The 68617-nt window shown below is 51.5% G+C and overlaps 2 protein-coding genes across 10 annotated transcripts; both read left to right on the top strand.

Moving 5' to 3' along the window:
• The first annotated feature begins 21920 nt into the window (after positions 1-21920).
• On the top strand, positions 21921-44330 carry ZNF384 (zinc finger protein 384). 5 transcript variants are annotated; one of them, XM_086616704.1, is made up of 10 exons: positions 21921-21943; positions 22452-22500; positions 26042-26112; positions 26266-26506; positions 26844-27174; positions 39261-39485; positions 40099-40281; positions 41108-41186; positions 42062-42220; positions 42743-44330. In XM_086616704.1, the coding sequence occupies exons 3-10, from the start codon at positions 26047-26049 to the stop codon at positions 43016-43018; spliced, it is 1560 nt and encodes a 519-aa protein (XP_086472830.1). In that variant the 5' UTR covers positions 21921-21943; positions 22452-22500; positions 26042-26046; the 3' UTR covers positions 43019-44330. The 5 variants fall into 5 exon arrangements, with proteins under 5 accessions (XP_086472830.1, XP_086472823.1, XP_086472815.1 ...); XM_086616697.1 differs by lacking the exon at positions 21921-21943 and adding an exon at positions 21965-22005 and having other exon boundaries at positions 26046-26112; XM_086616689.1 differs by lacking the exon at positions 21921-21943 and adding an exon at positions 21971-22005.
• Positions 44331-52509: 8179 nt separating this feature from the next.
• Positions 52510-61973, top strand: ING4 (inhibitor of growth family member 4). Of its 5 annotated transcripts, XR_015222117.1 has the most exons (9): positions 52510-52561; positions 58206-58277; positions 58481-58647; positions 58834-58948; positions 59265-59373; positions 59696-59843; positions 60836-60897; positions 61116-61289; positions 61383-61973. XR_015222117.1 is itself a non-coding variant. In XM_086610583.1 (8 exons), exons 1-8 carry the CDS (start codon positions 52525-52527, stop codon positions 61153-61155), a joined length of 741 nt encoding a protein of 246 aa, XP_086466709.1. In that variant the 5' UTR covers positions 52510-52524; the 3' UTR covers positions 61156-61973. The 5 variants fall into 5 exon arrangements, 4 of the variants coding, with proteins under 4 accessions (XP_086466709.1, XP_086466640.1, XP_086466536.1 ...); XM_086610583.1 differs by having other exon boundaries at positions 58834-58939; positions 61116-61973; XM_086610514.1 differs by having other exon boundaries at positions 59274-59373; positions 61116-61973.
• Positions 61974-68617: the final 6644 nt, after the last annotated feature.

The raw sequence follows: 68617 nt of genomic DNA, 5'->3' as shown, positions 1-68617 counted from the left end.
AGGACGAAGCACAGGGAGTTCCACAAGAGGCCTGATTCTGCCCCTTCACCCAGCTGAACTCTTAGGTGATCTCGAGTCCCACCTGACTCACCATGAAGGACGTTTAAATGAGAGCGTAACTTATAGAATCATAGAATCATAGAATGGTTTGGGTTGGAAGGGACCTCAAAGATCATCTAGTTCCAACCCCCCTGCCAACTTGCAATAAGCCTTGCAAAAACCAGTAGAGATTTTGAGAAAACGACAGGTCAAACAGAATTACTGGCTTATTGAAAACACAGAATGGCTGAAAGATGTAGGTGGAAAAGGACTTTGTCTAAGCATAGGTTGAATCTCTGCTTATAGCAGGGGGTATTATTGCTTCACCTTCTATCGATCTATTACTGAGCCTTCTCCTTAGTCAAGGCTCTGGTGGACGCTCAAGTTGCGGATGGACGGGACAGAGCAGGGGGCAGAGGGCTGTTCCTGCCCACCGCCCCACTCACCATGGTCCCTGAGGGCAGCTCAGGGCTGTGCCCCCTCTCACTGGCACACCAGTGCTGGGGAAGAAGACATATCCAAGGAGCCTGCACAAGGCTGCGCCGCTTATTGCCGGCATTGGCAACATAATGCCTTGAACCGCTCCGAGTAATCTCCCGGAGCAGATTAATTAGATTGCTCTTTGATCAATAGTGCTTGCTGAAACGAGGCCAGGGTTTAGACTCTGCCCCTTCAAGGGCTGCCCTTGGACTTTCCCCACGCTGCGTGGAGAGAAGGTCTGTAAGAAAGTGGCAGGGCACCGTGGGAGGCGTAGTGAAAACGTTTTTTCCGACACTCGATGCGGGGAAGCCCTGCGCTCTGCTGGCCAGGCTTTTGGAAACTCTGCAAACAAATCAGATTTCAGTGGGGTTTTTTTTTGTGTTTTTTTTTTTTTTTTTCCAACCCCTTAACGTGTCTCCATTCCTGTTAATCGTATCTCCAGGGAGAGAAACCTTTCACGGATGCTGTGGTAAGGGGGAAGCTGGGGAACGCAGTAGAGAAACTCGTACAATGGCAGAAGCTTGGATACGCTGAACGTCTTTTCCAAGACCATTTTTTCTAGCCAAACGTGTTTTCATGACAGTCGTTCACTCTCTCACACAGAACAGGTTAGACATGGAACACAACATCATTGACCTGCCCAAACTTTCATTGCTACATTTTGTCCCTGGAACAAAACACTCAAAACACGTGTGGACATACGAGCTTCTTCCAGTCAATAAATAATCTCACCGGGTCTGTTTTCTCCATGTCTGGAGCCTTATAAACCATCTTCTCCAACGCAGGCTGGAGCCAGAGCGTGCCCACAGGCTCTTGCCTGGCCCAGGATGATACTCTGAGATGTGCAGATGGACAGGTTGGCAGCACCGAGTACCAAGCCAGGGCGGAGGCCAGCCCCTTCTCAGTCACAGCCCATCTGGTTTCCCTGTCTTCTAGGTGACTGGAGGAGAAAGATCTGGATTCATTTTTTTCCAGCGGAAAATTTTAACGGAGAGAAAGGTGTGCGGGGAAACCGACTGAAAAGGCTCGTAGGCTTGGGCTGAGCCTGCCCAACGTTTCCGTGAGATTCAAGGGGAACCTGTGGGTGGGCTGGGTGAGCTGAAGAAACCATGTTTCTGCTGAACTCCTGGAGGGTCTTGGCTTTGTTAAGGCGAGGGGGATCTCTATGAGCATAGTGGGAAGGAGGGAAGGTCTAGGGGAGAATCTCTCCCCTCTGCCTCATATTGTTCTGCAGCAGGATCTGGAGTCTCCCTCTGTTTACCCAGCGGAGCGGCATGACCACAAGGCCAAGTCCTGCTTGGGCTTTCCCACCTGGTTGGTTGCCAGTGGTAGGCAGGGGAGCAGACCTCGGGTGGAATTTCCAGGGACTCACATCCAGCCAAGCATCCCACGGCTTCAGAGAGGGCTACCTACCTCTTCCTCAACGGCACCCAAGTGCCCTTGCAAATCTGGCCCCTTCCTTCCCCACTCCCATTCCCGACAAGGAAGAACGCTTGGAAAGGAGCAGTTGGTCCATTGCCCACAAGTTCTCAAACACGATCACCTTCAGACTGTTCTGAATTAAGCTGTGGTTTGGGGTTTTTTCCCGCTGACAAACCACGTCCGTGGCACAGCCTTAGAGCCGAGTCCTGCAGCACAAGAGCCCTGAGCCAAACTCCAGCTCCCCGGTCGCATCCCCGCTGATGTCTCACTGTAGTCCTGGCCCTCCCTTGGCAAGACCATGGAGGGGGACCCCCCCCCTTCACCGACAGCTGGCCCTCTACTCCTTTTTTCCTGTTGTTTTCCCTCTCCCACTGTTCTGCTTCCCACTCCTGTCCTGTACCACGGCCCCCCTCCCAGTTATCTCTCCCCTCCCGCTGTTTCGCTTTCCCCATTCCTCTCTTGTTCTCCCTTCGCCATTCGGTCTCGTTCTGCTGCGGCTCCCATCCTCCCCGCCGTCCTCCTTCCTGCTTCCCCGCTCAGTCTCGCTCTTCCCCCTCCCCTGCCCTTGTGCGCTGTGATATATATTTTTGTAGGATTTCTCTTCTCCTCGTGGTGAAATATTCAATTCTTGTGGGATGTTAGTTTCGACATTTTTAAATAAACCTTTGCAAAATACTCAAAGCAGAGCTCCTGCTGCCGTGGAAGAGGCCGTAACGGAGACGTCAGGGTGGGATGAGAGGGATTTCACCCTGGGCAGACCCCAGTGGGAAGGGGGCTCAGTCATCTGGCATCCCATAGCCAGGGGCTATGTGTGTGCTTCCTCTGGTGGAATTTCCAGGGACTCACATCCAGCCAAGCATCCCCCACAGCTTCAGAGAGGGCTACCTACCTCTTCCTCAATGACACCCAAGTGCCAGGGGCTATGGGAGGGGATGGGTAGATGATTTGGCCCTGCATCCATCTAGTCTTGGTCTCCTCACTGGCCAAAGTGGCCCTTTGACCCTCCTCCCGCATTTCCATGGCAGGTGGCCCCCGATGGAGGAGGCTTCTGGGGTCTCGCACACCCGCTCTTCCACCTGGAGCAGCTGTTTTGCCTCCGGAGCTGCTGCCTCCCAGCCACGCTTTGGGGCTGCTCGTCACACGCCGGATCGTGCTGGGAGCCAGGGTGGCCGGGAGAGGTGAGAGAAGCCGAGGGGAAGGGAAGGAGACGGAGCGATCCAGGCGCAGCAGCCTCCCTCACTCTGTTCTCCGCGGCTGCCTCCGCAATTTCTATTTCCAGCCCTGCTGCCTCCCCTCCTGGCCGCAGTGCCGCTGCCGCTGCCGGTTTCCAGGGCTGCTCTGTAATTAAGCATCCTTGTCTCCTGCAACTCCCCCACTTCGCAAGCCCCGGTGGCGATCGGTGCTGAGGTGGGCACCGAGGGGGTGCTGGAGACCGGCGCTGGACACGGTGGCCACTCCAAAGGCTCACTCTCCAGCAATGGTAGGAGGATTGCTGGGTGCTGGGGGTGGTCTCTGGCCCCTGCTCCCTCTGCCCACTCACTGTCCAACTCCTCCGGGCACTGAAGGTGTCCCTGATCTGCTGCTTTACTGTCAGAGGAAGGAGCAGGATCCTCAGACTAGACCTGACCTCGGACTCTGTCCTGGGGTCTCTGCCCACTGGAAGGACACAGGACCACCACCTCCTGCCGCAGGGCCAGACACCCCCTACCCGCCTCTACATGGCACCCTGTGCCCTGGACAGGATCTCCGTGGGCTGGAGGTGCCCCCAAGCCCATCGGAGACCAAACATGTGCCTGCGGCGGCTGTCCCAGGGCATGCAGGTGTGACAGGCTGAATGGCACCTCTTCTGCCCCTGTGCCAAGCGTTGGAGGAGGCCGTCCCTCACCCCAGTTGCTTTAGGTGGCTGGTCACCTGCCCCTTTGACTGATTGTCCCCAGTCAACCACACACAGCAGCTCTGGGGCTGGACAGGCTGGAGAGACGTGACCAAGGAGGTGATAGATTCTCACTGTGCTGAAATTACAGACTCAGGTACTCATCAGTGCAGTGAAACATCTTGCACAAACCTCATCTGCTTCCAGCCAGAGCTTCAGCCCTTCCTGCCAACTTCTCTGGCATCAGATGCTTTTCCTCTGGTGCCCCCTCGGCACAGGCTGACGCCGCAGGCGCTGGGTCAAACGTTCCCTTTCTTCACCAGGACTCACACTCTGCCTCACAGGAGAAGCTCCACGAGCTGCCCCATTTTCTTCTGGCTTCCTGAAACCCTGACTGCCTGGTCTAGTCCCTTCCTAGTGTCTTGCCCACCTGCTCATGTCAACTTCCCACGCTTTCAGTCTGGTCCCAGCCTTGCCTCCTTCCTCAACATCTCCCTTCCTTCCCAGTCTCTCCTCCTTCCCCAGCATCTCCCTTTCTTCCCAGTCTCCAGTCTCTCCTCCTTCCCCAGCATCTCCCTTCCTTCCCGGTCTCCAGTCTCTCCTCCTTCCCTAGCATCTCCCTTCCTTCCTGGTCTCCAGTCTCTCCTCCTTCCCTAGCATCTCCCTAGAATCCCATTGTCCAACAGGGAGCTAGAATGAGGAGCTGCCTCCTGAACAAGGACAGCAGAGATGGGAGGAATGGATGTGATCACTTAAATCAAAGAAGAACACCTAAAAACTGTACAGTCACATCAAGACACATGAAAACCACCTCAACAAGTGGTCCAAACCAAGCATGAGGTATTGCTGACCGCTGTGATTTCCCGGGAAAGAGAGTACTTCAGAAAAACATTATGAAAACCTCTCCCAAAGCTGGGATTCCCTCCAGCTGAGTGCCTTCTATAACCTGCAATAAATTATCCCATTATGGGGAGAAAAAAAAATAAAAACCAGGCAACTGTCAGCTGGAAGCGCCTGTCAGCGCAGAGATTTGGCTGCGAGCTGGAGCGCTCGCTTGCCACCTCAGCTCAAGGAGCTTCTCCAGAGTTGGGGCTGGAGGTTAGGACTCCATGTGCTCCAGCTCTGTCCTCCTCCCCAGGCCTGTCCTGTTGGTTATCACCACTTTTTGTCCCTTTGCAGTGCTCCCTGCGAGAGAGCCGGGGGCATGAGGGTAGCGGTGGGAAAGCATCCGTGGAGCCGTGGGCATCACTGTGCACCTTGGGGCCGCGACGTGGGCTGGGCACGGCAGCATGGACAAGCTGTGGGAACTCAAGTGCAGAGGGGACGGAGAGCTGAAGTTGGAGGTATCTCCACACCCTGCTAAAGGGATGTAGATGGCCGTTTAATTAGGAGCAACGCACGACTTGAAACTGCCGTGAAGAATCGCCCTGAAACAAGCAACCACCCATTTCAGCGTCATGGAAAGGAGTCAAGAAGGTCCCTTGGTTCATTCCTGCTTTGATCCTCGGAGGCAGAATGGAATCTTTATTGAGGGCTGCTGTGTCTCCAAGCGCACGTTGCGCTCGGTGAATAATAGACCATTCAGTGACGCATTCCACATTGATCCAAAGCCCAGCTTTCTCTGGGAGTGACCAGAATACAAGCAAAACCATCTTCAACTTCAGATCAGTCCCCACAAGGGAAATGGCAGGGAAGCAAATGCCAGTTTCTGCTCCGGGGACCTGTCCTGCTTGTCTCCTAGTTAGAGCTCCAGTGGCAGGCGAGTAGATGCTCTAGGGCAGCCAGTCAAGTTTGAAGTTGACTTTGTCGACGGCTGGACATACCACGAGGGTTCAACAAACAAGCAAGCAAACAAGCCTGGGGTGACTCATTTTCTGAATGTCAGAAGAACATGGTGTGATGTCTACAGCATGCACTGGTCACATCTGTGCTCCAGCCTGGTCTGGCTGAAGAGATGGTTGGTTTCCCAGTTAGTTTGCCTAAGGAAGGATGCTTGGACAGGCATCGTGGTTCCCTCAGGTACCCTCTGAGTCTTGGTACAAGTGACCCAGAAAGTAGGAGCTTTTTGAACCCTTCCTAAACCAAGGGGCAGTCAGTGGTGGGTGCCCTCTGCTAGTGGCAGGGGAATCCATCTAGCCAGGCTGGTGCACCCAGCTTTGGTTTAACGCGTTCCTTAACCAAAACACGAGTCCTCTCTTTGGTTCGATTCAGACCCGTTCGGCAACACCAGGATGAGTTATTTAAGCCCAAAACGGTTCTTCTCCAATGTCTTTTCCTGCTTGCCATTGCGTGCAAGTGAACACTGCACAAATGAGGTCCAAGGTTCTGCTTAGCATTAACCCTTCGTTGGCTGGATGTGCCCCAGGACCTGCAAGAGGTGGCGGAGATTTCCCTTATTCCAAGCATGAGGACCTCCATGGCAAAACCGGACACCAAAGAAGTCCTGGCTAAATGAAGGGTTCTTGTAGCTACTCACGTTGGCCAGCTTACTCGCAGCTAACGACACGGTGCAGTAATTCTAAGCGCAGCCAACGAGGAAGAGATGGATTTTCCCCTGGTGCCTGCAAGTCAGAGGCGGGCTGGGACGAAAGGGTGACTAAGCATGACACTACCTTTGCCAGAGGTTTGGAGACAGTTCTTCGCTGATGCTCAGGCAGCCCTGCAGAGAGAAACAAATTGCCTAACGAAAACACACGGAGCAGAAGGTGCTGAGCACGGGCCTTAAAGGTGAGGGAGCAGCAACATGATGGAGGACGGAAAAAGGTGGGGTGAGGAGAGAGCGGGAGGAACCAGAAATTGTGGCTAGGATTAAAAGATGGGGCAGGAAGGGGAAGTAGGGTCAGAGAAAGGGATCAGGATGGAAATTTAGAGCGAAGGGGCTTTAAATGAGCTGTGTAAATGAAGACAAGATGGGTTGAAGCAGGAGTCAGGAAGCTCATGGGTGCTGCTGATGTTGAAGCCTTTGTTTAGCCTGAGCCCTGTGTCCCTTCCAGCTGTCTCAGGAGCAGCACCCGGATCCTCCCCACCTGCCTCCTGGGGAAGGAAGAGGAAGCAGACGCCGCTGTACGTGCTCATGGCTCAGCCCTCAGAGCTGCAGTGCAGACCCAGCCCACGTGTCGGAGATGCGGGATTGCCATGAGCTGTAGCTCAGGGGCTGAAAGTCCTTTCTGCAGGTTTAAAGGTCTCAGTCCTTCTGATGTTCCCTCCGAAGGATGACGCATTCCCACTTAAGGGATGTTGTTTCCTCTTCTTGCCAGCTTCTTTTTCGAAAGGTTAATTCTTCGGTCATCGTTTTCCAGGGGCTGAGATGGAGGCCACACCACCTGATCTACAGCAGCGTTAAGAACTAAGCCAGAGGGGTTGCACTCTGAACGTGCACAGCACTGAGACCACCAAAAATGAGGCTGTGTCTGCCCTTGGGCTCCCAGCACCAATATTTTGGCCTCCAGCTTTCACCACTAAGTAGCAAGAACAAGTACCACCTGGAGCGGCGCACGGTGAGAGAGGAGCCCCTCAGAAAGCCCGGAAAGAATGACGCACGAGGAAAAGTGTTTTGCAAGGATGAAGCCAAGGATGCAAATGTGAAGGAGTGAGAAGTGGCACGATACAGCGAGCACCATCCTCTGCACCAGAAGGGCCCTGGTGGCAAAGTGGCGGATGCTCACGTAACAGCGCGAATCCCAGCATCCATCAGGACGGTGGATGAAGGAAGAGGCTGGCGTTTCGCAGCTCCTGAGCTGACTTTGCATCCCGGGTGGTTGATGCCATTTGTTTTCTTCTCCTGTGATAACCCTACGTGGTTTCTCTGCACGCTTCGCTGCACAAATGATCTCACGTACCCGCCCGAGCTGCGCTTCATTGTGTTTTGCTTAAATGTGCGAAATCGTACGCAACTCCGTGTGACGTCTTATGCAAATTGCTTCTTGTGCTACTATGCATATTTGAAATTAATTTGGGTGTGATCACAACTCTGACTCCGAAGCCATTGTTTAGCCTGAGCACTCACCCAGCTCCCCTGATCCTTCCAGTTATCTCCGGAGCAGCAGCTTGAGCCTCCCCCGCTTGCCTCAGCCTTGATCCGGAGGCAACCCGCGCTGGAGGTGCCACGGCTTAGATGAAGGTCACATTCCAAGCTTCTGCTGACTTTGCCAGTCAGTGCCAGCAGAAGGCAGGTGGTTAATGAGGAAGCTGGAACACCAAACCCATGTCCCAGGAGGGTCCGCAGCCACGCGCTCACAGGGAGGGATTTTTAATCCCTGAAGAGCTGGACTAGACTCCGGACACTGACATGCCATCCAGCGGTTCGACAGCTCGCTAAGATGTCCAAAGGCATCTATGCTTAGAAAAAAACCACTGGTGTTACGACGTCAGGAATAAAGTGACTTTCCAGAGGAGCTTATTTGTTAAAGATCTGCCCTTTATGGCAGTGGATGTGTAGATACAGGCAAACGCTCTACGTATAGGTGCCCCACGTTCTTAAGAAGATCAGACTCCGTTAAAAACATCTACTAAACACGCCAGCCATAACACAGGCAGCGATACAATATCTACGCTAATCGCTGAACGCACACAAAGCCATTTCAGCAACATTCTTCATGCTAATTTTCCCTTTTCTCTTCTGCCTGGTTATGAGTCAGCAGCAAGGCTTGAAACCCCTCACCTTCATCATTGAGGAAGACGTAGACGTCACTCCAGCAACGCCTTAATCTTCTGTCAAGAAACAGAAAAGAGACAATCAGCCATCAAGTCTGCTCCAACTCCAGTTTCATCCCCAGCTCGTATAAGCCACTGTGACCTGGCAGGGAGTATTTCGTGCAAGGATTTCTGCTTTGGGCAGTTGAGTGCAGGCAGGTGCCCAGAATCGGGGGTGGCTGGGAGCTGTGTGCCACGTCCCAGGACCACTGGTGCCCAGTGCTGCTGGTGTCCAGGGCTGCTGGTGCCCAGGACCACTGGTGCCCAGGACCACTGGTGCCCAGGGCTGCTGGTGTCCAGGGCTGCTGGTGCCCAGGGCTGCTGATGTCCAGGGCTGCTGGTGTCCAGGGCTGCTGGTGTCCAGGACCACTGGTGCCCAGGACCACTGGTGTCCAGGGCTGCTGATGTCCAGGGCTGCTGGTGCCCACGGCTGCTGATGTCCGGGGCTGCTGGTGCCCATGGCCGCTGGTGCCCATGGCCGCTGGTGCCCAGGGCTGCTGGTGCCCAGGGCTGCTGGTGTCCAGGGCTGGCAGAGGGAGGGAGCGAGGCAGGAGGTGCTCCAAGGCAGATGCTGCCGGTTCATCGTCGCATCCAGCCTGTGGCTACCCTGGGAGAGCTGCTGTCATCTGTCCTCAGGACAGCTGCTCCTGCAGCATCTCCCTCTCTCATCCCCTTTTGCCGTCCAGGGCCACGCCGGCCTCATCCAAGTGACCGCCCTCTCTGGGAAAGGGGCGAAAGACCCTGGCCCAGGCTGGGCACCAAGCCACGGTTAACGAAGATGAGCCAAGGCAGCGGAGGAGCTGGCCGCAAAGCCCCGAAGTGCCCAGCTCATGCGGATGCGCTGCCCGGGGCTGCGGTGCGGAGGAGCCCTCTTCTCCTCATCAGAAATCCTCTCGGATCTGCTGGACAGCCACCACCAGAGGCCATCAGTCCTGGACCTGCCTGTCACACGCTGTCCCCTCCAATTTCCGTGCAAGCTCTCGACGCGCTGGAGGCAGCCGGGATGCTCGTCCCGCGCTCCCTGGGTGATCGTAGCCCTGCAGCACTGGTTGCAGCATCCCCAGGACAGCCAGCGTGGTTTCCAGGTGAGCCTCCAGCACCCAGCTTGACTTGTGCTGCATTAAGAGCGAAGTCGTTACGAAAACGTCCGGCGGTTGCATAAGGAGAGAGGACTGGCGGAGAGCTGGCAGCCCCAGTGCACACTCCTGCTCAGAGACTTCCAATCCCAAAACAAATCCCGTCTCTGGCCTCACTGCTGCTGGCGAAAGGCTGTTCCAGATCCTTGCACTGGCAGGTAGGAAGCTCCTGCTCATTTCCAACCTCAGTGTACCCATGGCCCAGCCTGCAGTAATTCATTCTTGTGCCGGCGTTGTCCTCAGGCTCGAATTCAATGTCAAACCCCTTTGTTAACACAGAGTTAATGTTGCTTGGTGATAGCTCATTCCTTCCCGGAACATTATGTTCATCAAAACGCAAACTTGTGGAAAAAACAGGACATTTGGAGTTAAAGTACATGCCCAGGCAACCCGACTTCTGCTCCTTCTGAGCTGGCAGCTGCCAGAGGGACTGCATTCACTGCGTCAAGCGTTCCGCGACGACAGGACGGAGCATCACCTGGGACATGTTGCAGGACTGAGAGCACCGGCGGGGGTGAGTGAGGAGGGGAGAGCTGGTCCCTTGGGGTAGGCAGGGGGGCATGCCGGGCTCCCACCTCTGCGATGGAAGGCTGAGTGTTTCTGTCCATGGGATACTTAAGCCCTTTCAGTGCAGCACTTTCAAGGACAGGAGATGGTACACGATCAGGGCATCCTGGGGTAAAGATTTCACCAGGCACCCTCTGCTCTGCAACAACACAGAAAGGAAAAACCTTCTGGCAGGGGTGAGCTCATAAAAGCTCTGCCATGTGCCATCAGTCCACTGGGAAGAACATCACCAGAGAGCCAGCTCCAGCAGCGAGTTTGCCTGGCCCAGCAGATTCCAACACAAGAAGGACACGGAGCTGCTGGAGTGGGGCCAGAGGAGGCCACGAAGATGATCCGAGGGCTGGAGCACCTCTGCTATGGAGACAGGCTGGGAGAGTTGGGGCTGTTCAGCCTGGAGAAGAGAAGGCTCTGGGGAGACCTTCCAGCACCTTCCAGTGCCTAAAAGGGCTGCAGGAAAGCTGGAGAGGGGCTTTGGACAAGGGTGTGGAGTGACAGGACACGGGGCAATGGCTTTAAACTGAAAGAGGGGAGATTTCGATTAGATCTAAGGAAGAAATTTTTCACTCTGAGGGCAGTGAGGCACTGGCACAGGTTGCCCAGAGAAGTTGTGGCTGCCCCATCCCTGGAAGTGTTCCAGGCCAGGTTGGATGGGGCTTTGGGCAACCTGGTGTAGTGGAGGGTGTCCCTGCCCATGGCAGGGGGGTTGGAACTGGATGGTCTTTGAGGTTCCTTCCAACCCAAACCTTTCTGTGATTCTATGATAGCAAGCAGTGACAAGAGGGCTCACGGTGTGTCTGAGTCTGTAACGAATTCCAGAGGGCTTCATGCTGCACAGACTTGATGCATCCCTGATGTTACAGGCTGCTAAAACACTTGCAGTGGACCGTCTTTCCACGCTTTTGGCGCTGACCCAAGGGTCTCCTGGTAGACCCTGTTATCCCAAAACCCCAAGAGTAGACTACTTATCCGGCACTGCATTTTATCCTGGCTGGTTTTGCTCCTTCAGCTTCCCACAGCCCCAAGCCCCTCTCCCCCAGCCCATTTCTCATCCCTGCAGCTTCAAACCTGAAAAAAAAAACACCCTCCAATGTCAGTTCATCAGGAAGATCACGTCAAGCCCATCTAACCTCACTCTCTGGCAGGGTAATTGGCCTCGCAGACTGGGGGGGATGTAGTAGATGTGATGTGTCTTGACTTGAAGGCTTTTGACACAGCGAGAGGCGTGAGGCTCTCGTAAATAAACTATAGGGAAAAAAAAAAACATAGTTGGAATCACCAAAAGGTGCAGACAATTGCCAAGAAGTGTATGCAGCCGGGTCGGGGAGATTGTGCCGTCAGAGTGGAAAAGGCACTTCCCAATGGGGCTGTGGAAACCAGCAGATTCGTTTTCATCAGAGAAAGCTTAAGCTGTGTGATAGGGAAAGCTTTTTAAGCGTGGAGCCATAAAATGCTGGTCTAGATTGGCCAAGGGAGCCCTGTCACTGGGGGCTGTTGAGAACAGGTTCAACAAATATCTGTCAGGGATGAGTTGCGCTTACTTAATCTTGTCACTGGGTCAGGGGGATGGATTAGATGATTGCCCGAGGTCTCGTCCCAATTTAATTTCCCCCCAATTAAATTAAATAAACCTCAGAAACCATTGGTGGAAGCGAGCCGCAGTGAGCTGTATTCCCAGTGTCCCCTCCAGTCTGGCGTCAGACCAGCACTAACCCCATTCAGGTGTAAAGCAGGTTGGGAACCTGTCACTTACCCCTCATGCTGAAAACCAGCACGAAAAAACCCTTTTGGTTCCGCTGCCCGCACAGGCGTGGTGCAGCACGTTTAGGTCAGACAGGCTTTTGTGTGCTTCTTCAAAGAGCCGAGTCTTTTATGAGACACCGGGGTTTAAATGTCATAGAATCACAGAATCACGGAAGGGTTTGAGTTGGAAGGGACCTCAAAGATCATCCAGTTCCAACCCCCCTGCCAGGGGCAGGGACACCCTCCACTACACCAGGTTGCCCAAAGCCTCATCCAACCTGGCCTGGAACACTTCCAGGGATGGGGCAGCCACAACTTCTCTGGGCAACCTGTGCCAGTGCCTCACCACCCTCAGAGGGAAGAATTTCTTTCTTATATCTCAATTGAAATCTCCCCTCTTTCAGTTTAAAGCCGTTGCCCCGTGTCCTGTCACTACATGCCCTTGTCCAAAGCCCCTCTCCAGCTTTCCTGTAGCCCCTTTAAGTACTGGAAGGCTGCAATAAGATCACCCTGGAGCCTTCTCCAGGCTGAACAGCCCCAACTCTCCCAGCCTGTCTCCATAGCAGAGGTGCTCCAGCCCTCAGATCATCTTCGTGGCCTCCTCTGGACCTACTCCAACAGCTCCATGTCCTTCTTGTGTTGGGGACCCCAGAGCTGAACGCAGCACTGCACGGGGGTCTCAGGAGAGCAGAGCAGAGGGGCAGAATCCCCTCCCTCGCCCTGCTGCCCACGCTGCTCTGGGTGCAGCCCAGGACATGGTTGGCTTTCTGGGCTGCCAGCACATGGTGCTGGCTCATGTTGAGCTTTTCATCCACCACCACTCCCAAGTCCTTCTCCTCAGGGCTGTTCTCAATCCATTCTCCACCCAGCCTGTCCTTGTGCTTGGGATTGCCCCGACCCACGTGCAGGACCTTGCTGTTGGCCTTGTTGAACTTCATGAGGTTCTCCCAGGCCCACCTCTCCAGGCTGTCCAGGTCCCTCTGGATGGCATCCCTTCCCTCCAGCGCGCCCACCACACCACACAGTTGGTGTCACCAGCAAACGTGCTGAGGGTGCACTCGATCCCACTGCCCATGTTGCTGACAAAGAAGGCTTATGTGGAAGAAACACCAAACAGTCGCCTGCACACAGAACACAAGGCTTTGGACTGATCTCTTATCCTTCGAGGAAGAAGTCTTTGGGGGATGGAGCAGAAAAATGTGGGCTTGTGGGTCTGTGTCCAGCACCTCTTTTTTTCACAGTGCTGTGCTCGTCGTGCTAACCTGCCCTGCCTGCCAGGGAAGCACAGCAAGTGGCAGGGTGAGGGGAATCTGTGCAGCCTTAAAAAGAACCAAACTCTGGAGAGAAAGGGACTGCCCGGCGCAGCCATGGACGAGCTCTTTCCCTTCTGTACCGGCTCGTTTCGCTGGGCACGTCCCCGTACATCAAATGGATTTCTGGAGAGAAGTTCACCCATCTCAGCCTTTTGCGAAGCTGAAGATGCCAACCCCTCTCCACGTCCGCTCACCACGGAGAGCAGGGGGAGGCACGGAGCCAGGATCTGGTATTCCGGCTCCCCCACGCTGCTGCCAGCCCTGAGCCCACTTCGGAACACGGGTGACAAATTGTATGCAGCATCCTAAATAAGACAAACGGGCTGATCTCTTTAAGGCCGTTGTCTTTGTGATGGCGTCACATCGCAGCTTCGCAATCAGCTCCCGCATGATGAGCGCACCCAGATCCGTCTCCTCCTCTGCCATTTCTCACCAGCGAATCCCTGCTCCTAAAAAACATTCCTGGTAGCAGGAGCGAAGAACAGCCCCTCGCACTCCTCTGCTCCAGACCGTGAGTAATTCTCCCGAACGCATTTAATCTGCAAACTGCCTTTTCACGCTGCATTTTTGCTGAGCTAGAGCCATTACTGCAGGCAGAACGATTCCCAAGGCCAGGAACGTTCCTCCGTGGTGGCAGCTCCCTCCTGACTCCGCACATCATCCCCAGCATTTCACCCACCTAAAACTCTCCTCCTAATTTTCTTTCACTGCAATTTATCTAGCCACCTTCTGTATCAAATGCCCTGCCAAAATCCAGCTAGATTAGATTTACCAATTTCTTTTTTTTTTTTTTTTTTTTTGATCCAGGTAAGGGAAAGGAGGTAAAGAAAAGGATCAAGTTAAGGGCACGCAGGACTTTTGTTGATAAACCCGTTCTGTATTTGATTCCATTTTCCACTTACTGCTGTAGCTTTAATTTTGTTTTCCTTCTGCAATTTGTTCTTAACCTTGTGCTCTACTGAGACTAGACTAATGGGTTTGCAGCTGCCCGGAGTACTTTGGTTTCTCTCTTCCTGAAATATAGCTCCCTTTTTCCAGCCCTGGCATGCTTACCCTGAGTTTGATGGATACGCTGCAAAATCTTTGCTCCCAAAACTGCAGTTTCCTCAGCCAGTTTTGGAAAAACACAAACACGGAGGTGAGCTGGTGAGCTCCAGCCTTGCTGCGACAGAGCTTCTCGAGTCTTGCTCCTGCCTTGATACGACAATTGACTGTTCTCCACTCTTTCCTCTCTTTTCTCCCACCTTTTTCAGCATCATCCTTCTTATTGAGAAATGGCACGAGGCCGCTGTAAAGACCCAGAGGTGCTTTAGCAGCGCTGTGGCGAGCACCGAAGGTGGTGAGAAGAGTCCATCAGCCAAGCCCCCACCACTAAGCTCTCCTGGTGGATTAAATGCCAGAGCTTAGGCTAGCGGAGAGGTGCATTTCTCAAAAAAGGGAGAACTTGCAGAGTGACCGTCCAACTTCTGAATGAGAACAGAGACCCTCTGAAACTCATCGCAGGTTCTCTGTGCGGAAGCACGCAGACGCCTAAGCCAAGGATGTCAAGGAGTCATTAAAGTTTCTCTGCTTTTGAAGAGGTGAAGGTAGTGGTGGGGCAAAAACCTCATAGATGGTGCAGTATAGTTCTGGATCCCACAATATAGTTCTGGATCCTGCAAAGCAGTTTTCAATGACACTTTGGTGACTGCTGCTGTTCAGAAGAACACGGATGTCACCCCCCAATCAAACAGGGCCTGCTCTTAGGAGATTCACCTGTACTTGGGACAGAAGTAAGATGGGTCGAGAAGGGCTACAGAGGGTGGTAAGCCAGCTGGAGAAGAGATGTTCGTGTGGAAGGGCTTTACAGATGCTAACGCTGCTGTAAACATTATAGATGCATCTCCACGGGGCCAAGCAACTGCACTATCCTTCTGGCTTCCCACCTTATGAGGACACTGAACATTGGCTCACGGCAGATCAGCAGCACAAAATCACTTATCCACAGAAAAAATCAAGTGGGAAGAGACCTCTAGAAGTCTCCAGGCCAATCCAGAAATCTGTAACCCAATCCCCTGCTCACAGCAGGGTAACTCCAAAGCCAGACCAGGTTGCTCAGGGCTTTGCTCACACAACTTCTGGGTATCTCCAAGGGTGGAGATTCCTCAGTCTTTCTAGGCACCTGTTGCACTGCTGAACTGCTCTCAAGGGGAAGAAATTTTCCCTTACATGTGTTCAGAACATTCTTGGTTGCCACTTGTGTCCACTGTTTCTTGTCCTTTCACTGTGCCCCCTTCTCAGAGTCTGGCTCCATCTTCTCTACAACTTTCCTTTAGGTAGGAGCAGACAGCGATTAGATGCCTCCTTGGCATTCTCTATTGAACAAATCATAGAATCATAGAATCATAGAATGGTTAGGGCTGGAAGGGACCTTCAAAGGTCATCTAGTCCAACCCCCCTGCAAGGAACAGGGATATCTCCAACTAGATCAGGTTGCTCAGGGCCTCGGCCAACCTGGCCTTGAACGTCTCCAGGGATGGAGCATCCACCACCTCTCTGGGCAACCTGTTCCCCCAGCCTTCTCCTTGCATACTGTGTGCTCCAGCTCTCCACTGTGGGGCCCTTTTGCTGGCCATGCTGCAGTTTGTTAACGTCTGTCTCGTACTGAGGAGCCAGCCCTGGGAAAGCTGGAGAGGAACTTTTTACAAGGGCATCTAGTAATAAGATAAGGGCCAATGGATTTAAACTGAAAAAGGGGATATTTAGATTGGATATAAGGAAGAAATTCTTCACTCTGAGGATGGTGAGGCACTGAAACAGGTTGCCCAGAGAAGTTGTAGATGCCCCATCCCTGGAAGTGTTCAAGGCCAGGTTGGATGAGGCTTTGAGCAACCTGGTGTAGTGGAGGGTGTCCCTGCCCCTGGCAGGGGGGTTGGAACTAGATAGTCTTTGAGGTCCCTTCCAACCCAAACCATTCTGTGATTCTATGATAATCTCCCAGGTGGGGCCTCACAACTCTCAAGTGGATGGGAACAATAATTTCCCTCGATCTGCTGGCTGCACTTTTGCTAACGCAGTCTGAGCTGCAGGGATCCTTCATTGCTTGAAGGGCTCGCTGCTGAATCATGCTCAAAACGCTTCTTGAGACTTTTTGTGGTGATCTAACAAAATCCATTGCTGTTTAAGCCCGTTGAGGTTATCACCACAGAGAAGCTATCACCCGACTGGAACCTGGGCACGCGTGTTCTGCTTGGGCTGCGACCACGCAAGAGAAATCCCCCTCAGGCACTTCTGACGTGACTGTGATTTCTGCCCTGTGCTGATGGTCCTCAAGGCACAGTCCCCCTGGCTGTCTTGACATATCCAGTGATACTTTTCCCTCCTTCCAAAGGATGGGATTTGTCTTTGTGGCACACTGGCCACAAGGTTCAGGCACTAATTGCCCTTATAACAGCCGCCAAATGAACTCAGTCTGTAGCTAAGGTGGGTCAATCCCGGGTTACCATGTTCCTGCCCAACAGGGACCCCCTCACCCCCAGTTCCAGAGCACCCTACTTTTTCTTGGGAAAACGCAGCAGATCGTTGTCGTGTACGCTTCTGCCTCCAGAGCGTACCCCAGGCGTGTGGGTTCTGCTCCTTGCCCATAAGAGAGCAGATGCCACTAAAATGCAACGATCCAGGCAAGCAAGCACGTGCAGGGTAACACACACTACACCTCTCCGTTGCCATGGACCTCTTGAAGCTTAAACAACGCTAACTAGAGAAGTTACCAAGCAGGGGAAGATGCAATTTATTTCCATGCAGCAGAAAAAAAAAAAACAAAAACAGGACTGACGTGCTGAAATGCTCTCTGCTGTGTGCTGTCAGGGGATGGAATCAGCCGATTGCCAAAGAGATGTCAGTTCCCTGAAGGAGTGAGGACAACACGCCTTGCTGAGAAATGTACTCGCAAGATTAAAATACCAGCTTTGGGATAAACCTAATATTGTCCCACAAGCAGATGAAAATTTGGGCAAGAATGAACATCCTTAAAATTGCATCATTACATACATCACTTCTAAGTCTGTCTGTCCATCTCTGCCTGATGGATTCTATGATTCTATGATTCTATGATCTCTGCCTGCTGCTCAGGTGCCCCCAGCTAATTCAGGTGCCACTTGGGGGCAACTTACTGCACACGTCGGGCCAGGTTTAGCAGCCCTAGAAGCCAGCCCAAGCAGGGTCCCGTGACACCAAGTACCATCTGTATTAATGGGAGAGCCACCACGAACAGTGCAGCTGACACGCAGACAGCAGAAAAAAAGATGTTCAAGCACAGAGCATGCAGCAGCAACACGAGTGGATGGTCTGTAGCCATTACTGAAGGTCCAGAGGTGGGTGCCTTGTGTTAGGGTGGCAAGGAAGGAGAGGGAGAGAAAGAAACCAGGCGAGCTGAAAAAGAAGGGAAGAGCTGAGGTGTGAACGTGACAGTCAGATGTGACTGTGGAGGAGGTAACAAGGATGGGAGATGGAGCAGGCAGCCAGCGTGGAGGTGTGTGTTTGCCACCCTCCTGGGTCAAAGCTGCGGAGAAGAGCTTGTTACGAAGGTTGTGAGAGAACAACTGCCGTGGTAACTTTGGGCTCAGCTGGCTTTCTCCACGCATTTTCTTTTCGGAGCTTGTCAGGTGCTGGTGCCCTCAGCGGGAGCGGGGCACCCGGCTGTGCTACTTTCGTGCTTCTGCTCCCAGGAGGGGGCCACTAACTTCCACCTACCACCCCCTCCAGGGCTCAGTTACCTCCTGCAGTCGCTTTTACGTTGCTGCTGGCTTATTTTGTTGCCGCACAATCGTAAACGTCTCTCAGTCACCCCCTCTCCAGCTACCAGCAGCGCTGCTGGGTGAGCCCCACGGCTGGTGCAGCATGGCTGCCCCTCCGAGCACAGCTCCGAGCCCTGAGATGGCACACTCTGAAAAAACACACGTTGTAGAGACAGAGCGTGTACCGAAGTTGGGCTTTCAAAGAGATGAGCTGGTCTGGAAGCAGCCACTGGGCTTGGGGGTCACCGCTACATGCATCACACTGCTTGCCCAGGGGCTGGCTCTTGGCCAAGCTCGCCCTGGGCACGGGCACGAGGTAAGGAGGGCACCTCTCATAGAATCACAGAATCCCAGAATGTCAGGGACTGGAAGGGACCTCAAAGGATCATCTAGTCCAATCCCCCTGCTGGAGCAGGACCACCTAGATCAGATCCCACCAGAACGCGTCCAGGCAGGTTTGGAACATCTCCAGAGAAGGAGACTCCACAACCTCTCTGGGCAGCCTGTTCCAGTGCTCTGTTCCCCTTACTGGGAAGAAGTTCTTCCTCGTGTTTAAGCGGAACCTCCTATGTTCCAGCTTAGATCCATTTCCCCTTGTCCTATCACTGGATGCCGCTGAGAAGAACCTGGCTCCATCCTCATGACAGTCACCCTTTCCATATTTATCAACATTAACGAGGTCCCCCCTCAGTCTCCTCTTCTCCAAGCTCTCTTCACCCCTCTGCTGCGCTCCCACCCCCAGCAGCAGTGATTATCCACGGGCTTTTAACCGCCGCAGTCCTCAGCCAAGCCCGGCCGACGGACGTTCCGAAATGCCGGAAGCCCTCAGCACATACACGTGGGATGTGGACGCACCTCACCGGGGAGAAACCTGCAGTGGTGGCCAAGATGCCCTTCCTTAGTAAAGAAAAGGAGCAAGGGCAGGCAGGGTAAGGAAGGGCGGGCAGCAGCGAGCCAGGAAAGAGGGCGAAGAGACCAGCTGTGCTTTCAGAGACGCACAGCCATATTCCTCCGACTGTGCCTCCTCCCAAGGAAAGGAGAGAAGAGAAATCAAGTGCCCGTGGCAGATGTTAGTCACGCTGCCTCACGTGCTGCTGAAGGGTGCTCGGCAGCGCAGGGCGGGAGGGGGAGCACAAAACTCTTGGCACAGTATGAAAAAATTAACCGCTTTGTCCCACTCCTCCGCGGGCAATTCCGACTTTTCTTGGTCCGGTACAGGGCGTTTTGATCACCAAGCCCTCTTCTCCTGCGTTAGGAATGACAGGGCGAGAGGGAACGGCCTCAAGTTGCACCAGGGGAAATTTAGGTTGGATATCAGGAAAAATTTCTTTCCAGATGTGTTGTGAAGTATTGGAACAGGCTGTCCAGGGAGGTGGTGGAGTCCCCATCCCTGGAGGTGTTTAAAAACTGTGTGGATTTGGTGTTGAGCAACATAGTTTAGGGACCCTGACAGTGCAGAGGAACGTTTGAACTCGATGATCTTGAGGGTCTCTTCCAACCAGATGATTCTCTGATTCTTGGATTCTTTCTTTCTAGGTGGCACGCGGAGAGCCAAGAGGCTACGGGGGACCCTGGGGTAAAGAGGAGGTGGAAGCAGATACCAGTGCCAGGCCAGAGTTCCTCCTCCAAGGAGGAAGATTGAACACGTTTGCTGTGTCGCAGAACGAGGAGAGAAATGTCACCTTCAGAGGCGATCTGACAATCACAAACATAAATTACACAGAGGAAAAAAAAAAAAAAAAGAGAGAAAAAAAAAAGAGATGAACATTTGTGAATATTCATGAGCAAGTCAAAACCCCCAAATTAACAAGGAAATTAATTTCCAAACTGATTAGGCTGCCAACTCCTTTTTAAATAAACCAACAATTGCCTTCACGTGACTCCCGCTGAGGACCGCGGAGCTAATCCTGGCTCCTCCCAGGAGGAAGTTTTGCGCTGCCTGGCATGACCAGTAGCCCAGCACCTCGGGGCACCGCGGCTCCAGCCGCCAGGAGATTTCCCTTTGCCCACTGCTCCGGATGTTGTGGTTTCACCATCACCTGAGCCAACCTCACCGCTGGCTGCTACAGTCCTGCTCTCCCTGGTCCCACCCTCTTCCTCACGCTGGCTCTGGAGACGTTGTTCCAGCACGCCAAGCTGGCAGAAAACTCGTGCAACAATTTAAAAAAAAAAAAAAGATTTTTCCCCAACTCAGAGCACTGGAACGGCTCAGCCAAGAGCCCAGTGAGCAACACCCCAGGTGAGGAAGGGACCCTAACCTGACGCAGGAGGTGGGCGCAGCGCCACAGCTGGCCCTGCTGCCAGCAGCGGAACGAAGCGGGCATCTAAAAGTTTCTTTCCACTAAAATTTTGAAAATCCAAAGCTGCGAGAGCCAGCCTGGAGCTGGAGCACCCGCGTGTCTCCTCCAGGAGCAGCCCCACGCCTCCTCCTGCCCCACGGCCGAGGCTCGGGGTCCGTCCGCGTGGGATCACCCTGGTGGTGCCCGGCACGGGGGGGGCAGCGGGAAACCGCCGGGCAGCACTTTGGTGGGTGCCATCTGTGAAACGGAGTTCTCCAGGAGCGAGAAGTGAGTTGCAGCCCCCTCTGGGGCCCAGTTGCGAATGGTTACGAGAAAAAAAAAAACAATAAATTAGTAATTGGTTGTACTTATTATTAGTATTTGGTATTACACTTACCTGGTATGACACTTATTACACTGATTATTAGCATTTGGTATTGCACTTATTACACTTAGTATTTGGTATGACATTTATTACACTGATTATTAGCATTTGGTATTGCACTTATTACACTTAGTATTTGGTATGACACTTATTACACTGATTATTAGTATTTAGTATTGCACTTATTACACTTATTCCACTTATTGTTAGTATTTGGTATGACACTTATTACACTGATTATTAGTATTTGGTATTGCACTTATTACACTTAGTATTTGGTATGACACTTATTACACTGATTATTAGTATTTAGTATTGCACTTATTACACTTATTCCACTTATTGTTAGTATTTGGTATGACACTTATTACACTGATTATTAGTATTTGGTATTGCACTTATTGCACTTAGTATTTGGTATTACACTTATCAGTATTTGGTATGACACTTATTGCACTGATTATTAGTATTTGCTATTACCCTTATCTGGTATTACACCGATTATTAGCATTTGCTATTACACTAATTACCCCGATTATTAGTATTAGGCTGGATTTGGGAGCGGTCAGGCGGCACTGGCGGGAGGAAGGCTATCCCGCTCCCCTACCCCCCTGGCCTTGCTCCCGTTCCCTGCAGCACTCCCGGGACCAGGACGGCCCAGTTTGCCGGCAGAAAACCAGTTCGCGAAAGCCCTTTCCCGCCGGGTTGGCGCGACGGGAGCCATCCCGCGCTGGGCACGAAGCGCCGGCCGGGACCGGCGGCAGCCGGTGATGGCGGCGGCCGAATCGATTCGTGAGGGCTGCTGAATATTCATGAGGGCGGCTCCGTCTGTCTCTGTGTGTGTGTGGTGTGTCCCCCCCCCCGTTCCCGCCCCGCGCACGTCACGCCGGGAAGCGCCGCCGCGGCCGGAAGCGGGCTCGCGGCCGGGCTCGGGGTCGCCGCGCGCGCGCCCGCCCGCCCCCGCCACTTCCGCCCTTCTTCCAGCCCGGGCTCGCCGCGCGCCGCCGCCTCGCGCTTCCGGTAAGCGCGCGCGCGCGCGCGCCCGCCCGCCTCCACTCGGTTCCCCGCTTCCTGCTCGGCTCGGCCGCTCCGCGGTGACACCCCGGGCCGGCGGCCGCCGCCGCTCCGCCTCTTTTTCAAGCGAAGCCGCCGATGACGCCGTTCCGTTTCGCTCGGCGCCCCGGAAGAGCTGAGTCGCGCTCCGCCCGCTGACCCGGAAGCGACTCGCCGCTCCTCTTTCCGGTGAGGAGGCCGCTGCCGCCGCTGGAGTCGGGGTCGGGGTCGCCGCTGGGGGGTGGTGCCCGGTAATCTGCCGGGTGGCGGGTGTGGGGACCGGAGTAGGGGGGGAGGGGGAGGAACCGCGGGACTTCCGGGGCGGAAGCGATGCGGAAGCGGAAACGGAGGAGGGCTGTCTGTCTGTCTGTCCGCCCGTCCTGCTGTCGGGCGCGGAGCGCGCCCGGGAGGGGGCTGTGCGGCGGGGGAGCCGCGCTCGGCGCCGGCTGCGAGGCGGGGAGGGGAGGGGGGGGCACCGTCCGGCGCGCCCCGTCCTCGGCCGCCGCCACCGTGTGCGCGCGCGGCCCCGCGGGGGGAGGTGGGTCCGGTTCCCCCCGCCCCCCCCCCCTGCATGCCCGCCGGGAGCGCCCTCTCCCGCGCATGGCCGCTGCCCCGGGGGCCGGATGTGGCCGGCGGCCCCGCGCCGAGCCGCCCGCCGCCCCGCGGAGCCCCGGTAACGCTGGCGGTTTGTTCGCAGAAACGACCCTGGAAGGCGGAGAGATGCAAGAGGAGGGAGAGTGAGAGGGGTAAGGAGCTCCCGCCGCCGTGAGAGACCCCCGCGCCTCCCGGGGGGTGCGGGAGGGCGGGCTGGGCAGGGCCCGCCGGGTCGGGGATGGAGCCGCGGCACCGGGCACGGCGCCCGTTGCGGGGGGGTGTTGGGGTTCGGCACCGGTTTCTGGCGGGTTTGGGATTGGGGACTTAGTCCGGCACGTTTGGGCTGTTCCTGATGTTCTTGTCCTGAAGCGACGCTTGAACTTTTTGGTGCTTCTGAGCTTCGTGGAGGCGTTTTGGTGTTTGATGTAACAGCCCGGGCGGCCTCGAGCATCCTCAGTTTTCGCAGCGATTAAGCCCAAAACCTCCTCGTGGTGAACGCAGATCTCGAGCACGACGTTGTAAATCGCTCCTGAGCGTCGTGTTTAGGGCTTTTTGTCAACCGAAACCCCGGCACCGAACAGAAAAATCAAAGCCAGGGGTCTGGAGAGTAAAGAGAACCGAATTAAAAGTCAACCGCTGCGTATCCAGCCTCGGTTGTGCCTTCCAGAAACACAGCCCCCCACCTTGCCGCGTGCTCGCACGCGCTTTTAGCTGTCTTTCTGATTAAACCCGTGCCCTGCGAGGAAGTGTAAGCCCAGCACGTTCAGTTTTCGATTCCGTGACGTGCTCGGAGGTGTAAACTCCACATTCCGTGTCCCTCGTGAGTTCTCTGGTGCACTCGGTTGTTTATTTGGTGTTTGCACGTTTGTGGTCTGTACATAGAAGGTGTTTTTGGTTTACATCAGGAGGGTACGTTGGCATCTGTCTGGTGCTAGACTGGTGAATAGGAAGAAGGTCCCATCTCTGGCCCGCTTGTGGAAGCTGGGATGATGAAGGCACTGCAGTGGGAACGTGCGGTGGTGCAGGGCTGACGCTCCAGCCCGTGCCTGGTAGCTGTAGAGCAATTGGAAGGGTTACGTGCAGAGTTCTGGTGAAGTAAGTGTGAGCAGTGTGCAAGCGGGGGATGCCAACAGGGGTGCATGTTTCCAAAGTCTTCCTCAGCCTAAAAACGGGGCAGGGGAGGGGCAGCTGTGGGTCTTAGGGCAGTGGTTTGGTGGAGGAGTCTCACCTGTGTTTTTCTACCTCTGGAAGACTGGCTTGCTAGTGAGATTGCATGAAAGCTTCAGCTCTTCCACCGTTTCTCCTTTCCTCCACCTCCTTGTAACTTCATCGCACTTCAGCCTTTCACGCCAGGAGTTTCGAGGCCTGATGTCTGCTCAAGCACGGAGATTTCTGGATGGGGAGGTGGATTCTAAGAGAGTTTGACAAAAACAGCGCAGTCGTCTTTTTGAGAATCAAAAAGAGCTTTATTTTTGACTCGCACACTGGGTGAACTGGGAATTTGCAAACTAGTCTGGGTGTTAGAATCTGGAAGTGGGGTTGCTGCCTTTCAGAACTTACACCCTTAAATAAGAAAGCTGGTAGGAGAATTTTTGTTTGAATTGGCATCTTTCTGTTTCACTCCTGAAGTTTGCCCTGGAATCCAAGGGATTCTTGGACAATGACCGTGTTTATTTGGAAAATGCATGTGATTATTAGGCGGGACTTTATGTTTTTTACAGGACGAAGTTCACTTTGATATCAGTTTTTCATGTGGAAGCTGAGCAAATAAGGGCGCATTTTAAAAACAAAAAAAATGAACAACCAAACAAACCCCCCCAAAATCCCAAACTTGACATTCCAAACAAAAAAACCCCACCTTGATTCAGGTGCTGCTCAATCACCAAGAAGGTGTGAAATGAAAAAGTCACATAAATACGCGTTACGTACGTAGGGCCTCGCTGCGGGCAGTGTACTTAATAATTAATTAGGCTCAGGAAAGAAAGCAGAGGAAGGAAGGGAAGAGTCTTGTCCCATCAGATTCCAGTTGAATCCCAGCAATGTAAATCCAGGGTGATTCAGTCAGGCAGCTGGCAGGCTGACTGCGTGCCACCGAGGCAAGGTAAATAATTCACCCTCAAGTGCGTTTGTTGGTGGATTTGGAGGGAGTCAGGCAGGAATACTTGGCTTTGCTGTTGTGTGAGCGATTCGTAAACCCAAAATTATCAGGTAATTTGGTTCATTTGAATATATAGAGGAAAATTATCTCTGCGTTTTGGCTCGCGCGCAGCAATTCCACATGTATTTATTCTGCCCTAATATGCTTCGGGAAAGTGAGTGCTTCATGCCACGCTCCTCTCCCTGGATTGAGATAAGCCATTCACAAACCATGTTTGCTCCTTAATTCAGCTACTGCCACATCCTCATGGAAGCAGGAGTGGGACAATTCGCAGGTAGCTGCACGAGAAACCTACAGCAGCTCGCTCTGCCAGATGTTCTCTGGGCATGGTTTTTGTCACGTTTATTTTACCTGCCGGTTTTGCCACGTTCGGGCAGGAATAGGTGCATCTTCTGCTGCAGGTCACGTGCTTTTGTTGATTTCTTTAGGTTTTGAGCAGCGTTTTGGTGAGCACTGACAAAGTTTGTCCGCTGTTACACGGAGGGATGTAAGGGTTAGAACGGAAAGGGCTTCTTCAGCCAGGTGTTCCTATAGAGATTACGCCTCTGTCTTCAGAGGGTTGTCTTTTGGGGCTCTGACTGGTCCCCTCTGTCTTCAGAGGGTTGTCTTTTGGGGCTCTGACTGGTCCTCGGACCACGTGGAAGGTTGAGATGGAGCAGTAGGCACTTGGCTGGAGACAGAGTCCTGCAGAATCCTGTCCCAAGGACTTGAATGAGGCGGGCAATGGAGAGCCGTGCCCCGATCTTGCTCAGAAAGAGAGCATCTCAGGAGCAGGGCAGTCAGGTTCTTTTCCCAGTGCCTGGTCTCATGGGATGAGAGCAGAGGATCTTGTCTTTCAGGAATATCGAGTGATATTTCCGGGTTTGGTCAGAGCAGTGGGCAGCAGGAAGTTAGGAGCCCCAAGCTTGACTTCTTGGTCTGCTGTGGCTGTCTGTTATCTTGGGCAAGTCTGTTTCCCTCTCTCTCTGCCTGTCTTTCTTCCTGTGTAACACAGCGCTGATGTCTCCTTGCTGCATCGGGGTCCTTAGTGTTGAGGGGGGGCGTGGAGGGACAGGCAAGGTCCAAAATTTTCACTGCTGTGGGGTCAGACTGGCTACGACAGTGAAAAATGGTTTTCAGCCGTGTTTGTCTGGTTGCAAGATGCACAGACTTCATCGTTGACGCCACGTACTGGGGTGGATGGTGTAACTGGGGAGTCTCAGAGGTGTTCTGGGTTTGTAGTCAGTCCTTTCTTTGCATGGAGGACCATTGGGCAAGGGGCTTTTGAGATGGCCCCAAGCCTAGGGGAATAGCAGACACCTCCTTTTCCCTGAAAATATTTTTTTTTTAATTTGGGCAGATAGCTCAGAAGTGGGGAGAAGTTGCTCAAGTAAGACAGGGGAGATTAAGGAACTGTCACAGCGTTAGACTGAGTCAGTTCCATGTTGGAGCCTCTTTGGGTTTAATGTTCTTTTTGTGTGTGTGTGTCTGTCTGTCTGCCTTCCTTCTCCTCCACTCCTCTTCCCTTCCCCCTTCCTCTTCCCCCCTGTGCCCAGCTAGGATGGAAGAATCTCATTTCAACTCCTCCCCGTACTTCTGGCCAGCAGTGCCGACCGTCTCGGGACAGGTAAGATCTTTGTCTTCCAACCTGGTCCACTGGTCTCGCTTTTTGGTAGAAGTTCGTGCATGACAAAACGTTTCTCTTGCATTTCTTGCTCAGCCAACTGCTGGGAGAAGCTGCGCCGGGGGATTCTAAAAACTGTTCTTCCCACCCGTTTAGATTGAGAACACCATGTTTATTAACAAGATGAAGGAGCAGCTATTGCCCACAGAGAAGGGCTGCAGCCTGGCTCCCCCCCACTACCCTGCCTTGCTGACAGTGCCCACCTCTGTGGCCCTGCCCACTGGTATCTCCATGGACTCGGACACCAAGCCGGAGCAGCTGACACCACACAGCCAAGCCCCCGTGACTCAGAACATCACCGTGGTACCAGTGCAGTCTGCTGGGCTCATGACAGCAGGTAGGGGACTCCAAAGACTTTGGCAGCAGATGAAGGGGTGGCGGAGGGCCCTGGAGGATCCTTTTGAGGCTCTAGATTATTCCTGGTCTTCCTAATGGTGTAATGGACTGCCTTGGTGTGGTTTCACTGTCCATCTCTAGGTGCTCCCTATATTTCTTCTCTTTATGGAAGTTTGACTTCCAGTAGTGGAGACTGGGAACGCGTAGGCTACTCTTCTGTTTGGGTTGTAGTCAAAAGTTAGGTGTGTAAAGCTTGATTCAGGGAGAGAAAGAAGTTGGATGTAGTCAGGTACATAATAACTGACTTCCTCCTTCTTTCTTTCCTTCTTTCTTTGCAGGTCCTGGTCTGGTGATAACTTCCCCATCAGGTTCCCTGGTGACTACGGCCTCCTCTGCCCAAACCTTTCCCATCTCAGCTCCCATGATTGTCTCTGCGCTACCGCCTGGCTCCCAGGCAGCCCTCCAGGTGGTTCCTGACCTGTCCAAGAAAGGGACAACCACCCTCTCTGAAGGTGCTGGGGGCGGCGGGGGTGGGGGAGTTGCTCCCAAACCACCCCGGGGTCGGAAGAAGAAACGATTGCAGGAGTCGGGGCTGCCGGAGATGAGCGACCCCTTTGTGCTGTCAAACGAGGATGATGAGGACCAGCACAAGGATGGCAAGACGTACAGGTGGGGAGCGGGGTCAAACTTCGGCTCTAAAGTTGCATGGGGATGGGAGTGTGTTTAACCCTTCAGAGGATTACGTGGGGAAGAAGGGATCTCTGCCTTTTCCCTCTGGAGTCCCTGGGTAGAGAATCTTTCAGCTACAGAAGGAGTTGAGTTTGCTCTCTACTCAGGAACATTTGCAAGCTGGTGGGTTGACCCAAAACTAAGGATCTCCTTAGTGGACAACCTCAATTTCCTGAATATACAGATGTTAATGGTACGAGGTTGGTTAATGACCAGGGTGTTACGGAGGCTGAACCACGTCCTTGGTGCCACAGCCGGGTAGTCTGGCTGGTGTCCTGCAGAATGCAGCACTGCCTGGTGCACCCGGGGCACTCTGGTGTACCACCTGGGTGCCCCGAATTAGGACTCCAGTCCGTCCAGTGTAAAGACTACAGAGTGGAGGCACACAGAGCGGGAAGTGAACTGTGGTGATGGTGTCTGCTCCTGTGTGCGTTGCCCCGTGTGATCTCCTCCTGTTTCAGCATTCCCAGCAAAACAGGATGAAAAAAATGTATTTCTGAATTAGGTATGAGTGTGTTTCTGAGCCCTGAGGGCATCAGGTAAGAAGGGGGAAGAGTTCTGAGCCCTGAGGTTGGGTTTCTGAGCTTGGAGGGATGTGGCTTGAGTTTACAAGTGAGTGGTGGGAAGGGGAGAGATTAAGTAGGAGGCAGTGCTTAAACCAGAGGAGGAGGAGTGTGGGTGTTTTAGAGAAGGTGGGAACTGGACAGAGCAGGCAAGTGCTAGGGAGGAAACGTGATGGTCTGTCTTAGTTGGGAAGCAGGAGTACGTATTTACTACAGGGTGGTTTAGTGATGGAAGTTTCTGAGGGATGATCAAGATCAATAAGAGGCCAAGTAGCAGCCAGATGGAACCAGAACTAGAAGGTGTTCCCTGGTTGTTCTCACTTCCCTGCTATGTGTGCACGATCCTGTCTCAAACAGTTTCCCTTCAACCCTTCTAGACCCTCTTTTTTTGTACAGATTTAGTTACGTTTCTGAAGCGAAGTCTCAACAACTCGAAGGCATCTGCACAGTGTGTCCACCCCAGGCACTGTTTCCTTTTTAACTGTAGCATTTAAAAAATGTTCACTTTTTTTTAAATCAATACAGTTAAATGGGTACCAAACCAGAGCTTGGATCAGCCTTTTTGTTCTCTTACCCACTGTCCCCGTTCTTCCACTTGGAAAACACGATCAGCGTTTGGCGGAGAGGGGTGGGAGTGTTAGGTAGCTTGCTATTTGTAATCTCACCATTTATTTTGGGCCTTCGCCACAATTCCACACTACTCAAGCTGCTTACAGTCTGGGTTGCTAATTAGGTTGTTAAATATGTATTTACAGGGGACACAATTGGCAGCGAGCACTAGAATTAAAGCTGAACCAAGGCTTTAATTATAGCTCCTTGTTTACTTGTAAGTTTGGGGAAAAATGCCCAAGACCAGGTGGAGTGACTCAGCAGAAACTTTATGACCACGCGTAGTCTGTGTAACAGCTCGTGAAAAAGGCTTCGCAGGAAAAAAACGAAGGAGTTTATATGTGGGAACATGTAATCAGGAAGATTTCCTGTCTTCATCTTTAATCCCAGTGTGGTATCTCTTCCTGTTTCTCCAGCCTCCATCCCAAGCAGGCCTTCCTCTGAGCAGAGCTAAGGTGCAAGATAGCTAACTTGAGATTTGTTGAAGACCATCCCTCCTCGGGATCTTCTCTTTGGCTCGTGCTTTCCATGTGCAAGTTTGGAACTGAAAATACTTGTTGGGGAAAAAAAATAAAAGGAAAATGCTATCTTCTCTTGGAGCTGTGGGAGAGAAGACCCTTGTGAAACACAGTAAAATCGTTTCTCCATAATATCCATGTGAACAGGCGTGCGAGTTCAGACTTTGAGGACTCTTGGGTTCCTTCTGCATTCTAGAGAAGGATTTGGATAGCTCTCGTTACTGCAGCACGTAGTCGTATCCCAGCTGAATTAAGGCAGTGGGTGAGGTGTATCTACTCCTGCTCCCTTCTGAGGCTGGAGGAGGAGTTGCTCGTGGTGTTCATACGTCTACGTTTGGGTGGTTCCACTGATTGCAGTGATGGTACGCTGAGGTCAATCTAGTCAGGTGCCTGAAAGGAGCTGTACTGCGTTGATCAATGTGGCTTTTTTTTTTTTAATAGCTAATTCCTAAAGCCTGGGATTATTTTGTCAAATTTAATTGGTTTTAAGTTTCTTTTTGAGCTCTCTTATCCCGAGCGCATGGACGGGTGCCTGATTTCCCTAATTCCTGACTCCTAGTGTGTTGGTGAAGGCAGAGTGAGCCCAGCAAGGCAGACTGGGAAGCAGTTGGAGCACGAAGGTGATGCTCCTATTGCAGCTCATCCAGTTCTCTACTGAACGCAGAGATTCCAGCTGTTTTGCTGCTGTGTCATCTCTAGAAGTGAATTAGTAAGTCTGCCGTGAAAGTGGTGTGAGAATCTTTGTGACCAGGTTTTTCTTTGTCAGAAAAGGTGTGAGGCTTTTGCTAATGACGGTGTTCCTTGCAGACCTTGGACGTTTAGCCTGAGGATTAGTCTGGCAGAGCCCTTGGTGCTTTGCTTTGTGCTATTAGAAGAATGCTCACACCTGCAGGGGACAGCGTCTGTCCCAGTCCTGTGAAGCGTTTTCCTTCATGAGTAATGTCACCTCAGTCGTGTCTGGATTAGTTGTCTGCTCTTTGTTAATCTTCCCTGACATCTTTGTAGAATTTACTTTTTCTGTGCAAAACGAGATCGGCATCAAGATGCTGGCAGTGTGGAGCACGTGGCCTCTTCTCAGCACTTTGAAAGGTTCTGAGGACGAGGGAGTGAGCACAGGTCCTGGAGACAGTAGTATTGTTTCTTAGTACTGGTTTGGTGCCTGTACCTGGGCACTTTTAGAAGTTTGTGACGTGATCAGCGGACAAGACTGAAGTGTTTCAGCCTGTCTGGGCCAGGTGATTGATTCTGTCTCTGACAAACAGTTCTCTAAATAGTTTCCTCTTTGTAAGCGGAGGAGAACTCTTTATAGGTGTAGCTTGGGTCCAGTATGAAGCTTGTCAAGGCCAGGGCGAGTACCAGTTGATAGGCTGGAATGGTTTTGCAAGCCGTGTTTTGGAGCCTAGGACACCAACAGAAAAGTTGTGGGCTTGAGGAGGGTCTTGCTGCCATGCTGTAACCAACAAGCTCTCTGTTCCCCATCGCTGACTTTGAGTTGCCCTACTTTCACCAGCTTGTGGGAACAGCAGGGAGATATTAAGGAGCTGAGAGACGTAGGAGGCTTCGGAGTTAAGCCCAGGGTGAAAAAGTGGGCAGAAGCCTTAGAAGTCTTGGCAGGAAGCAGAGTTGAAGAGTGCAGAGAAGCTGGATGGAGGCCTTTAGTGGGGAAATCGGGGACACAAGGGGAGCCAGGGGTTTCAATACTGCAGGTGGGTACGTTCTCAGACACATCTTGTTTTAAGCCTTCTTTTCTGCCCTGTGCTGGATTTAGCATCGCTGTTTGGTGAACTTCCCATGATTTTGAGTAGGTTTGAAATATGGTGGCTTTTGTAAGCCGCATATATCTGTGAAACTATGGTCAAATTTGGCCCAGTTGTGTTGGAAAAAATACTTGGAAGAAGTCTGCCAAGCATGCTCTGAGATGGTTTATAGTTTGGTAGTTGAAATATGTGAAGATCATGTCTTTTTTGATGTTTCTTGAGGCTTGCATGACTCAGTAGTGAGGATAAGAATGAGATATGGACAGGACCTGGAGCTGATTGTGTCCGGGAAGTCTGGAAACTTGGCAGAGCAGATACAGGAATCGAAAAGGAGGAGAGAGAAAAGAGAAGAGCCTACAAACTAGGGAACACAGCAAATGGGGAGTCTATTTGCACAGAGATAAGCTATGAAAGACCAAGACCGAGGGGAGGAAGAAAGAGGCAGATCTGCTAGGGACTGGAAAATGAGGAGGGAACCTAGAATTAATGGAACAGATGGAGACAAGAGCATGGGATGTGGACAGACAAATAGAAGCATGGAGGAGAGGAGGCAGATGTTGGGTGACTGGGAGAACAGAATAGGGAAGAGCTACGGCAGTGGAGGATGAGGAGGCTGGGCAGGGGAGTAAAGAGCTGGTAGGAGGGTTGGCACCTGGGTCGTGGTGCAGGGGAGAGGGCATTGCAAGAGGCTGGAACGCCAAGGGCAGAGGGAGGGATTCAGTTTGAAGTGTCAGGCAGGAACTTTGACCACATTCCCTCCAAAGCCCAGAAATATTTGACCCAATATTCCTAAAATTTTGCTGTGTCTCTCATGTCAGCACAAGGATGTGACCTCCTCTGGCAAAGAACCTCACCCCCTTCCAAGGGCAGGAGAAGGTGCCAAACGGCCGTTGCTGGCGTTTCCCGTCCTGGCCGCGGTGGCAGAGGGCTGTGCGGTGGAACTTAAGATTGCTGATGACCAACGTGGGTGTCAGCGTGATGCCACATGTTGGAATTTCTGTTTGCTTTCTTTAACAAGTAGTTCCGTGAGCAGCGGAACTAATGAAGCCTGGTTTCCAGCGGCTCTCTCCTGTGTGGATTCTCTGATGTCTAATCAAGGGTGAGCTTACTGGCCTTTCCCTCAGCAGGGGGTTCCAAGAGGGTCTCTCTTCTTTCCCCAGCTGCGTATTTTTGAGACTTGTGGTGACTTTAAGACCCCTTACCCTTTTTCCAGATTTGGTTGAAATTGGCTTATGATCTCAAAACGCTCAGGAGGACAGGTGCACACGCACATCCATGTAGACACACGCAGTTCGTACACGTAGGCTTTGCTTTTGTGTTGTGAGTGCTGTGCCTGGAGGTTAGGAAATGTCAGAATTAAGGCTGACCACGTGCCTCAGGACAGAATAAGGTAAAAACTTGCGTTATGGTAAGTTCTCTCCCCTCTGCTGAGATGATGTAACTGTGTGTGCGTGTGCTCTTGGTTCATCGTAGTGCCAAGCAGAAGGAATTAAGAGTAAAGGTTCTGCAGTCAGGAGTTTTAATTTTAGCACATATTACTTGCATGTCAATGTGATGATGGTCGTGTACGTGATGGCCTGTCAGTCCTGCATGTTTACTTAGAGAACCTGAAAGGAGTGTTTGGGGAAAAAAATAACCAACAAAATTTGTATTGAGATGGGGTTGAAGAGCTGAGAAGGATGGTTTGGGGAGGGGGTTTGACTGCTAGTCTGAAGGACTGTAGGTTACGCTTGTGTCTGCTGCAGATCTGCTCCGGTGTCCTGCAGCCATGTGGTTCAGGTCTGCAGATAATCTTGCCTCGAGGCTTCTAGGGCTGGTCTTTGGTGGATTTGTATTTGCCACAGGCTAAAAATGACCACAGACAGCCTGAGATAATGAACATTTGGTGATCCCAAAACTGTAATCTCTTCTTGAGTATCAGTGAATAGTCCTCTGTTGCACGTCAGACCCCGTTCCGCTTTGCAGAAGTGTCAAGTCACACAGCTGTAGCGTAGAAATCTATAGGAGCTGCGATTTGAATGTATGTAACACGAATTTTCCTCTAAAGGGAAAAAAGTGGTCACAGATATCAGTTTGGCCACTCGGAATTAGTGGATATGTCTGTCTTACCGTATATCTCTCCCTTCCCTTAGAAAAAATAAAACAGGGACGTTGTGGGGATAGATGAGTGCTTATGGAGCGCCGATAGGACACGGGGCAATGGCTTTAAACTGAAAGAGGGGATATTTAGATTGGATATAAGGAAGAAATTCTTCACTCTGAGGGTGGTGAGGCACTGGAACAGGTTGCCCAGAGAAGCTGTGGCTGCCCCATCCCTGGAAGTGTTCAAGGCCAGGTTGGATGAGGCTTTGAGCAACCTGGTGTAGTGGAGGGTATCCCTGCCCCTGGCAGGGGAGTTGGAACTAGATAGTTGTCGTGACAATAGTCTTTGAGGTCCCTTCCAACCCAAACCATTCCATGATTCTATGATACTTCTGTGGTGGGTACAACAGGTGGGTAATTCTGCTTCATGAGGCTGGAATTGCCTGTGGTTGACGAGGCTGTACACGGTGGTGGTGAAAAAAAACGAACACTTGCTTGTGAAGTGTCTGTGCCACAAAACAAGGATGCAGTTGTGTGGAAAGAGTCAATAAGGCTGTAGCAGAACGCGCCTGCGTTGCAGAGCCAAGTTACGGTGACACAGACAACCTCAATTCCGGCGTTTCCAAATTTGCTGGTGCTTTCTCGTGGGCCTTTGTACTAGGAAACCGCTCGTTACGTTTTGTTGTTTTCCTGGTCTTTTGGTAACGGTGACTGGATGGCAAAAGTTGGCAGCAGACGGGGTCTTAGGGCTGATGTTGTTCAGTGATTTGGAGACAGGTCACCAAAAGTCACGGCTGATGATTCACACGTGGAAGCAATGCTAGTGGACACCTAAAAAAAGATAAAGAGAAGCTTTATGTGGTTGTTAAACCAGAACTATTCAAGCAACATGTATTTTAACACAGCCCAATGGAAAACTGTAGCCTTTTGAGTGATCCCGCGGGACTTCAGCAGCCAGGGATTGAGGCACGGTGGAAAATGGTGTCAGACAGAAGTGTCCTGCTGGATGCTGTTGAATGTCTTTACCTAAAGATAAGGAATGTGAGGAAACAGTATCCTTGAAAGCAACGACTGCGAAATAGACTTTCAGGAATTAAGTGAGATGATGGGAGCTCCCAGCGTGAGGCTGTGACATGCAGTTGTTGAAAGCATGAATGCTGGAGTCGTTAGGAGAAGGCAGGTGGCTTGTGGAGCATGCTCAAGTACCACAAAATCCAGGCTCTGGTATTTCTCCAAAGATCGTTTGAAAAAATGGACAGAATGCAGGAATGCCCTGAAATGTGAGAGCTGGCAAAATGCTACTTGGTGAGAGCTTTTAAAAACAAACACTTGCTGCCTCGCCAGCAGGGTGTGATGTTCTGTAGCCTTACCAGGCCACCCAAGGGCTGTGGAACTAAGTTTGCTGAGCTCGCTGTAGTGCAAACTGGTAAATGGAGGCATGATGTTGACTTTGGAAAAGGAGTTGCTGCCGAGTGTAGAGGTGTGGAAGCAGAGGGTACCGCTCATGTGCTTTCATTTGGCATCTTCGTACTCACTGGCTTACTTTAGGTCTTATCTGAGTTTATTGGGTGTTAGTTCTGTCTCCTTTCTCCTGCTTCTTGCAAACATCAGCAAGAAAATGTTTTAACTTCAGCTTTAAAAAAAAAGAAAGGGGGAACGCGAGGGTTAAAGTAGGATTTATTACCAACTATGATTAGTTACTTCATTAGCTCTGCGTTGCAAAGGCAGTGCATTTCCTTCCTTGCTAAATGAACTGCTGACTCTGGCAGCCTAAACTTATTATTTAGTTTAACTTCAGACCTTTCTGACTTGATTATTTTTTTTTTTTTTTTTTAAATTTGTGGTCTAACATGTATTTGTAGCCTAACAGAAGGAGCAAGGGCTCAATTAACTTCCAAGACTAGTCCTAGTAGGAACTAGGAATTTGAATTCTCAAAGCCATGTAAAAGCTTCCGTAGTTTTCACAACTGTGACACTGATTAATTAAGCAGTTGATTGAAAAACGCTCTGAATCCATGTTAGGCAAATTTTGCCATGAGCTGGTGTTTCAGATGGTATTTTATCTCCTAACAGCATCTGATGAATGAGGCGGAACATTCCATGAAAAGTGGAAAAAAAATACAGCCCTGTGTGCCACAGAGTTGTAGTCTAGCTGCTATAAGCATCGTTTGTTTGTGACTCATCACGATGACTTTCGTATGGGAGCGGAATTAGAGTGGTGCATCCACCTTTTCCTGGCATTTCGTGATTTTTGAGGGTGTTCTGTCTAACACGAACGTTCTCCGAATGTCCCACTTGATTTCCCTACAGCTTCCCTATAAAAAGGAAGTATTACAGGCACTGAAGGGGGTTACTTTTGATCTGGGGCATATGGCTGGGTACTAAATTAACTGTTTACGTGGAGAGATACACCTCTGTGTTATCGAGGATGTGTTCTGCTGGCCTGTCTAAATTCAGAGCTGTACCCAGCAGCTGTAGGGCTGTCGTGTCACGCTGGTGATGGGAATGCTGCAGTCAGTGCTGTGACTTGCGGGGAGAAAAGATTAAAAATGGATATTAAACAGAGTCGGGGGGGGAGGGAATCAATTATTTCGTGTAGCGTTGTGTTCGTGCCTAGCAAGGAGCGCTCCCAGCTTTTCCTCTCCCCAGCCAGGAGGGTTTTGCTGAAGGAGAATGCTGGAACACTGCTGGTGTCAGATGTGATGTTCTCATTATCCCTATAGATTTACCGTATTTTGGAATCCATATTTGCCACTAGAGGGCTGGTGGCATCTTCCCCTTTAATATTTGATGTTGTCTGAGGCAGAATGCGAAGCTCTTAATTAAATGGATCATTTGTTCCCTTGAAAATGCCTGATACCACACAATGCAAAACTCTTGGAAGTGCAGCTTTCTGCCGTGTTCCAGGGCTTTTCTTGGCTCGGAGAGCTCATGGATTTGTTAATGCCTCGCAACATCCTTGCCCTCTCAGGACTGATGCTAATTAGATGATTGGAAAATGAGTCCTTGCAAGGCTTTCTGTTCAAATGTTGTTTGAAAAGCAATACTGGAATGTCTGTAGCTGCTAAGTTCAGATGAGAGGGGTTTGGTTTTTTGGCAGGGGGATGATGTTTTTGCTAACAGTCAGATTTATCTTCTGGTTTTATGCAAGTGCCAGAGAGGTTTTGAAATACCTTCTTCAGAATTTTATTTTGAAAATGGAAAAGGATGTTCAGTCTGTTTCTTTTCATTAAAGTTTGTTCCCGGGAATTTCTGACCTGAGGGCAGATACCTGACAAAGCAAATAAGTAAAGCAAAGGATGCACAGAAGTTATGGAAAATAAAGGAGATGGCTTTGTGGCACTACAGATTTAGTGCATGGGACTACTTAGACTTGATGACATAGTAAGGTTCATGAATTTTTCAAAACAGAATAGGCTGCTTAAAATATAGTTGTGTGTGTGGCACAGAAGAGGTTAGTGCCCAGCGCTGTATTTCAACCAGAGCAAAATTTTGAGAAAGGTGTTGCTCTCAGAAAGGCAGCTGGATTTTCAAAATGCTGATTGCAGGGGCCAAGTGACTGAGACCATACTACAGCCTCCGAGCGTGGCTCCAAAGATGCATTATTCTCCTGGTTGGAAAGGTGCTATTTCCTCTTAGATTTTTTAACTTCTGCTGTTATTGTTTCTCATTTCACCTTTCCTTGCTCATAAACCAAGCCCCTATTAATTTGATATTATTCTCCCTACATAGATTACTACGGGTATTGACCAAGGCATCTTTTAAGCTTTTCTCCAAACCTAGAGTGGGCTTAGTGAATCTTTACTGTGAAGGCAGTTTTCGACACACCACCATTCTTTAAGGTGGCGGAACTTTGTTGAGTTTTTCACTAATTGTTGACTGTGTGGAGTTGAGAATTAGCCGTGCTGTTGCAGGAACAGTCGCGCCATTCCTGGTTACAAAAACACTGCCCACTATTCCCCTTTTTTTGGTTAGCTGAATTAGCACAGCAGCGCGCTGGGAGCTTGGTTTGAAGTGGATGGTTCCTTATCAGAGGATACCATGGAGCAGAGTTGGAGTGAGAGTGATGGAAGTGAGCATCTGCTGAGAAGGAGCTTGCTAAAAGTCATGCACGGGATTATGCCATAATTGCTTGCATTAGCAGGGAACTGAACTTGGCAACTTAGAGGTATTTTTCAGTTCAGTGTTCACCTCAAAGCTCTTTCCAGCATTGCTGCTTTCAAGGATCCAATCCTCATCCTGCAAGTATGACTTGATAACTGCAAAATGCCTGTGCTGTGTTCAAGTCTGGCTTTAAACATTTCAGAAAGTCTGGAACAAACTGTGCAAGTGTTTGGAGATAGTTTGGTTTATAAACCAAGAGCTGTTCTTTTAAAAAGGATGATTCTGATGTTCCTTTTTACTCCTCGTAGCTCTAAGAGACCTAGGGATAAACAGCCCAATTGCTTCTGTTTGTTGATTCCAGAAGGGATTGTGGGGTGTGTGTGAGAGGGGATTTGTGTAAGGATGCATTTAGCTTGCGTGTTCTGTTGAGGTTTGCAATTAAGTGGATTAAGGGAAGGTAGGAAATGTGAGAACAACTGTTGGAGATGAGAATCACAGAATGTCAGGGACTGGAAGGGACCTCAAAGGATCATCTAGTCCAGTCCCCCTGCCAGAGCAGGACCACCTAGATCAGATCCCACCAGAACGTGTCCAGGCAGGTTTGGAACATCTCCAGACAAGGAGACTCCACAACCTCTCTGGGCAGCCTGTTCCAGTGCTCTGTTCCCCTTACTGGGAAGAAGTTCTTCCTCATGTTTAAGCGGAACCTCCTATGTTCCAGCTTAGATCCATTTCCCCTTGTCCTATCATTGGATGCCAGTGAGAAGAGCCTGGCTCCATCCTCATGACAGTCACCCTTTCCATATTTATCAACATTAATGAGGTACCCCCTCAGTCTCCTCTTCTCCAAGCTAAAGAGACCCAGCTCCCTCAGCCTTTCCTCATAAGGGAGATGCTCCACTCCCTTCATCATCTGATTGAATGTAAAAGAACATCAATGGAGAGGAAAAAAGATGTTATGGCAGGTGTGTGGTAGAGTGCTTGCTGGGGAGGCACGGCTCCCCGTTGAGCAGCTCAGAGTCAAGCTGTGGCTTGGAAGGGTCTGGGAAGTTGAGGTAGGTGCTGGATAAATGCTGCCAACATTACATACACTAGTCAGACTGCACACTTCCTAAAGCTGCTGACTCCCACAGGAATAGTCACAACAGTCCAGGGAATGAAGTATGCTCCTGGGAGGAGGTGGATATGGGAATAAGCAGGGTCAACTCTCTGTGGCTTGTAATACCTGCGGAGATTTTTGTCACTGAGCAGTTTTGTCAACACGGGTAAAACTTGAGGAAATTCCCAGACAAAAACATCAGTCAACCTGCTGTGAAGGTTGAATTCGCGTTAGCCAGGCTTCTCCTGGGTGACCCTGGAAGTTCCAAGCACGGGTTCCGTTTTGTTTCATTGAAAAGTCTGCAAATGGAAAAACTAAGTTCAGAGGAACCTTAACTCTGCCCCTTGGTTGGCACACGTTTGGGGAGGAAAAAGAACAATAAAAATCCAGTAACTTGGATGCAGCTTCCATATCTCTGTCAAATTATGAAGCAGAAAAGCTTTCACCATCCTGAATCGTATACCAGTGCGAGCTTCTCTTAACAGCCTGCTGTCACGACGGAGGAACAGTTTTTAACAGCAGCATCCGTAGCAGATAGATGCCAACTGCTTCTTCCTGTTCAAAGAGCCTGTGTTTCCGAGCGTTATGGGAACAGGTGGGGCCAAACTCCCAGACAAAACACTTTGCATCCCATCAGTGAGGTGGAAATGATGGAAGCCCGTAAGATGGGTGAAATACCACATTTGATATCCAGAGTATCTTTTGCGAGACCCTCTAGGAAAGCAGCACTGTTGTTTTCAGCATTTTGTGTCCTAAATACTGGAGTGTCTTCCCCAAAAACGGGAGCAGAGTTAAGTGCGTTTGGCCATAACTGCTTTTGCAGACTTTGCAGTACTTGGGATTAACTTTTTATTATGAAGATGAACCTTAAGCTGGAATCTCCAGGTTTTCCAACCTTTTTTTGGCTGAAATAAATCACAGGTGAACAAAGTGGGTTTTTGTCTGGGAATGATTATTCCTGTCCCCTTCAGATTGCTGTTGGAACATTTCCAAAGCGCTGCCCTGTCTCCCTCGTAAACCGAACAAATTAACCTCTCGGATTCTTCCAAGACCTTTGCTTGTCTGGCTGCAAGGTCTTGTTCAGTCTCTTCTGCCAGTTCCTACCTTAAGTTTGTCCCCCTGGGACTGGAGTACTCGCAGCCGAGCGGTGTCCCGGGTGAAACCCCCCCAGAACCACATAGCGAGAAAAACGTCCCTCCTTCACCCAGCGTGGAAGACCCCGTCCAGTTAGAGTTGCTCCCTACTGGGGCTCGCCCCCGCGTGACGCTGTCTCTTCCCCTCGCCCCGGTCCCAGGTGCCGGATGTGTTCGCTGACGTTCTACTCCAAGTCGGAGATGCAGATCCACTCCAAGTCCCATACGGAGACAAAGCCACACAAGTGTCCTCACTGCTCCAAGAGCTTCGCCAACAGCTCCTACCTGGCCCAGCACATTCGCATCCACTCGGGGGCCAAGCCCTACACGTGCAGCTACTGCCAGAAGGCCTTCCGCCAGCTCTCCCACCTGCAGCAGCACACACGGTAAGGGCTGGAGGAGGCTGGGGGCCCTCTGCACTGCATGTTGGCATCAGCCTGGCACGCTGGGAGCACCAGCGGGCAGCCGCCTGGGCAGACCTTGCCGTTTTCCCGCGGGCCGGGCCGGTCTCGTCCGCGGCGAAGCGGCGTCCGACGCGCGAGATTCGTCGCTTGCTGCGAGGGGCCGGGGTGTGCGGCGGGGGTCAGCGCTGCTCGTCCGCGGTGGAGCGATGCTTTCGGACAGGAGACAGGGCTGGTTGTGTCGGAGTTGAGAGTAGAGTGGGCGTAGGAGGACTGTTCCCTGTCGCCCCAGCGTAGTTCTGCCAAACGTCTCAGTCCAGGCTCGCAGCCCCCCCGCTATCTCAGCCGTAGGCTTCCCACGCACGGCTCTGCCAATGCCCCTCAGTCCAAACTCTATAGTTCCTCTCTCTGGATCCTCCCCCGGTGCGGACAGACCATGGTCTACGGTTTGAGACCGAGCGAGCTCATGCCGTGGTTGGAGTTCCTCCGTGTAGCAGATAGCGTGGTGCTGCCCCACCCCCTTTGTGCCCTCGTTCCGTCAGCCCTAGCCGGATGGCGGCCGTGTCCAACCGCTGCTGCTCCTCCTCCTCTTCGGCAGGATCCACTCCAAGCTCCACACGGCGATTGTCAAGCCGCACAAGTGTCCTCACTGCTCCAAGAGCTTCGCCAACACATCCTACCTGGCCCAGCACCTCCGCATCCACTCGGGGGCCAAGCCCTACACCTGCCGCTACTGCCAGAAGGCCTTCCGCCAGCTCTCCCACCTGCAGCAGCACACACGGTAAGGGCCAGAGGAGGCCGGGGGCCTGGCCCTGGCCCCCCGCGCTGCCGGCATGCACCTGTGGAGCACGCGCGCCAAGCATGCGGGGGGCGGGCGGGGAACGCGGCCGGCTGCGCCCTTGGAAGGAGGTGACCACCCCCCCCCCCCACCTCTAAGAGTGGACGGAGTGGAGGCTGCGCAGGAGACACCGACCGCGTCAGGGCTGAGGTGGGCACGTGCCGTCCCCCGGGGATCCTTGGTCCTGCACCGCGGCGGGCACAGAGAGAGAGAGCGATAGAGAGAGAGGCATTGGCCGTAGGGGATCCCAGCCTGGCACCGCGGGGGTTGGACTGAGCGTGTGGAAGCTTCTCCTGGCATGGCAGGGGGGACAGGGACAGATGGATGCTGTAGGTGATCTCAGCCTGATAATGTAAAGGGAAAAGCGTTGGAGTGTCAGTCCTGAGAAGGAACAGAGCTGTTTTCTCGGTACTGCGGAAGCAGAACGAACTCCTCTTGGTGATACGGGACTCCTAAGCTTGGAGCAGGGAGCCTGGACCTCCAGACCCCTTCCCAACCTGTTTTCAGGTGGCCCACATGCCAAGCTGGCCAGGCAGTCGTAAGCTCTTGCTCCTCAGTCCTTGTCACTCTCTGAAATCTGCTTGACCACCCGTCTTCTCTACCGTTTAGCTGGATACGGGAGCTGGGCAGAGCTCTCTTTGTCCAGACAGACCAGCGTCTGGAGGCAACATCATCCCCTTCCCCGCTCTCCTGAGCGGCTGCGAGGTCCGAGCACAGTACCCCGCCTGCCTGCTCACTGCCTCCCCTTTCTTCTCTTCCTCCTCAACAGTATCCACACCGGGGACCGACCCTACAAATGCGCTCACCCTGGGTGTGAAAAGGCTTTCACCCAGCTTTCCAACCTGCAGGTAAGGGGCTGGGCTCGTCCGTGCACCGGTGGGGTGGCAAGGGTGGCTGGCAAGTAGAAGGAGAAACTGCTTGCCTGTGGTGGAGGAGATGGAGAAACTGAGGCAGCTGGGAGGGGAGTGAAAGAATACAGAAAAGCTGTTGAAGCCCTGGGCGGGGGAGAGATTCCTGCTTTTTGTGGCACCAGTGACCCAAAGAAGTCACATAAAGTAGCTGCACCCTGTAAAATTGTAAACTTGACTTGAAAGCGGTGAGACCTTGGTGAAGTTGATCCGGTCTCTTCTGCGGAATTTTCTAACTTAGCTGGGGCGAGACTTCTGCTAAATGTCACACAGAATAAAATCTGGGTATCCGATTGGGGTTTGGTTGGTTGGTTTGTTTTGCAATGAAATGGAGAGTGTGAGAGTGCGGGGATTTGGGGAAGCAGAGGTGGCGTGCCCTGTGGCAGTGTCCTGGAGGAGGGGAGCTGTAGGGTGAGCCAAATGGCAGAGAGCTCTCAATGCCTGCCAGCGGTTAAAGCAGATCCTGCCCTGAAGGGCAGCGACAGATGCTGGGAGCAAACGTGTCATGAGGCAGGAGAGGAGAGAAAAAGAAAAGGAAAAGGCTGAGGAAGAGTTGGGTGGAGACTGAGAAGATGGGGGCCGTGGAGAGTTAGGAGGCTCTGCTCTGCAAATGCCGAGTATGCTGGAGAAAAAAGGGCGTCTGTGGGGAAGGTGCGATGGGCCCTGAGCTAGGAGCCAGGCGTACCTCCCTCTGCACGCGGGAGCCCGGGGCATGGCTGGGAGGGGTGTTGGAAGCAAAGCCTTCCCAAGTATTCATGCTCCCTTCCTTCCCTGCGCTTGCTTTCCCTTTCCTCCACCTCGCTGCTGCCTCCCAGTCCCACAGACGGCAGCACAACAAAGACAAACCTTTCAAGTGCCACAACTGCCACCGTGCGTACACGGATGCTGCCTCGTTGGAGGTGCACCTGGCTACGCACACGGTGAAACACGCCAAGGTCTACACCTGCACCATCTGCAGCCGGGCCTACACCTCGGTGAGTGTTTGCTGCCCTGCTGGGTATAGAATCACAGAGTCATGGAAGGGTGTGGGTTGGAAGGGACCTCAAAGACCATCCAGTTCCAACCCCCCTGCCATGGGCAGGGACACCCTCCACTACACCAGCTTGCCCAAAGCCACATCCAACCTGGCCTGGAACACTTCCAGGGATGGGGCAGCCACAGCTCCTCTGGGCAACCTGTCCCAGTGCCTCACCGCCCTCAGAGGGAAGAATTTCTTCCTTATTTCCAATCGAAATCTCCTCTCTTTCAGTTTAAAGCCATTTCGCCTTGTCCTGTCACTACACGCCCTTGTCCAAAGCCCCTCTCCAGCTTTCCTGTAGCACCTTTAGGTAGTGGAAGGCCACTAGAAGATCAGGTAGCTGAAGTGGACGTGCCTCCCAGGGAGTAGTTCCTCTAGATCCAACGGGAGCAGCCCCCTGAGCTGTCGAGTCCCTTCCCGTTGGCTTTGGCTTTTGTGAACGTGGTCCCCTCCGCTCACGCCCTTCTTCCCGTTGCAGGAGACGTACCTGATGAAGCACATGCGGAAACACAACATCCCTGACCCACAGCAGCAGGTGGTTCAGGCGCAAGCCCAGGCCTCTCAGCAGCAGCAGCACTTCCAGCCGCAGGGCGGGGGGGCAGCGGGAGGCCCTTCTGGAGACACTAACCCACCCAACCCTCCCCCCCAGTGCTCCTTTGACCTGACTCCTTACAAGACTTCAGAGCATCACAAGGACATCTGCCTCACTGTCAGCACCAGCGCCATCCAAGTGGAGCACCTCTCCAGCTCCTAGAGAGACCTCAACCCAGGGAGCAGAAAGCCTCTCGTGCATCGCCTGCGCCCAGGGGCACCGCTGGCGTGGCGGCCCTCCTCGTGCAACAGTCTCCGGCCTCTCCTCCTGCGACAGCCTCTTCTGGCCGTGTAACCCTGTCCATGGCAGCCCCTTGACCGACAGCCTGTCTCAAGGGGGTGCTCCTTCTGTGCAACAGCCTGCCTGGTAGGAGGATGCTTCCTTGTGCAAGAGCCCCTTTCCTGTGCTGGGATCACTTCCTCGTGCAAGAGCCCCTCCTTTCAAACCCAAAGAAAGGCCCCCGTTTCGCCTTCTCTCTCTCTGTAGGATGCACATGGAGCGGGGGGCCGGGAGGGGGTGTTGAGACGTGCATGGTGGATGGGATGGAGAGACGGTCCTTGTACGTCCAGGGCTTCGGACACATGTTTTTCAGCAGGCCACAGAAGAACGTGGCAGGGTTCACAGCTGGATGGGGTTCCTTGAGGATTTCCTTGAGTGTCTAAGAGAGAAATATCCATTCCTGTACCTCCTGCTTGTGGGGTCGTTTGTCCTGCCCCAAGGACTGGATGGGAGAAACCTCCTTCTCCCCAGTGGAAGGTGAGACCAGTGGCGGGGGGGGAGAGGCGAGGCATGTTTTCTGGGCCGGAGAGGTGCCTGCGCTGCCCGAGGGCTGTGGAGTATCCCGCTCCTTCTCCTGCCCTGGTGGAGAGCGATAGGAGTCTGAACCGGCTGCTGCCTCTCCCTCCCGGCCGTCTGAGCAGCACGATGGCCAAGGCCCCGTAGGAATGTGGGTTCCTGCTCCTTGCTCTTCCTGCCCGTTGTGGATGATGTCCTAGCAGCTTGTACTCCTCCTCCTCTCCCTCCTGCTTCCCCCTCTCCTCACCTTCTCAGAAAAGCCTGCAGGCATCAACAACAAACCAAAAAGCAACCGGAGGGGAGGGTAAGAGACTGCCAAAATAATCATCACCCTTCTCTCTACTCCCTTTCCCGAAAGGCGGAACGACAGCAGTTCTGACTCTCACGCGCCTGTCCTGCCCCCCAGTTTCCCAAAGGGAAGGAGGAGGAGGAGTAGACGGGTGTTTTCCCGGAGCCGGCAGGAGGCAGGGAAAGGCTAGCTACTCCCGCGCGCCGCCCGTCGGAGCGCCCTCCCGGGCTCCCTCTTGCCAAGACGGGCTGGACTCAACGTGGCAGCAGTGGCCTCTTCTGGACCCTGGTCGTGGGAGAGAATCCCCAAAAGGTGAACAGTGGAGAGAAGGGGATGAAGATCCCCGCAGAGAGACCAATCTAATGAGAAGGGGGAGCCGAGAAGAATAAACTGAAGGCCCCTTGAATTTATATATATATATATATATAAATATCTATTCCCCACCCCTGGCCCGCTCTGTCCTTGCTGTAACTGTTTCTATCTCTGTGTTTATAAAACGCATTATCCTGGCGAATTTTTATTTTCAATCTTCGTTTGTTTTTCCCTTTCTCTTCGTCTTCAATTCTCCTTCCCCCTTTTTTTTTTTTTTTTCTCTCGTTTGTTTGTTTTTCGGTTTTTATTGGTCCACATGACTACTGGTCTTGTGTGTCACCTGTTAGTTTCTTTGGATCGTGGAGGCTGACTCGGAAGAGAACGCCAAGGCGAGGGAAAGAGCATGTGTCGTTGGGATTTCAAATCAATCACCCACCCAAAGCCTATAGAATCCCAGACTTCTGTATGAACAACCAATAGGGGCTTCTTTTTTTTTTTGTTTTTTTTTTTTGGTTGTTTTTTTTTTAAACCACCTTGTATAGAAATAAATTGGTGTAAAAGGCTCCTGGAAGGTGCTGCTGCGAGCACCCTGCCCCTGTGACGTGTGTTCCTTCCCCCGTGCCAGCCTTCGGGCAGCCTCGCGCTTGGCACCAGGAGAGCGAGGAGTACTGCCCTCCGTGCCCCGCGCCTGCGGAAAAACCTTTTTCCCTGCGGTGTAGTCACCAGGGTTGGCTGCAGACGGTCGGAGCGTTCTGTGGATCCCTAGGTTAGGCGGGAAGAAGCTGGCTGGTTTGACTCCTGCATTTCACCGGTGACATTTCAACTCATTTTCGATGTGCTGAGCCCAAGGACTAACGTGTATTTGAAGTGCGTGTTGGCAAAATACATCGGCTTGATTTTGAGGCGCTGGGATACCGAATTCCTTCCGTTGGTAGCCCGCTGCAAGGGCTTCACGTTCTAACTGTTCAATTTTAAGCCAAATTTCTCCTTTGGATCTGTTTGGCTTTGGCTTCCAGTTACTGGTTCTGGCTCCATCCATCCTGCTGGTTCAGAGAGCCGTGGAGCACAGCGGGACTTTTTCCCCTGGACTGGTATTGAAACGCTCTAATCTCACTTCCCAATCCACTTCTGACAAGCTAAATAGATGGAACTCCTTAAACCCTCCACCGTAAGGGATTTCCTCCAGCCGATGGGTCGTTCTTGTCTTTTCTTTCCACATCCTGGCCGGTTTTCCAAGTGTTCCTTTCCGAACGGAGCGTTCCAGCCCCGTGCCGTGGAGAAGGCCCCCCCCGCCCTTTGCCTTAAGCCTGCGGAGGATTGCGTTAGCCCTCTCCTCGCGGCGTTACGTGGGGGCTCGCTTAGCTGCTCGGCTGCTGGGACCCTCATCATCATCATCCGCAGTCCCGCCGTTCCCTGATTTCCCCCCTTTCCACAGGTACGGGCTGAGTCCTCATTTCCTCCACGTTTAACGTGAGGCTGCATCAAAGTCCAGTTCGTGCGAACGGACCTGACTCCTGTTGGGCTCCCAGTTGGTCACCCACAAACTATATCAGTTTTTTGTTGTTGTTTTTTTTTTTTTAACTTTCGGATCCAGGTTGAAAACGCGACGTCGCATCTGACCTACACTAATTCGAAAAGCATCGCTCAGTGCAACTTTTTATTAGCTCCTCGTTGAGCCTCGCAGGGAAGGCGTTTCCTGATCCTCTTAGCATGGTTATGTACAGGAAATCTTTCTGACTTATGGTGCTAGGTCAATGCCTTACAAAAATCAAAGTATGTTGTACCTATGCAGTCCCCTCTGTTAAACCAAATGTATAATGATGTCATCCAAGAATGAAATTAAGGTTTGGGGTTTTTCTCTTTCCCCCCCCCCCCCCCCCCCCCCCCCCCCCCCAATCTATATTTCATAAAACCTTTGGATTCTAGGTTTTCTTTTTCTTTTAATTCTTCATCTCAAGAGCTTTTCTGTGATTTTGACGTTGAGTCGTTTCGTTTGCCTTTTGGGAATACTATTGTGAATGTCTTAAGGTATTTCTTTAAAATCCCGAGTTTAATTAAAATCTGAGTCAATGGGCTAGAGGGCTTGTTAGCGAACTCGTTTAGGACTCTTGGTTCTCTGACGACTTCAGAATTTACATCCCTACTAGATGTTGTCTGATCTCCTACTTTGATACTAAGGTACTGGATAGAAGTTGCTATTTTCCTACAACCGCCACATCCCATTTCTTTCCGGATATGTAATGGGACGTGTTTGTTGACTCAGTTTTCCCTGCTCTGTGCCACTAGCGTTTTCACCGTTTTTAGCTAGCGTGGATCAGTACCATTAATAAGATTTGTTTCTTTTTTTATCTATAGAAAGGAATGAAAGATCCAAAATCCCTTTCCTACTGCCAGTAGTTTTGCTGGCCACAAAGCTTTCCTTACCAGTCTTCTCTATTTTACAATGTCTGATTTATGTCAGTTGCTGTCTGGCCTTCCCCTTCTCCATGTGCTACATTTCAGGTGGTGTTTGGTTTTTTTTTTTTAAATTGTTTCTTCTTGCTCACCGACTTTCTCACTGAACCCAGGATGAGCTTTTGCCAAAAGTTTTCCTCTTTCTTGATTGTGGAATTGGGGCTTTTTTGGCCACATAATAAATTTTTCTTACAGCAGAGTTTCGTTCACATATTTCTGCCTTATTTCTTTTTTTCTCGTGGACAATCTCAGTTTTTGGAAATCGGCACAGGTTTATTACTGCTTGTGGCTCTCCTGTGCATGTCCGTATTCCAGATGAACAGGACAAAATTGCCAGTTTCACTCAAATTGTTGGCTTGTCTTTTACGCAGCACCTTGAAGTCTCAAAATTTGACTTGGTTTGGGTGCAGTGGCTTCTATCAAGAAAGCTGCAGTTTTAAAAGTTGGAAGGATGTTTTGCTGACTAGTTGGAATCCCTGGGGAATGACTCACAAGATAAAATTCCTTGCAGTGGTTTTTCGTTTTACATGTTCAAGGTGTTTGATGTGGTGGTTTCTAATGTCCGCGATCCTTCCCCTTCTTGGAATCTGTTCCCCAGCGTGGGGATCCACGTGTATTTAAGGCTGTACAATTCCTGTTATCCGTTATTTCAAAGGTATTAATGTTTGTGTTGGTGCAGTTTGCTGCTGCTCCTGTAGCTTTTACTGTCACCCAGGAAGAAACTAACGATTTTTTATTAAGGGATTTTCCCATCAAGTTTCAAAAACGCCACTTTATTCCAGGTCTCTTTTTTTTTTTTTTTTTTTTTTCCCCTCATCAAGGAGAATTTCTTATTTCTCTGTTTACTCAGAGTCCTGTTGCTGGTGTTGAAAAACTTGGAGATACCTTACTCTCATTGTCTTTGTCATTTATTTAATGAGTTTGGATTGGGTCTTCCTCTTTTTTGGATTCCCGAGGCTGTTTCACATCTTCAAGGTGCTTCAGGTGGTTTAAAAAGCATAGTTGCTGCCTGTGGGATGCAAAATGTAACATCTGTACAAAATTCTTCCCCGTTGAGATGGAGCCTCAGGTTCCACAGCCTGCAGCTTTTCAGCTTTGTGCACTCAAGCCAACACGGTGCAGTTATTTAGCTCCCACTCACAAGAGTGGAAGATTCTCTGACAAGATCCCATGGTCCTTCCTCTTCAGCTCCCTGAATTCTTTGACCCTGCATTTTCTTTGAGATGCCAGTCCATTTGTTTCTGTACGTCCGGACCCAGGAAGAGTCCTAGGATGCCTTAGGTCACATCTTGTGGCTTTGCTGGAAGGCGGTAGCGCGTTTCCTTCTTGTCCTTTGCAGAATCGGTCGTCTGTTCTTAGCTGCATTGTGCAAATTATTGTGGCTGTAAAAGGAAACATCGTGTAGGCTGGAAATGATTTAGAAAAGTCACCCACAAACAGTAACTGAGTCTCAGGCATGACTAATGATAGTATTGCTGGTCTGTAATTCAGTTCAATCTTCGAGAAACATTGAAGACTTTCATAATTTAAAGCTTTATGGTTAATCAACCATGCCCCTTTGTTAGAGTTTTTTGTTGGTTATCACTGTCATTGAAACTGCCATTCTATTTTACTACTTTTTTTTTTTTTTTCTTTCCTTTTAATCCGTAGGGTCTTGTAATGCCTTCGTTCAGAGCATTAAGGTCTTCTGCTATGAGAAGTCTTTTTTTTTTTCTTTTGTAATGAATTACAGCCCGTGGTCAAGTCCCTCTATTCCTCTTCCCAAACAGCTGAATTAAACGGAGCTGGTTGAGGTGCCTCACCCTAAGGCTTGGCTCCATCACGTCGCACCGATCCACTGCTTTGCTTTTTCCTTTATGAGTGACCAGGCTCTGCAGTGCTCAGTTGTCAGGCAGTTACCTTGAGCCACCAAACTCACCTTGCCATAAAGGGGTACGTAGTTCTTTCCATGAGATCTTTTTCTTTAAATTAAAACAAGTAGCATTCTGTTTATTTCCTTAGCTGAGTGCAACCCGCATCACTTACACTGTGATTTTGCCAAATCAGCGGGAGGTTAACTGGCTTACCTGGATGAGCCCATTTACTTCTCAAATACTTTTCAAGTCAAAAGTATTTGCTGGTCTTCTGGAACACATTCAGAGCTCCAAAGTTGTTTGGAAAAGAAGGTCCGTTGCTTCCATCTGCTTGCCAGATAATTCTTTTAAAGTTATTGATTGTGAGTTTCTAGCTATGCAACTTCTAGGATGTTTTATTTAATGGGTAGAACTAAACATCTTCCTAAACCTCGTTCACAACAGGTAATATTTTCACAGATTTGTCTACATCATCCAACTTTCTTCCTAATACAGAATATAATTATGAGATTCTGCCTGTCTTCTATATTTTTATTGATTATTTTATCCTCTTTATATCAACTAAAGGATATATATCATGTTTAGGATTTTCTTCTAATATTTTGCAGGTAATGTACCCAAAAGCTGCCCGAGTTTACTAGTGCAGTTTCAGAACACAGAATGGAATTGCTCTGTACGTTTCCTTAACTACAAGATAGGTACCCGTTCAATTGCCATTCCAGGTACCGCAGCTGAAATTTGTCTGCATGGTTTCTTGTTTCTGTATAGTAGAGCACCAAAGTACTAGAGAGATGTAGTAACTTGGTCCAACAAACATTTCGATTTCATGTAGTGTCTGTGTAATGAATGGAAAAAAAAAAAAAAAATTGCAAGAAAAGAAATCATGACACCAAAGAACTAGAGTCTATGCCTAGTTTTGCTGCTGAATTAGGGTATTTTTTGGACTATAATCTGGGGCCTTTGGCATCCTTTTTTGTCTGTAAAGCTGATGAACCACCTCGAGGGCAGGTGCTGCAGATCAGCTGTTTGACGGTCGTGAGAATGAAGTGTGGGCACATCCAGTCTTTCCCGAAGAGAAGGAGGTGCAGAGCAGGATGTTAAAGAGTGAGACAATCTGAATGTGCACCTCTGCAGCAAAAAGGGAACCCAACAAGACTCTGAAGCTGTAGGCCTCCTGCTGGGATACGTGTAGGGATCCCTCTGGAGCGCTGCCCTTTCCCTCGTGGTCCTTGGACAACCTGTAAGGGCGATGCAAGGGAACTGGAAAGCCGGAGGCTTAAATTGAGCATGGAGATGTTTACGTTTCCAAGGGAAAACACAGAGATATCTGTCGATCAATAAAGGCTGAGAACCACTACTCTGGACTCAGGAGGCTCTTCAGCCTCCCTCTGGGAGATGTGGGCCTCCTGGGCAGCACACCCGCTCGCTGGGCAGGTCCTTCATCCAACCAGGAGGTGTTTACCAGTTTAACTGATGTAATTGAAGCAGCAGACCCCAGGGTGGGGAGGGGTGGTATGTGATAACCATTCGCATAGGTGGCTTTGTTACTACAGTAGTTACCTACGTGTATGAGGCTGGGTGAGGGGTGGACGTAAAGAGTCACGTACCTCCACGGCATGCTCTGGTCGGGGAGACGTTTTCCTGGGAAATCATCTGCACCCGTGCTAGGATTTTCACTGACAGAAGTGTTTACTTTAAAAAATACAATATCAGCACATCTCGCCAAATAACTACAGGGGTGATGTGCCATCTGTGGGTGAGGATGCTTCTGGAGCCCTGAGCTTCATGAACCTCAGTGCCTCCGCTTTCTGGGGAGAGCAAAAATAGAGGGACAGCACATGCTTGTCTAGATTCAGAGCTCAGGAACTAGTTCTTGCTGGATGGAGAGAGTTTCTACCGCTGTGAGGCCACACAGGTCCACAAAACTGCCTTTCTCCTGTGGTTTTCGGGCGTCACAGTGGCAGTGACAGAAGTTAAAGATACATTTGGACACTTTACCAAGGTTTACCATCTAGATTTTAGGGAAACGTCTCTTCTTTTCCCTGTCTTTTGTATTGGTAGTGGCCAGAGGGAGCTTGTCTTTCCGTTTCAGTGGTATTTCAGACTGGTATTTCAACATCTCCCGAGTGTTGGCATGGAGGGTGAGATGGGAGGCATTCACGGGTGGTCTCTTAAGGAAATCAGTGATGTCTAACGATGCCTGTCTTAACATCAGCTCCATGCACCCTGGCAGCTCCAAGCAGGATGTGTTTGGGGAATTCTGGGTTAGTACTGTGTCAGGGTATAGGGAGCAGATAAATCTTTTTTTTTTTTTTCTTTAATGTAGCAGCCACATCCTTCTTAATTAAGAGTGTAAGGCAATTTATACAAGAATTCTGAAGTACTTTAAAAACAAAGTGAGGCTTAGCGATAATGTTCGTCTAACTGAAGCCAGCTGCTTCACACAGGAACTGAAAAGAATGAGAAGTGTGTTTTGAATAATTAAAAATGTCCTAAGTAAATGACATTAAACGACTATAGGAATGGGACTGGAAAACACTACATCTTCAGAACACAGTGGATCTCTGAATTAACCAAACAGCGTTAACTGCAAGATGGGTGATAGTTCAAACAGCTGCAGTTCGTTTTGGAACAGCCTCTCAGTCTTCCATTGCAGGCTGGTGGAAGACTTAATCCCGGTACATCCACACAAGTAAGGGCATGGTGCCTTGGAAGATCTTTGGGAGGAAAAGAGAAGAAACAAGTCTGATCACTTCACCTTACAGACAGGGTCTGGCAGAAGGCAGTGCTAAGCAATGACTGTCGTTATACAGTCTGTCAGGAGGACACGGAATGACAAGAGGAAGGCAGATGTAACATTTGCCAAAACAACTCAGTGCCTCCTCAACAGTATAGGGTGCTAAATTAACGCTGACCTCTTGAAACAATCCCAAATCTTATAGGACCACAAGAAATAAGATAATTTTGTCTCAGTTCCTTGTGTGACCTCACCCTCGTGACCAAGCACAGTACTATACCACAGCATGTGCAATTGCTGGGGAAGGACAGCCTGCAGAAGGGGTTCGAAGGAATTCTTCCCTCTGAGGGTGGTGAGGCACTGGCACAGGTTGCCCAGAGAAGCTGTGGCTGCCCCATCCCTGGAAGTGTTCCAGGCCAGGTTGGATGAGGCTTTGGGCAACCTGGTGTAGTGAAGGGTGTCCCTGCCCATGGCAGGGGGGTTGGAACTGGATGATCTTTGAGGTCCCTTCCAACCCAAACCATTCCGTGATTCCTCAGCTCTGCAGCAACATCTCCAACCTAGAAGCGACTCGTGGTACAACAGCGGGTCTGGTCAGGTGGAGAAAAGAGAGCACAGACACACGTGTAACTTCATCCCGTTGCTTTTTTGGTCTGTTAGGTACGCCGAGTTTGTACCGCAGTCGTTTTACAGCAGAGACAGTCTCTGTAACACAGCAGCACCTGTTGCTGGCAAATTACATGACCCAAGTCAAAACACGGTGCCGTAACGAGCCACCAGCGCTGCCTCACCCGGCGTGCCCGCAGCAGCGCCCGGCCAGGCTGCGGAAACCAGTCTGGGAAGAAAAGGAGCGACCTCCGTGGCCTCCCGAAGGCGCAGGAGAGGATTTTTGGCGCGGAGATGCAGGCAGCAGGTATTCACCCCCCGCCGCTCAGGGAAGTGGGAGCAAGGCCGCCCCGCGCCCGCCTCGCCCGGCTCCTCCCGCCGCCGCCTCCCCGCAACGGGCCCCAACTGCACCCCCTTTGCCCTCTCGGCGGCGCCCTGAGGCGGCGAGCGCCGCCAGGGCCGGGCCCACGGCGGGCAGCCCCTCACAGCCCAAAATGGCGGCAGGGGCGGAAGCGCCCGCAAAGGGGGCGGAAGCGGCTTCAGCGGGCGGGCAGCGCTACTTCCGGCGGGAGGCGCCGGCATCCGGCTCGCGCCGGAAGCGCCGCTGTGTGCGCGGCCCAAGATGGCGGCGGGGATGTACCTGGAGCACTACCTGGACAGTAAGAGCCGCCGGGGCGGGCCGGGGGCCGCGGCTGGGGCCGCCCCGGCGGGAGGCCGCGCGGGCACGGACGGGCCGCGGCGCGGGGGAAGGCACCGAGCTCCCCCCCGGCGGCTGACCGGCCTCTAGGGCGGCCGCGGCCTGCTCCGGGCGTCTGGGCCGTGAGGGCCCCGCCGCCGCCGGCGCGCCGTGCGGAGAGGCGTCTCGGGGCCGCTTAAAAACGGCGGCGGCGGCCGCCCCGAGCGCCGGTGCGGCGGGGACAGGGGCAGCGCTGCGCGGGGCTCCTGCGGGAGCGCGGCCCCGCCGCCCCCGGGGGCGAGCGCTTGGTGTGACACCGGAGGATGGAGCCCGGTGCTGCCCCAGCCGCCTCTTGGCAGCGCCGGTGGCTTTGCCGGGATAAGGTGCAGGAATGGTGGAATGCAGCGCAGGATAACTCTGCGCCTGGAGGGGGGCGGTGTGAAAGCGCGGGCTCGCTTTGCTGCTGGGAGAAGAGCTCTGTGATACCATCCCGCTCTCAGGTGCTTGTGACTTTGTCAGACCCAGACCTGTGGGGATGAAACTTTGAATGTGGGGGATTTTCCCCCGTGTTCCTAAAATAGTCAGGAGGCTAATCCAAGGAGTTGTTGTTGAAGGAATGTGCTAATGGGTGAGATTGTTAACCCGTTCTTTGGCGAGTGATGTTTTCACGTTGTCCTTCTGATCCGGTGTGGGCACCAGGAACAGGGGAGCGTGTTGCTGGGGTGGCGTGTTTAAAGCATGGAAGTACTGGGAATGCGTCTTTTACTTCACTAGACCCGGCCAGGTTGAATCTCTTGCTATCTGTGCTTGGAAACATTGGAGCTCGGTTCTTTGGGAGTTTTGCTACACTGAGTTTCCTCCAGTGCAGAGCTGCTACAGACTCGACACGGAGACACAGGGTCTCATTCCTCGTGTCTGCAGTGCTGCTTTTGTCGTTAGGAAACGTCTTGAGAATTAAATTAAGAAAGTTCAAGAGTCATAACGATGCTTTGCCACGAAGGTTGAAAAGAAGCCGGAGAGAACAAGCAAGTATATTTATCTAGGAGCTGTGAGGAAGGGGAAGAGGAGGGATGTTTCTTGTGCTAGTTTTCTTCTTCCTGAGTGTTTTCCTTTGAGCACGGTGCTTCCCTCAGTTCTCTTCAGTGGCTGAAGTTAAGCATGAAAAGATTTCCATTTCTTCAAACACTGTCCTCCTGCTGGTCTCTGAACCAGAAAGGAAGATACTGAAGTGCTTTGCCTCACACCAAGAAAGCAGTGCAGCTTTAGTAGGGGGAAAACTGTGGGTGCAAAGGAGTTAGCGATGTAGAAAGGAATGGAGGAAGAATAAGAAGGAAAAAACCACGGCGTTTGGTGGCGAGAAGATTGGATGTGCATGAAGACTCGTCAGAAGAGTTTGTGCTTGCTTGAACTTGAGTTACTGTGCTTGGCTCGGTGTTTGCTCTCCTACTGGTTTAGAAACGCTGTGGTGGAGGCTTTGAGGGGGAGGAAGGAAAGGTGGCTGGTACAGATTTTCCAGACGATGAGGTGCAAACACCGAGTTTTCTTCGTGTTTGGAACTTTTAGAGGATTGCACAGCTTTTTTGTGACAGGCATAGGTGAAGTACATACGTTCAGAAAACAGTCCCAAACAGTTTTCTACAAGTCTCTGCTGATTATGTGAGCATGCCAGGAGTGTAGGGATCATCTTCACAGCAGAGGGAACTGCTGTGCGACCACGTTTATTTTCCACCATCAGTGCTTCCCTGTTTAACCACCTCGTGGCTATCAGAATAAAGTAAGGATCCTTAGTGACAACACACAATTTATCTTTTATGGCAACAGAGCCAAGGTGTGTCCCTCTCCTCAGCTGTCTGGTGCCTGAATTCATTATGGAAGGACCTCTCTGCTCCGCTGCGGAGATCACATCTGCCCAGTTGCTCACCCAGCTTACCCAGCTGAGGCGAGTGGAAGGGTCGTGTTTGTGGTGTGCTTCCTGGGTGCCTGTGGCTGTCAGTCTCCCATCCACTGAGTGTCCCATATGGAAAAACGTAGGTGGTGCTATCCCTTCCGGAGCTGGTGTGAGGATAACGTTGCACGTTGAGGTGCGTGCATTGCAGTTGGGCTGAGCCATGTGTGACCAGAGGGAAAGGTGTGTGTTATCCTCACGCACCAATGCCAGGGAAATCCCTAGGGAGATAAATAATTAGCTGAGAAGGCAGGACAGAGGAGGAGGAGTGGTTTAGAAGGGTTACACCCTCTAAAAGGAGGGATGGAGGGAGGTCAAAGCCATCCTTCCCCCTAAAGGGGAAGCAAGAAAGCTCCTGAAGATGGCTTTGTCCTGCACTGCACTTCAAACGCTACAAAATTATGGGAATCATGGAGTACCCAAAAGTCTGGAGTGCTTCCCCTGCCAGACCCCAACCCATCTCCTGTCTCGTGGGGCACAGAGCTTACCCCCTCATCGCGGCCGTCCCTGGCACAAGCAGGTTTTTTTTTTTTAATTACCTTCAGCAATGTGGTGTTGCAAGTGTGTGCCAAAACCAGTACTGTTCAATAAAGCAACCGTGGTTATGTTCCCAAGTGTACTTCCACTTTTTTTTTAATAAATTTAAACGTGCATCCCAACGTGGTGGGTGAACAGATGTCTCGGGAAGGGCACCGTGTGTTTGGGTAGTGCTTGGTGCCACGGCAGGGGGTTGGAACTGGGTGATCTTCGAGGTCCCCTCCAACCCAAACCAGTCTGTGATCTCTTTTTGGGAATTTGAACGCTGTCACAGGACAAATGCCTTGTTTGACATGGTTAAATTACATAAAAAGAAATTTATTTTTCCATCAGATTGTCACCTACCTGGGGCAGAGTGCCTGCCCTTCGCTGCCCTCTTCTCGAGGGGCAAAGGGTGTCTGGAGGGTGTCTTGTCCTTGCTATGTTTCATTTCAGAATCTGAGAATTATTTGGGTGTTTTACGTTACACGGTACTTAGTCGTGAAAAGTCGAGGTACGTCTCACAGTAAGAAAAAGCAAATGAATTTTAAAGGGAAAAGGAGAAATTCAGGAGGAAACGAAACTGCCTAAAATAACATGGATGTTTTTAGAAAGACCGAGGGAAAGTGTGTTGTGTAGGAATGAGGAAGTGGAAACTGGAATATTTATTTTTTTTAGTGGGACTGTCAGGGTGGTGGTGTCTGACTGCCAGCACAGCACAGGCCATGCAAGTGTTCTGAGCCACTGGGATAAATTTTTTTTTTTTTTTTTTTTTGTAGAGACTGAATGAGAGCTTTTGAGTTCAGCTGCAGATGGTAGAAACCTTCCCCACACATACACAAACTAAATACCACACAAATAGTTTCTGCTCAGTCGAAACTTGCTCAGCTGCAGCTTTATCCCGTTCCGCTTTCCGTTCTTGCCGAGCTCTCTCCGCATCGGAGTTTTTAACGTTGTACTCGGCTTCTTCCCATGTGTAGCTGACGAGATTGAGCATCTTTACAACAGGTCTGATTACAAAGTCACTGTGCCTCCAGTTGTTCCATTTTTCTCCCGATTTATTGCCGAAGCGATCACGGAACGTTGGTCCAGTAACAGGTTTGCAGAGCGAAATGTCTCGTTGGGGTTTTGGGAAACCGCTTTGGTTTGGGCGGGAAATGAGTTCAAATTTCCAGTCCCTGTGGAAACCTGCCCAGCTAACCAGCCTCTGGAAGAGCCTTGCTGGTGCATGCTGGACCACAGAGAGAGCATCTCTGAAGGACAGATCCCTGGAGCTGGAAAGATGAGACCAGGCGTGTGAAGGCAGAGGGAAGATGGAGGCTTTCCAGATGAGGCTGGGTGCTGGTGGAATTTCACCGTACGGGCTGTAAAACATAGAGCACGGTCTCGTTCAGGTCCTGGAGCAGAAGCCAACTCCCAGTTTTGGGTTTCTCGCAGTGCTGGAACATGGCTGTGGCATGCAGCCATAGGAGAGCATCCCTCTGGGTTTTGTGCTGGCTCAGGGGCTTGCTCTGCCTGAGGTTTCTAGCCCTGCTGGGGAAAAGTGACTGAACCCGTGGAATTTGTGCTTTTACCGGCCTCCCTTGCTAGAAGAGAAAAAGAAATTACTTTAATCTTTTGTGAAAACTACAAAGTCAAGAATTTAGAAGTTGTGATCTTCCAGGATTAATAAACTCAGTGTAAATTTGACGTTTTGTGGGCAGTGCAGGAACAGATCCTGTTTCCTCCGGAGGATACCTGCCTTGGCTTCTGCAGGGGAGGCTTTGGAGAGGAATGAAGAGGAGCGTGCTGCAGTGTGACCCCTGTTTCGTTTTCTGTACAAATTGAAAGGTGTGGAGTCGACGAGGCTGGGGATTGCAGGAAGGAAAAGCTGGATTTCATCCCTGCCATGAGTTCTCTCTGTGAGCAGTGATGATTCTCAGTGTTGCATCCCCATTGTCTTACGAGATGCTTTTTCAAGCCGTAGGGATGTAATCTGGTAGTTGGCTGCTTGAACCTGCTGTGAAATCTGTCCTGCCGGACAAAGTATCAAATTCAGGAATGTGCAGACAGCCTTAATTTTGCTGCTTACCAATTTTTCAAGAATTTGATTTTGCACTGTTAACTGTCCTGGTATCTGGGTGCTTCAGGACACCTACAATCTGAGCATTCCTCGGATATTTAAATAAAAAATGGTTTTAATGATGAGTAGACACACCTTCATTTACAGTCTGTGTGTTGGAGAGGGGGTTCAGGAAGCAGTCATGCCTGTGTTGTGTTTCTGAAGAGCTTTTCCCCTCACCATTTTTAAAAAAAAAAAAAATGCAAGAAAGATTTTTAATTTTTTTTTTTCTGAGGGAGAAAAGTGACAACACCTAAGCTCGGACTTTGGGTTAATGCAGTGACACTAGATCTCAGCTTGATTAGACAGGCGCGGAAAAATGAGAATTGGTTTTCTCAGCCGTCAGTTGAGCATCTGGTGGTGCCAGGGGGGTGAGTAGCATGGTGCATTGAAAATTAATTGACTATCAACTTCCCGTTGCTCATCAGAGCCCTACAAACATACATTATTCACAACGTGTAGCATCCCTCAGGGTGCTGGACAGACCACAGTGAGGTTACGGTGCGGAAAACAGAGCAAGGAGCAGGTGACAGGGGGTAACTACTCTTCCCCTGCTCCCCACCCTGCCTCCAACGTGCTCCTTGGCTCTGCACAAAATGTCTCCTGTCCCCTGTATGTGAAATGATGCTTTAAAATGCGCTCCCTTTTCGGTGAATTAGCGTGCGATCCGCTTTGGTTTTGACATCCTTGCATGGAAATAACCAAATGGCGTTGTTTACCAGCTGCTGTGCTGGTTTTTTTTCATTACTGAACAGAGTTCTTGGGTGGATATGCTGTATTGTAATGGCTGACTCCGTGACAAGTTTTGGTTTTCTTCTCAAATGTCAATGCAGGCCTTTCGGCGTGGCAGCAGTTTTCTGTTAACTAATATGTCTTCTGGAACTGTGCTTCTGGATTAAATATGTCATGTTTTTATAGTCTGTCTCCTTTGGAGCTGACAGCAAACGCTAACGTGCACCAGGAAAGGGCACTGGGAATGGCTGGAGCGGTGTACGTGTCGCGCTCAGCTTTGTTCCTGCCGTGGCCAGAAGCCTGACTTCTCCCTGTGTCCTCCTTTCCCTGCAGGTATCGAGAACCTGCCCTTCGAACTGCAGAGGAACTTCCAGCTCATGCGAGATCTGGATCAGAGGACAGAAGGTGAGGATTGGAGATGGTTCTGTGGAGGAGACGGGAAGTGTGCAGCTCGGCCAGCTTTGCTTTGCTTTGCCTCGATCGCGGGGATCTCGGGACGGGGGAGGAAGCCTACAGCTCCTCTGATCCTTCAGCCTCTTGTGAAGGAGGGCACTGTAGCGCGTGCGTATGTACGTACCGTTGTGTATTTCATGGTGAACTTGTTTCAGACCTCAAGTCGGAGATCGACAAGTTGGCCACGGAGTACATCAGCAATGCACGGACTTTATCTTCAGAGGAAAAACTGGGGCTTCTCAAGCAAATCCAGGAGGCCTATGGGAAATGCAAGGAGTTTGGGGATGACAAAGTTCAGCTGGCTATGCAGACCTACGAGATGGTATGAAGGGAAGTGTCTAGTGCTTATTGTATGAAAGGCTGTACTGAAGCCCTCAGTCCTGGAAGGCCCTACTCCCTCTTTTTAGGACCACTCTTGCTTCTCCACGCGTAGTGCAAGCCCCATGCCCTCTCTCTGCCTCCTTGGGCTCTGTTGTGTGGTAACTCCTGGCCACTGTCATCTTTGCAGGTCGATAAGCACATCCGGCGGCTGGACACAGACCTCGCTCGCTTCGAAGCAGACCTGAAGGAGAAGCAGATAGAGTCGAGTGACTATGACAGTTCTTCCAGCAAGGGCAAGAAGAGTGAGTACCACCACTGGGCTGCAGATTGATACAGGAGGCAGCCAAGTGACTGTGGAAGTGGTGGGGATGAAGGCAGGCACTGGAGTGGTGCAGATCAAAGACTCTGTTACGCTGGAATCTGAAGGACAGGTAAAAAGATGGTGACCTGGGCTCTTCTTGTGTGAGCATATTCAAGGCTGCTAGATAAAATTAAGATGGGGTGCATGGCCCAAAGCCAGCAAACACTCCCAAGTATTTTGGTACTGGAGAGGTTGTTACTATCAGGTGTCTCCTTTGATGGGGTGGCAGATACAACAGCTTTTTCTTCTCTTACCAGAGGGCCGAGCCCAAAAAGAGAAGAAAGCTGCCCGTGCTCGCTCGAAAGGGAAGAACTCTGATGAGGAGGCACCAAAAACTGCCCAAAAGAAACTGAAGCTTGTCCGCACGTAAGTGTTGTAAGAGATTTGTGGGAATGAGGAGCATCGCTGCAAATCAGACCAAGGGAGGCCTAGCCAGGCTTCCCTGTGAAGGATCAGATCCCTGCTCAGACCAGGTGGTTCCCTCTTGGGAAACAAGAGGAAGGAGACCTTTTAATTCTTTTAGGGGAGTGTGGCAAGAAGGGGAAAGCAGGTCACTTCAGAGGAGATGGGTGTATGTGGTTAGAAAAAGAGAAGTGGCTGTCTCGGGCAAACAAGGGTTTTGTCTGGGGAGGCATGAAGGGACTGGAAGCCGGTTATTTTGCTGACCCACTTTATTCCTGTCCTGCAGTAGCACAGAGTATGGGATGCCTTCAGTCACCTTTGGAAATGTGCACCCTTCGGATGTATTGGATATGCCCGTGGACCCTAATGAGCCTACTTACTGCCTCTGCCACCAGGTCTCCTACGGGGAGATGATTGGCTGCGACAACCCAGACGTAAGAACCTGCACTTAAGGGAAACGGGGGAGAAGGGAGTGGGGAGAGTCTTGCACGGAAGGTCTTGTCCTGCTTGGGTGGGACCTGATGAAAGCCAACCATATCCTGGGCTGCATCCAGAGCAGCGTGGGCAGCAGGTCACGGGAGGGGATTCTGCCCCTCTGCTCTGCTCTCCTGAGACCCCCCTGCAGTGCTGCGTTCAGCTCTGGGGTCCCCAACACAAGAAGGACATGGAGCTGCTGGAGTGGGGCCAGAGGAGGCTACGAAGATGATGCGAGGGCTGGAGCACCTCTGCTCTGGAGACAGGCTGGGAGAGTTGGGGCTGTTCAGCCTGGAGACGAGAAGGCTCTGGGGAGACCTTCCAGTACCTGAAGGGGCTACAGGAAAGCTGGAGAGGGGCTTTAGACAAGGGTGTGTAGTGACAGGACACGGGGCAATGGCTTTATACTGAAAGAGGGGAGATTTCGATTAGATCTGAGGAAGAAATTTTTCACACTGAGGATGGGGAGGCAGTGGACCAGGTTGCCCAAAGAAGTTGTGGCTGCCCCATCCCTGGAAGTGTTCCAGGCCAGGTTGGATGAGGCTTTGAGCAACCTGGTGTAGTGGAGGGTGTCCCTGCCCATGGCAGGGGGGTTGGAACTGGATGATCTTTGAGGTCCCTTCCAACCCAAACCCTTCCATGACTCTGTGATGGCAAGCAATGACAAGAGGGCTTACCTTAGGTAGTTTGGAAGGGCAGAGAGGTGCCTTGCCAGGGCCTTTTCAGATCATCTTTCTTCAGGGTTCTCCTTAAAATGACAGGTTGTTTTCTTGCCCCCAAGAGGGGGCGAGCAAGCAAGGAGGGAGTCCTTGCTAGGTTGGGTGTGAGTCTTTATTCCCTGATCACTGCTAGGGATTTAGGAGGTTGTGATCAAACGTTGGGAAGCTTCAGTAGCCCAGAAGCAATTCCAGAAGCCAACTGCTGCTTAACTGACTGCTCTCCATCCCAACAGTGTTCCATCGAATGGTTTCATTTCGCCTGCGTGGGCCTGACAACAAAGCCAAGGGGAAAATGGTGAGTGAACAAGCAACCTGGAGGCCCATTCCTCCTTGGGAAGGGGAGGTCCTGGGTGGCAGAAGGGAAGGTGCTGAATACACCCACTTAGAAGACCTCCTAAAAAAGGAAAATTGGAGTTGAGGCTTTGTCTGGGCCCTTGGAAGAGGTACTTTGGGACTGTGTTCACCCTTCGTTTCATGCCATAAACGCTGGCTTTTTACTTCCCTTTCTGCCAGGTTCTGCCCTCGCTGTTCCCAGGAGAGGAAGAAGAAGTAAAATCCCGTGAGCCCTCAGTACTGCTGCAGGAGCTCTCCTCCCCCTGCCAGGGCCTCGTCCCAGCTCCCCCAGCCCCTGGGGCCTTGGCTGAGGGGAGCCTTGCCCTGTTTGTGGTCTGGGCCATCCCTGGAATGGTGTGTACCCTCACAGCGGTTCCTGTGTGGTCTGTATCCCTGGCTGCTCCCGAATCCCTAAGGGAGGCCCTCTCTGTGTACCATTCCAAACAGGTCTCTGAACCTCAAAGGGAATGAATGAGGGCACCAGGGTAGCCACCAGATTCCCAGGGATTCAGGTAGCCCCTGATTTTCCTTGGCTTTCCTTCAGCCTCCTCAGAGTTCATTGCCTACTCTCTGCTTAGAGAACAAGGCTATGGGATGGGGGAAGGAAAGGAGGTAAGTCTTGAGCATTTTAGGTCTTTCCTGGATGTTTTTCAGGAGAGAGGGAGTAACCAGGCCACTTGTTAACCTAGTGGGTTGGTTGAGAGACTGAAAACCTAATGTACTCCCTATTTTTAACCATTCCACTACTGGCATCGAGCAGCTTCTTTTGCTGGGGAGAGGAGGAGGAGGGAGGAGTGTTTAGAGCTAGCTTTGTCTCTCTTATTCCTGGGGTAAACCTGCCGGTCTGGGAAGCGCCCTGTGTGAAGGAGGAAGAATTTCTGACCACGTGGGGAGAAATGGCTTGATGCAGCCTGTGTTTTCTGGCTCCAAAAATTCTCCTTCCCTTCTGCGCAGCGGGGCCTTCTCCATTACGTTGATGATGGGAAGTTTGGGGGATTCAGATCCCACTTGTATAATATGGAGTTAAATAAAGTTCCTTGCAACAAATACTCCGTTTGCCTCCCTGTCGCCTCCGAAGGAAACTGCGGCAGTTGGTCTCTTTAGTTCATTCTCTCTCTCTCTCAGCTCTGCTTTTATTCTCAGTGATGACTCTGGTAGAGCTTCTTCAGGGAACAATCCTGAGCAGCGTTGGTGAGTGATGTTCTGCCTAAGCCTGCGTGAAAACGTGCCTGGTGCACTTTCCAAAGATGACTGAGCTTCCTAGTGGCTGTGAAAAAACATCCGCCCCTTCAGTTGTGCCCCACGAGAGGGTGGACGTTCATTCCTGGTTTTGTCGGATCGTTTACTTCATCAGTTGTCTCCTCTCAGATGAGGAGAGGTGGAGGTTGTAGAGCAGCAGGACAAACCACGTGCATCCAAGAACGTGGATAGGTTTTCCAGATATCCTGATAACTTGCTCCTCAGTAGGTCACTTTCACTTTGGACCACCTTGTTGCCAGAAACTCCAGCTGCTGCTCCTAATGTTGGGCTCCAGAACAATTACTGTTGTTGTGTCTTTGCAGTGTCTGCGGGTGACTGGGAGGAGATGATCCTGGCTGAAGCTCCCCTTTATCCGTTCCATTGGCATGGCCTGGAGATGGATGAGCTTGAGTCTCTTCCTGCTTGTTCTCTGCTATTCAGGAGGGTTTAAGCTTTTCACCTGGAACATGAAACATTTTCCTCACGTAGGTAACTTGGATGAGGATCAACAGAGTGCTCTTGTTCTTGTAGTTGTGAAGCCAAAGCTCTTCTAAGGGTTCGTTATTAAAACCATTCAGAGGACTGTGTAGGTGGAGAGCGGTGCTGCTCCCCCTTGTAATCGCACGAGGACCCTGCCAAAGCCATCAGCTCGGAAGCTGGTGTCTTCTCAGAAGTCTTCTGTTCAGCGGAGTCAGCGCTGAGCTTTGCTTTTGCTTCACAAAGGGGTTCTTGTGTTCCCATTTTGCGCAGGAAAAAGAAAGAGAGGGAAGTTCTTAACCAGACTGTGGCTCGTACGGTTTGTGGCACCGCTGCCACAGTCTGGATCTCGATCCCCTGATGATCTTAAACCATTTTCCCGGGTCTTCCCTCCTTAAACAGGAGGTAAGTCCTGGGAGATGCCCCTTGAGTGTGTGGTACAGCCTTCGTAACAGGAGCTGCTGTGCCATCATCCAGTGAGTGAGAAGGCTGTGGAAGGAGAACAGATTTCTTGAGCTGGGGTTTGTCCAGACACCAACTGGTGCTCAGCTGACAAGAACAAGGGCAGGATGCGGTCTGAACTTGAAGGTTGGCTTCGGGGAAGGCACAAGGGTCCCAGAGGACACCAGCACTTCACTAAGTGGTTTGGTTTTCGTGAGAGAGGACACCAGTTGTAACAGCAGCAAGCTTTCTAGGAACGGTGGGCTAGAGAGGTGTGGGAAGCGGTGGCCCCATAATGCTGTCAGGGTAGGACACTAAGAGGGGCAGCTAGATCCAAATACTCCTGGTTCCAGGCTAAAGCTTGGGCACTTGTCCCACTGTAGTTCTTGGGACACTGAGAATTGGAACGTTCCGATGACTTTTGGTGCAAAACATGAGAAACCCCTGGGCCAGGTTCGGATTCAGTGCAAGAAAATGGGGAGAGCGAGGTGGGAAGCTCCACCTACCCACCATCCTGCCGTTGCGTCCTGCTCCTGTCCACCAAAGCAGCGTGGAGCATCCAGGGGACATTGGCTGCAGCTGAGGGAACGCTCCGACTTGGAGGAGAAGGGAATTTAGATGAAAATATGGACGAAACTCGAGGATTTTTGAGTGGCTTTCCAGTATAAATGCAACTGGAAGGAAGTAAAAAAACTAACCTTGGAAAAGATGATTAAGGGGAGCATCTCCCTTATGAGGAAAGGCTGAGGGAGCTGGGTCTCTCTAGCTTGGAGGAGACTGAGGGGGCACCTCAGTAATGTTGATAAATATGGAAAGGGTGACTGTCATGAGGATGGAGCCAGGCTCTTCTCAGTGGCATCCAGTGATAGGACAAGGGGAAATGGATCTAAGCTGAAACACAGGAGGTTCTGCTTAAACATGAGGAAGAACTTCTTCCCAGTAAGGGGAACAGAGCACTGGAACAGGCTGGCCAGAGAGGCTGTGGAGTCTCCTTCTCTGGAGATGTTCCACACCCGCCTGGACGCGTTCTGGTGGGATCTGATCTAGGTGGTCCTGCTCCGGCAGGGGGATTGGACTCGATGATCCTTTGAGGTCCCTTCCAATCCCTGACATTCCGGGATGCTGTGAGAGGGAGTAAGGGCAGTGACTGTGCGACATCTGATCACGGATGGGGGGGGAAGAAAATCAGCAGAAGCTCGAAACGACAGAGCACAAAAACGAAGCCAGTGGGAACAAAGCCTGCGAGTGACGAGGCTGGAAACACAAGCAGCTTTTTTTTTTTGGAAGGCCTTTTGTTTTTGACATAATTGAGCGTGGCACGTGTCCATTAGCAACTGGGGAGAGCAGAACTGGTTGTGATGAGGAGGGGGAAGTGTGCTGTAAATATTTATCCTGCGTTGGTGCTGGTGGCGTGTGGGGATGATGTACTTCCCAGGCAAACAGGGAGGAGGGCTTTAAATAGCGCGGGGTTTTTTTTGATGATGATGTTTGTCGTCCTGCAAAAGCCGCCCGAAGGTGTTCTGCTTTCGGGGCTGCTCAGAAAAGCCTAAAAGGCTGGAAAAGAATCATAGAATCATAGAATGGTTTGGGTTGGAAGGGATCTCAAAGATCATCCAGTTCCAACCCCCCTGCCATGGGCAGGGACACCCTCCACTACACCAGGTTGCCCAAAGCCTCATCCAACCTGGCCTGGAACACTGCCAGGGACGGGGCAGCCAAAAAGATGCCCCATCCAAAAGAGCCAGCTCTGTGCTGGTCCGTAACAATGTCAAGGCCGCCGCTGCAGCGGTCCCGATGGGAAACATGGAAACAGCGGGGTAAGTAAATCGCTTCTCTTCAAAACAAGCGAGAAATGCGGGTCAGCCAAATAAAACCGGTTTGACTGGAAGCGGCAAAAAAAGGTCGAAAATTACTCGATTTGATTTAAAAAAAAAAAAAAAAATTAAAATCACTGTTAACAGCTACCTGTACCGCCGTGGTGGTAATGGCATCTGACAAGTTGACTTCATCTGGAATGGAAGCGTTTACAAAGGGGATGTGCCAAGTTGGAGTAATCACGAGCTCCTCTAGAGAACTGCTGAGCTTGCAGATTTCCCGGCACAGCTGTCGGTGCGGCATCGACACTTTCTAAAAAGGAGCCGGAGAAATTGCCCTTCTGGAGCGACTGGAAATAACCTAGTGATTGGGAATAACGTAGTGATGACTGAAGTCAAGTCTGAGTTTCAGGAGGCTGGAGCCGTACAGCACAAGAGGGAAGACTCCAGCCAGCCTCTTCAGGCCCATTCATTAATAGTAACTGGTCACGGGCACAAGTGACCAGTTTATCTTCTCCAGGTGGGATTGCATCAGCTGTGGACGTGATTCCAAGGTAGCTGGGCAGGTGTGGTTGGTAAGGCAGAGTGCCCTTGCCAGTGTGCAGCCGTGCTTGGCAACCTCCTATCCCCTGGGCTCTGCCACCACCGTGCCCGCCACGTGGTGTGCGCAGAAACCGTGACCATCACCTTCCACCAGTGGGACCTTCTTCGTCTGTTATAAGCAGAGCAAGCAATTAAATAGCCCCATAGCTCAGCAACGTCCACCCTTGAGTTAAGGGCTCCTAAGGTGGTGGTTACCAAACTATACGCTCAGTGGGAAATCTGTTACTTTTGGAAAAGTTGTGTGAGGCTTCAGCAGATTATTTGGGCTTTAGCAGATTATTTGAGGCCCCAATCACAGAGTGTTTCGGTGGTATTCGCTTAGATTATCAGAGAAGAATTCTTGTGAGATAATTACTCATACAATTATGAGACGAGAGAGAGAGAGAGAGATCTCTTAGAATTGGAAACACGGATTGGAAGGTACCCCTGGAGATCATCTGGTCCAGCTTCCCCTTCGAAGCAGGGCTGCTCTCAGTCCTAAATCCTAAACCTGCCCGTGCTGGGGAGCAAGATGCTCTGTAGCAGAGCAAGCCAGGATAAGAAGGAGCAGTTGTGTGGCTCCAGGTGAAAGCTGATGTTGCTGAAGATGTTAAGGCTTGATTCAAATGCTGGCCAAACCAGTCCAGAGATCTCCAGGTGGCAGAGAAAAACATTCCCAAGAGATGACTTGCTTGTACTGGCTGAAAACAAGACCGGGTCCTCTCAGGACGTTTCTCATTGTGGATATACGTTGTTGGGAAGCGGTAGCTACAGATGCCAGCGGGATTGCTCCCCGCTGGCAGAGGAGCGGATGGCACTTCCTCCGAGTGCCAGGAAGGAGGGATACCAAGGGTGTCCGGTCATTCACTTGGCCAAGTGAAGTGTCAGCCAAAGCCCAGCAGGACGTCGAGGTGACCGAGCCCAGACCACGATGCAACCACGGGGAACTGTGCAAACCGGTAAGAGGAGCGCTGGTGTCTCGTTTCTCCTGGCGCAGGGCGAGGCACACCGGTCACCTACCGAGCACTCATCGGTGGGTCGTTTCACACAGGGTGATGGCCCAAACTTCTGAGCGAGCGCAGACCCAGGGCCCTGCACGCAGCGGACCGGGCTGGTTTGGCACTTTCTGAGCCGTTGTCCTTTGTACCATCAACCATGGCTCTACGTTTTGCCTGCCGTGGGAACCAGGAGGGCAAACTGGGGATGCTGGCAACCTGAGTGGCAACCCCTGGGTGGTGTGTGACCCCCGGCTGCTCTCAAGCAGCAGGAAGCAAGGCAGAGTGCAGCATTTAAAGAGTTAAAGACTAATAGAAGGAAACGAAATGTCCTATCTTTCTTTCTAAAGACAAGTGAAGGAAGTTGCTCCAACTCCGTTGCCTGGTAGTTAGAGTATCAGAAGAAACATTTATCAGATAAAATGCATTTCATTGACTATTTTTATAAAACATCTCGATTAATTTATGCTAATTTATGTTTATTCTTCTGAATACATAAAAAAAAAATAAATCTGAGTCTTAATTTTAAAAAGACATTTTTGCCCAAGTCTTAAGAGCAGGCCAACCGAAGCTCCTAAAGCCCAGTGTGAAAAAATGCTCAGCAAGTTGCCCATTTCGGTCTGGTTTTGCAGATTTTTGCAGTACAATTTAATTTCAGTGGTTTGGGTCACTACAACTGAAGGAATAACTCGTTTGAAGCTGGAAAGGAGAAAAGGCTGGAATTATTTCCGCTCCGGTTTAAGGTTGTGTCATTAATTCAAGGATCCATTTTTAAATGCTGGTTTTGCAATCAATTAAATATTCCATTTTCTAAACGACAAGTAAAAAAAATGCTTCGTTCACTATTTCCTAACAAAATGAAAGGTAAATTAAGTATCTGAGTTAATGTGTGTTAATGTTGAGTATCTGAGTTAATCTGTTCAGTGCTGGTATGAGTGTGAGTAGATTAACAGTTAGTTACGCCAGGGGAAATTTAGGTTGGATATCAGGAAAAATTTCTTTCCAGAGAGGGTTGGGACGTATTGGAACAGGCTGCCCAGGGAGGTGGTGGAGTCCCCGTCCCTGGAGGTGTTTAAAAACCGTGTGGATTTGGTGTTGAGCAGAATGGTTTAGGGACCCTGACAGTGCAGGGGAACGGTTGGACTCGATGATCTTGAAGGTCTCTTCCAACCAGATGGTTCCATAATTCTATGACATCCAAGTCCATGTCCCGTAGGCGCTGGGGTAGGGACCGCTGTCTCAGCCAGCAGCTTCGTTGTCCCACATCTTGGACTAACGCTCTTCCCATCTCCCACCTCTCCTTGAGATTCCCCCAGCAGGATGTTTGGTTTGTGGGCAGGCGGCTGGACTGGGGCTCCAAAGCTGGTTTTGCTTGTGACTTTCTGGTGACGGGGACATGGGGACGGGAGATCGGACATGCGACGGGCAGAGGGTCGTAGGTGCCGGTGCCACTTTAGCCTCCTCTGCCCCATCCAACTCCTCAGGTGCCGGGAGCAAACGTGTCCTTGCTCGGAGCTGCTGCACCCTCACGTGAGACCCAACGGTGCCACCAACAGCGCCGCAGCCAGCACGGTGCCCGCGCAAGCCCGAGCTCCTGGGAGCTGCCAAACGGTTGCTGGTTGAGACTGGAGCTGAACCGAATGCCCTGGGAGCTGGCAAGAAAGTGAGCCTGGCAGGGGAGAGGAGAAGGGGGCACCGAGCAGAGCCAGAGCCATTGCTGTTGAATGTCGGTGGAGGTGGGGAACCCTGACGGCCTTTGGGGCCCCTTCTCTACCCGTGCACTCCATTCCACGCCCCCCCCCCCAGCCTGTTGCATCACTCCATGGTTGCCCGGACACGGAGCGGGCCAGCAGTGCCCAGGTGCCCGGCAGTGCCCAGGTGCCCGGCAGACATGTCGCGGCTGGGCTCTCTCCTGGGTGAGTGACCACCGTCTGCCCCTTCCCGCCCCGCTGCTGCCCCCTCCGAGCCCGGGGGGGGGCCGGGGGGAGGTGGGAAGCCCCCGGTGCTGCCGCCCCCCCGCTCCCGCGCCCCCGGTCCCTCCCGAGACCGCCCCGCGGGGCGCCCGACGGCCGGTGGCCCCGTGCCCGGGGGTGGCCGGAGGCTTCGGGGGGGGGGGGGCGGGAGTGGGGGGGGC

Source organism: Tauraco erythrolophus, chromosome 1 (genome assembly GCF_009769465.1).
Source record: "Tauraco erythrolophus isolate bTauEry1 chromosome 1, bTauEry1.pri, whole genome shotgun sequence".
Classification (NCBI taxonomy): domain Eukaryota; kingdom Metazoa; phylum Chordata; class Aves; order Musophagiformes; family Musophagidae; genus Tauraco; species Tauraco erythrolophus.
This window is presented reverse-complemented; position numbering and strand designations above follow the sequence as displayed.

Excerpts from the sequence above, each read along its gene's own strand:
- ZNF384 (XM_086616721.1), top strand. The coding sequence starts at position 26,047 with ATGGAAGAATCTCATTTCAACTCCTCCCCGTACTTCTGGCCAGCAGTG. Across the intron at positions 27,175-31,702 it reads AAGGATGGCAAGACGTACAG|TTCCGTGAGCAGCGGAACTA; the intron begins GTGGGGAGCGGG and ends TTTAACAAGTAG. Across the intron at positions 41,187-42,061 it reads CCCAGCTTTCCAACCTGCAG|TCCCACAGACGGCAGCACAA; the intron begins GTAAGGGGCTGG and ends GCTGCCTCCCAG.
- ING4 (XM_086610410.1), top strand. The coding sequence starts at position 52,525 with ATGGCGGCGGGGATGTACCTGGAGCACTACCTGGACA. Across the intron at positions 52,562-58,205 it reads CCTGGAGCACTACCTGGACA|GTATCGAGAACCTGCCCTTC; the intron begins GTAAGAGCCGCC and ends CTTTCCCTGCAG. Across the intron at positions 58,949-59,264 it reads TTCCAGCAAGGGCAAGAAGA|AGGGCCGAGCCCAAAAAGAG; the intron begins GTGAGTACCACC and ends TTCTCTTACCAG.